Below are 72,089 nucleotides of genomic sequence, written 5' to 3' on the forward strand. Positions count from 1 at the left end.
TGCCTTTTGTTTTGCCGTCTAATTGAGTGAAGCCAACATCTGAAAGAGAGCGAGAATAGAGAGGCTCTTTCCTCTCTCTCTTTCTCCTTTTTTTTTTGCAATTCGTCTGCGCAGAAAGAGACAAAGAATAGAGCGATTAGGTTATCTGTCTCTTTCTATATGTTAGCTTCACTTTTTTGGCCATATGCGGAGTTCATGTATATTACGCACATGCTATGGACCACCAAACGTTTTACTTAGACTACCAATCACCACCAAACGATTCTGCATCGAAAAAGCCCTGATTTAATCGATTTAGACTAAAAATAAAGAAATGTCCGGTTAACGTTACAGCAACATTTCAATTTTGTAATTTAAAAAAAAGATTAACCACCAAACGTTTTAATTAGACTACCAATCACCACCAAACGATTATCTTTCAATTCAGACCAGTCTGAAAGAAATCGGTTGATAAATAATATATTGGTCCGGCTAGTACCTAACCGCACATGATTTTTTTTATTTATTGGATAAACTGTGGACGACCAAACGTTTTAATTAGACTACCAATCACCACCAAACGATTCTGCATCGAAAAAGCCCTGATTTAATCGATTTAGACTAAAAATAAAGAAATGTCCGGTTAACTTTACAGCAACATTTTAATTTTGTAATAAAAAGAAAACGATTAACCACCAAACGTTTTAATTAGACTACCAATCACCACCAAACGATTATCTTTCAATTAAGACCAGTTTGAACAAAATCGGTAGATAAATAATATATTGGTCCGGCTAGTACCTAACCGCAAATGATTTTTTTTATTTATTGGATAAACTGTGGACCACCAAACGTTTTAATTAGACTACCAATCACCATCAAACGATTCTGCATCGAAAAAGCCCTGATTTAATCGATTTAGACTAAAAATAAAGAAATGTCTGGTTAACTTTACAGCAACATTTTAATTTTGTAATTAAAAAAAAACGATTAACCACCAAACGTTTTAATTAGACTACCAATCATCACCAAACGACCACCAAACGATTAGATAAGTTAAATTATAAAAAAGTTAAAGTGGTCCGGCTAACTTTACGGAGCTCGACACGACGACGCGACAATGCGACGATAATTACTCGGCGACTGCAAGCAGTTTTTTGTCATGGTAGGTTGCGGTAGGTTAAGGTACTACTGGCGCTATCGAACGCGATCATGTGTTCGATTGAAGAATGCGGTAAACATAATAAGCATTTAACATATTAATATTATTATTATCATGAATGTGTGTGATATCCATACATCGTATGATATCTATTTAAAAATTAATTAGATTAAATAAGTGTTTTTAAAATATTTATTACTTTTACTATTATCATATAAAATATTAATATTAAATATTTATTTAAGATAATAGTAAAAGTAATAAATATTTTAAAAACACTTATTTAATCTAATTAATTTTTAAATAGATATCATACGATGTATGGATATCACACACATTCATGATAATAATAATATTAATATGTTAAATGTTTATTATGTTTACCGCATTCTTCAATCGAACACATGATCGCGTTCGATAGCGCCAGTAGTACCTTAACCTACCGCAACCTACCATGACAAAAAACTGCTTGCAGTCGCCGAATAATTATCGTCGCATTGTCGCGTCGTCGCGTCGTGTAGTAACGTGTCCGCGCGTGTTTCTTTCATCGAGTGATTTTTAATCGCCAACAGTTATTATTCGACAGTGATTAATAGTGATCAGTGATAGAGTCATTAGTAAATTTCTCATCTCATCGAGTGAGTAAATAAATGTGATTACGTTAAAGTTTATAAAAGAATACAGTTCATGAAAGAAGAAAAACTTTCAGTTAATAATTTAGTGTGGATTTCTTGTCTTTTGCAACGTGATATCTACGTTAAATTTGAGAACGTATGATCTATCGGAAAATTCATTTCTCCTTCAAGCAATTACAGCAATACATCAAAAGTCATCGAACAAGGTAATAATAACTATTTTTTGACGTTATGTGAAAGCAGATCTCGGGAAGTCAGAGGGACAGTGTGTCAAAGGAAATTCGTGAAAAGAGAGGGGTTTTTAGTGGGTAGGGAGTACCGAGTTGGTAATTCGACTTGGTACTCGAGTCCCACATAACTCACTGGATCGACCGGTGGGTATACATAAAATGCATTTTCCCCTCTCTCGTAAAAAAAAAAAAAAAAAAATTACAGGTGAGTGAGCGAATGAGAGAGAGAGAGAGAGAGAGGGAGAGAGAGAGGGAGAGAGACAGACAGACAGACAGACAGACAGACAGACAGAGAGAGAGAGAATGTATGTGTTCGCATGTGTGTCTGTATGTGTATAGCGACCAGCTGATCGCAGCAGGCGCCCCGCGTAAGCACCCGCGTCTGACGGTGAATCGCGCCACCCTTGCCTGCCTCTTGTATTCGACCCGTCATACGTTAATACTTCCTTTAATAATTCAAAAACTAAGCTTCGGACGAAATTTTGCCGAAGGAAAAATCGTCTTAGAATTGATTCGAAAATATGTCATTTCAAGGACACAGGGGTTATTTTGAATCACCCTGTATATATACAGGGTGAGTCAAAAGTATGTTTTAAAAATTTGTGAGCGTGTTCCTGGACAATTTTGTATTGTAAACGTTCAAATAAAGCATTATTTGATACTGCTGATTTATGTCCATTATCTCGACAACAAAGCATTTGCGACCATATGTTCATATGAACGTTTGTTCTTCCTTTTTATCCAGGAACACGCTCACAAATTTTTAAAACATACTTTTGACTCACCCTGTATATATATATATATATATATATATATATATATATACTATTACCGTAAGCCTTTTTTTTTGTCCTGCTTAGACAACAATCTCAACAAGTCTGAGAAATTCAATGTGCAGACGTACGAGCGATATTACGAAACTCAAAACTTAACACCATTTACATAGTACAAGTTGAAGTTTACTTTAAGCAATTTTTACTTTGATCAATTATCAATAAATCCATTGCATTCGAATGTGATACCGATAAAAACTAATTCGGGCAAGCTTAATGCACCTGAAAACATTAGTGTTCTAGCTTTGACGCCTACTATAGCAGTAGTTTATTGGATGCCACCCAAGAAAGTGAACTGCGTGGCCGTCACCTGCGAAGTGCATTGGAAGTCAGTTACATTAGTGAACGGCACGCAACAAAAGAGCAAACAATTTATCAATGTGCCGAAACGTGTGGCAGACGGCAGATTTTTCGCAAAGATTAACTTGTCGCTACCAGTACAAGATTACTTGATATACGTGCGTGTGTATCCAATTAATTTCAGCGATTTCTACAACGAGAGTTTAAGCAAGATCGATATATATTCAGATCAATATTACTTTGAGCAGGGTCGACATGAATAGCATGGACATTTCATGGATCTCAAACATTAATCTGACGATCTTTTCTACACTAGAGTACAGAGATATTGCAGCAGAAAAGTGGCACACAATGAATTATATTAAAATGAATTATAACAAAGAAATAATATACCATGTGGAAGATTTACAATCGGGAACTTTATACAAGTTTCGCTTGATATTGAGATACTTCGAATATGAGGAAAATTATACATGGCCGGCTGATGAAAGATTTATTTTTTCAACACTTGGTAAGCAAATGAAGATACCCATACAGCATAATAAGGTTGCAGACATATTGAAGAATAATTTAATTGAAAATATAGTTTTGCGTTCGATAGCCATTCATTTCTGTTCAATAGCCGTTCGGTAGCCGTTCGACGGGCGTTCATTTCCGTTCGACAGGCGTTCGATGACCGTTCATTTCCGTTCGATGACCGTTCAATTGCCGTTCGACGGGCGTTCATTTCCGTTCGATGACCGTTCAATTCCGTTCGATGACCGTTCATTTCCGTTCGATGACCGTTCAATTACCGTTCGATAGCCGTTCAACGATCGTTCGTTTCCGTTTGACGGGCGTTCGTTTCCGTTCGATGACCGTTCATTTCCGTTCGATGACCGTTCAATTGCCGTTCGACGGGCTTTCATTTCCGTTCGACGAGCGTTCGTTTCCGTTCGACGGGCGTTCGACAGGCGTTCGACAGTCGTTCGATGACCGTTCAATTCTGTTCGACGAGCGTTCGTTTCCGTTCGACGGTCGTTCATTTCCGTTCGATGACCGTTCAATTCCGTTCGACGAGCGTTCGTTTCCGTTCGACGGTCGTTCATTTCCGTTCGATGACCGTTCAATTACCGTTCGATAGCCGTTCGACGGTCGTTCGTTTCCGTTCGATGGGCGTTCGATGACCGTTCAATAACCGTTCGATCAGGGTTGACGCATTATATTATAATGTTATATTATATCATGCTAATTTGCATGGGAACATGCATACTTTTGTCTTACGACGCGTTTTTGGTAAAGCGATAATGATACGTCCCTATTCTAAAGTTTCGTACCGAGACGATTGTCTCCTCACAAAGTCGCGGTATGATAATATTAATATTGTATTATATACCACGCTGAGTTGCATGGGACCGTACTTTTGTCTTACGACGCTTTTTTGATATGGTGATAATGCCACATCTCTACTATAAAATCTCGTGCATAGACCTCGTTGCCTCGTCACAAAGTTCTGAATCGTGTGCGCGAGTAGTGTGAAAAAAAAAAGAACTAAAATGGATCGCGTTCTTCAAGTTTATAAAGATTGGAAGACGAAATTAATGGATACATTGTGCATCGTGGTGTTAAACATGACTTTTACGTGGAATGTAAGTATCGTTTTTGTGAATATTTTTGATTATTTTGTGAAAAATGTTGTATTTTTTAAATGAATATTTTTTTATGTAGTTCCAGGACCAGGTGGAAATTCCCGATTTCATGAATATAGAGCACCGTCAGTGGGTGCAGGCGGTGCGCCGGGCTGAGAGGGAGAACTTCTCCTATATGTGGGGCGACACCCTGGAGAGTCGCCATCACCAGGTTGAAGATATTTTCGACCTGCGGCGGCTCTTCGGGGAAGAGCCCTACGATGAAATAGAAGAGGAAGAGTGGATTCAGGAAGAGGAGCAGGAGCAGGAGCAGGAGGAGGAGGAAAGAGGAGTGGAAGAACAGGAATGGATTGACAGATGTGTGTTCTTTTCTTTTTATAAATCTTATCGTAATATATTTCTATTAACGCAGCATCTTTTTTCTGTTCCAGGAGCGGCCTCCCCCTTAGCCTGGCGCATCACCCTCTCCCCATATATATATTTTTTTTATATTTTATATTATTATTATATTTTTGTTATATTAATATTATATTACTATTATTAGACACACACACACACACACACACACATATTTAAATAAATTTTATATTTTAATTGTGAAAAGAATGTGATTCTTTACGCGCCTCTCCTTGCGTTCCCTTGCGCTATCTCTCTCTCGCACGTTAGTTGTACGTCTCGTGATATCGTTCTCTCTCGTGTTAATCTTAAGTTCTCTCTATCTTCGTCATTGTTCTTTCGCGCTATTATCATTCTCTCTTTCGTACGCGCTTAGAATAAGTAATCTCTCTCGCGCTATGATACAAAAATGTATAACAGATTTTTAATAAATTTTATATTTTAAGTAAAAAAAAAAAGAAAAAATTGCAGTTATTTACACGCCCCTTCTTGTGCTCCCATCCCTTGCATCTCTCTCTCTCTCTCTTTCCCTCTCTTGCGCTAGTTGTAAGTATAGCGATATCGTTCTCTCTCGCACGCGTTGTTCTCGCGCTAACGTTCTCTTTCGTACACGTTGTCTCGTGATATTATCGTTCTCTCTCTTTCATATGCTCGTCGCTATCACTCACTCACTCACATACCTTTGCGTCGTCCTTCTCCCACCTATGCGTCATCTTACAATGCGTCGTCCTTGTCCCACGTTGACGTCATCTTTGTCGTACGTTGATGGCATCCTTGTGGCCTCACTGTCCTCTTCACACACTTAGTGCTATCCTTTTCCCACATGTAGCGCTATCCTTCTCACACCTTCGCACCGTCTTCTATCCGCGGATCCCCCTTCTCCTCGCGGACCTCCTCGTCCATCGCTCGCGCCGCGGATCCCCCCTACCCGCGCGGACCCCCTCGTCCATCGCTCGCGCTGTGGATCCCCCCTACCCGCGCGGACCCCCTCGTCCATCGCTCGTGCCGCGGATTCCCCTTCCCCACGCGGACCCCTTCATCCATCGCTCCGCGGATCCCCCCTTCCCCGCACGTGACGTCACCCCGCACGTGACGTCACCCCCGCACGTGACGTCACCACCCGCACGTGACGTCACCCCCCCCCGCACGTGACGTCACCCCCTGCACGTGACGTCCCCCCCGCGTGACGTCATCCTCTCCGCGTGACGTCACCCCCCTCCGCCGCGGTTCCCCCCTCGCCCCTCACCCCCCCTCGGAGCCCCTGCGTTAGAAACCTCCTAGTATCACTACTTATATTATTATTATGTAAATTATATGTTTTAATAATTTTATAGTTATTGTAAATATGTTTTTATAATTTATTTAGGCGGAGAAGGGGCAGAAGTTTTTCGAAACAGAAAAGGTATTTTCACTATTAATGTGCAAGCTGTGTGTAACAGTAAATTGCAATTTCAAGACATAGTAGCTCGATGGCCTGGTTCAACTCACGATGCTACAATTTTTGATGCTAGTTGTTTGCGTGCCAGATTTGTTCAGGGCGAAATGCAAGATGGAATCTTACTAGGAGATAATGGATATCCTTGTACAAAATTTTTAATGACTCCTTTATTGCAAACACATAATTGTGCTGAAGAATTGTATAACGAGTCGCAAATACGCACTCGAAACGTTATTGAACGTGCCTTTGGAGTATGGAAACGCAGGTTTCCTGTATTAGAAGTAGGCATGAGATTGTCCATAGTTACTGTTCAAGCTGTTATAATTGCAACTGCAATATTACATAATATTGCTCGTCAAATGAACGATCCTGATCCACCAGTTAATTTCGACATGGAACAACTAATTGAAGCACTGGAAAATGATGCAATATTAAATAACGCTCGAGCTGATACAGCTAGCACAGTATTAATTAATACATATTTTAGCAGGTTTGTAATATATTTAAAATATTATTTTAAAAAATCCTTTTTCAATATTAATATATTCATTTTTATTTTTTAGATTACGACTGTGACAAAATGTATTCAAATATTTTTCATATTTTATTTTGTAATATGTAATTTATGTAATTAAATATAAAAAAATTGTGTGTAATTACTTAAATATATATACATATATATAGATATATTGAAATTAATAATAACGTATAGTAATAAAAATAAACTAATTTTTTTAAACTTTGTAATGTATAATTTATTCTTCTTATATTAAACTATATATAATATAAATTAAACTTTTTATATCTTTGTAATATATTATATAATCTTTTTCTTATTTAAACTTTATAACATTTATAACTTTGTAATGTATAATTTTCTTCTTCTTTAAACTTTCTTAGATTAAAACTTTATAACTCTTTATAACTTAAGATTATATTTGCATCAGTCTTTGAAATGTCATATTTTGTAAAAAATAATCTCCAGTTCTTTAAAGCAGTCTTGTAAATTGTTGTTTTTTAATTTCTACTTCTAATTCTTTAAGTTGAATATCTAATTTTATGAGTTTTAATTTCTCTTTGGAAATTTCTAGTTCTGTTTGTAAAATCTCTTTTTGTGTATCATTATTACTTTCTTTTATTTGTATATCTGTTTCCAACGTTGTATATCTGTTTACTTTCTTTTATTTGTATATCTGTTTCCATTTTTTGTAATTGTACTAATTCTTCTTTTGCGTTTGCCAAATTGGCAATATCATTTTTCACAAACGATTTTGATGTATTTGCTACTTTAAGTTCTTTGCTGACTTTTTTTCGCAGAATATCAATGCCTTTTGTTCGTTTTGTACAATTTTCTGTTGAATTGGAGGCTATTCCCAAAGCGCTCACATCTTTTGCCTGTAAATTTATAAAAAAGTTACAATATAATTTAAAAACTAAATTCTTACTGTAAAATTAATAAATGTTATCTTACATTATTATCATTAATGTCATATATTTTTATTTTCTTTGAATGTGTATCTGGAATTTCTTCTGTAGCTCGCTTTTTATTTATGTAATTTGTAATTTTTTCATTATTGGAATAGATTGTGTTTTCTTTCTATATAAACGTATAAATAAATTAGTAATTGAAGAAAATATATATATATATATATATATATATATATATATTTGAAAAGTATAATTGTACTTCTTCATTAACTTCATCAAGTTCCACACGGAACAAAAACCTCTAATGGATGTCCACTAGACGTCTACCATGGAGATTCGAAACCTCCATTAGATTTCCATGAAACGTCCCGTAAACATCTACTAGACATCCACAGTTCCGCATTTCATACCTCCATTCGACATCCATTAGACGTATTCATAGATGTCATATGTACGTTATATGGAGTAATTATAGATATTGAATAAAGCGTTCATGGATGTCATATGTACGTTATATGGAGTAATTATAGATATTTTGTGGAGCTCTTATGGATGTCAGATATACGTTATATGGAGTAATTATAGATATTTTGTCGAGCTTTCATGGATGTCATATGTACGTTATATGGAGTAACAAATAGATAATGAACGGATCATTTTCGTTTATTGGCCGGACATTTACTTGTCCGACTTATAAAATCGATTTAATATCTGAAGTTCCTCTATTGAAACTGTATCAGAAATTAGATCGAAGTAATACTTTTAATTTTATCTGTCGCCTTTTGCAAGCTTTATATAATTCTCATGACTAAAACTCAAGTACGAGAAAAATAGCGCACCATAGCGGTAAACGAACGAACTAGCGCGATTACTGATTTTACAGTGAAATTTTACTTCCACTGACTATAATTATTAGTGAGATATAAGATAAAGTAACAAAAAATAATATTTACCAATACTAGGAAAAATAATTAATAAAAATTATTTATGTTAAGAGAAATGTGTACACATCTATCATACATCCATAACCGACGTCTAATGGACATCCATGATGAATTTACAAACGACATCTACCGTGGAGATAATATGGATTTCTATTAGAGATCCATTGAACATCCACCGTGGAGATAGAGATCACATGGAGGTATGGAGGTTATATGGACCTCCAATGGATGTCATGTTCCGTGTGGGCTGTTTCATATAAATCCATTGATCATTTTCATCAGTATTATCCAGATTTTGCGATTCATCTATATTGTCTTGTGCAAATATTTCCGCTACAGTTATTTCGTTAACGTTTTGTTCATCTGAAACATATTATTAATATAAAATATACATAAGAATAACAAAAGATAATTACAAATTATTTTAAATAATATACATATATATACCCGACAAAAACAGTTACGTCACATCCTCGTCGAATCCACGTATTTTACGTGGCTTACGTGGATGCAGATTTATCCACGAATTATCTACGTAGATACAACTTTCTTTTTTCATTATTACATCGAGGTACTTTATTCTCGAAATATCAATGTAGATTTCATGTGGATATTTCTGTTGAAATTATGATTAATCATTCAACGACTCGGTAATATTGTAATGTTAAAAGATATTTTATTAAAATTTTTTAATTGTAATTTTGTATCTGAAATATTTCAGAAATATACCTGCATCATGTTTTTTATAATATTTATAATATTTATATTATAATATTATAATATTTATATTTATATTTATATTTTATATAATATTGTATTTGCAATATTTCTGAAATCTTTCAGAAAGATAAAAAAGTTTGCTAAAAAAAGGATTATATCTGTATGTTTCTAAATATTTAATAGTATATGTGTATATAGAATATGCTTCCTCGCTTTGCCGCTATGCGGCGCTGCATGAAATTAGCTAACTCGTATTCAACTTTTTGTCATAAAGTGTATATAAAGAACTGATACTAACACGGTCCGAAGTTTATTTTTTCTTTTAAGGGCCGTCTACGATGGAAGTAATATTGGTGGAGTGGACGGTGGAGGGTGGAGTAAGGCGTAAGCGAATGGTTCTTTTCCATTTCGCATTCTCCTAGTTTTACGCCTTACTCCACCGTCCATTCCACCGATGTTATTTTCATTGTAGACGGTCCTTCAGTCAGTTTAATTTAATAAACTGATTTAATTTAAAATAATTTGTTTAATAATCTGGATCGCTTGTTGGGATTCAGAATATGGAACAGATTATTTGAAATTAAACGGATAAATGGGAGATAGCCTATTTATTGCGTATATTAAAAATAAAATAAAAATAAAATTATTCTTGTGGCCGAGTGTATTTATATACTTTTATAAATGTCCAAGATATTCACTTATCAAAAATGAAAAAAGTAATATGTCTCGAAAGTTCATGAAATTTTCACATAGATTCCACGTAGATTCTAGTACCGTTTTTGAGCGGATTATCCACTCGAATATCCACGTGGATTCAACGATATTAATCTACGTGGTAATAACGTGGATTTCACGTACTGTTTTTGTCGGGTATAAATTAATACCTAATCTTTTATCAGAATCAAAAACAGAAGGCAACCCTTGTATTGTTGAGGGTAAATGAGATAAGAGCATTTCTTCTGCGGTAGTAAGTGGTTGTATTTTTGTAGTTCCTCCGCCAGTTTTAAACATTTCCATTTTGTTTTTGGATAATTTTTTCTTTAAATTCTTTTTCAAATCTTCGTATTTTGTTTTTATGCTTTTTTTCCGAAAAGCTTCTCCACAGCGAGAATTTAATTCGTCAGTTATCGTCGACCAACATGCATCTTTGTCTCGCCATGTGGTACTATCAGTTTTTTTACATTCGATTATATGTTTATATTTTTTTACGATTTCGATTAATGTAATAATTTCATTAACTGTAAAATTTACACTTCTACCTTCTATATTAATGGATTCTTCCATTTTTAGTATAACTGCAGAAATGAAATGTTAAATTATTATTTATATATATTACATTATTTAAATATTTACCATAATATACAAAATATATATGAATAAATATCCAACTTACATTTTTCTACGTATTTAATTTTTAATAATCTTTTATTATTTTATCAGATTCGTCCCGATAAAAAATTTTTCATATATAATTAGACAAAACTGATTATATCTAGTTATACAAACTTATATATCAATTTTGTCCATATAAAAACAGATATGCTTATGTATAAATGGATATGAATATATATATATTTGTATATTATTATATAAAGGTATATTTTTATAATGAAAGTAACAAATATAGGTTTTTTTGTTTTTTATTGTTGCGTGCTTGTTACAAATTATTTACTAAGTGTTACATCGCATTTTTATTGTCTTACATTTAACTAGATACAGTACAATATCCTTTGTAATCACGTGTATATATATATATTGATTTCCGACATTCACCCGACATAAAAAAAAATTATATTCGTATATTTATTTCGAAATTTTATTACTCTTTTTAACTACGTTTGTTTTTTAAGATGCAGCCTATATGATGATTCTATCTGAAAATTAGCGTCTTTTGTAATGGATTAAATGTTTTCTCGTGTTTGAAAAACACACTTACCTTGGTGGGACTCGAACTCGGGACCTCTGGATCGTGAGCCAACTGCCTTACGTGGTAGACTACTTCTTCATTTAATTTAAGTGTTATATATTATCTACATATGTCATAACTAGCGCAAATATATAATTTTCCATAAATTATTTTAAGAACCAAATTTATCATTAAGAAACAAATTCAGTTTAAGAAAGTAATAAAATTTCGAAATAAATATACGAATATAATTTTTTTTTTAATGTCAGGTCAATGTCGGACACCAGTTGTCACGATATTGCCAACGTTGACCCGTGAGTCAGCATCTGGCAAGAGTCGGCTAACCTCGCTTGGGCCGATGTCGCGCCGCGATCGGATAGTGACAGTCGGTTGCCATGATATCGCCAACGTCGATCCGAGAGTCGGTATCGGGCAAAAGTCGGCTAACCTTGGCTGCGTTTCTTTTTACGCTTTCAGCGCTGAAAGCGTCGCTCTATCTTCGTTTGATATTCGATATGCAACAAAGACAGAATGATGCTTTAAGCGTGTAAGCGTTCAAATGGAACGCAGCCCTTGTTTGAGCCGACGTCGCGCCGCGATCGAATAATGACAGTCGGTATATATATACCTGAAAGCAACAGCGAAACGGTTGTAGAAAGCATAATATTAGAAGAAAATTTATTTTACATTTATTTATATCAACAGTAAGATAATTTTATGATTATTTATTTATTGACATCGTATCTAGATCTTTTGCAATGTGTATACATATAAGTATATCCCAATCACAGTTATTAAGCACAAAACAAAATGTTTCATCTATCCGTTGTTCATGAGTGCATTGAGGAAAAGATACATATACATTTCGATCAAAATTTCTCGTTTATATAGAATCGTATACAATTATGCATGATTGTATCTGAACTACATTTGTTACTTATATATATTTATATATGACGCAAGACTTATATATAATTATATATTAAACTAACAGAAATCCATATATAATTATACCAGAGAGAAGCCTGAGAGGGGCCACGCTGCCATTTTTCATGGGACGCTTTTTCTACGTCGTACACTAGCGGCGCGTGCATCCATTTTACGCCGCCTGGAACTACATGGCCACATCCACTTTTAGGTGCCGATAAAACAGTCGGTTTTGGTTCATGTCCGTGCTACATCCACAATTTATAGCTCAGAAATAACATCCCGCATATAGACGTAATTAAAATATACTTTGTTAGCTGCGCGATTTCTTTTCCACATTCAAGTATATATTATAAATATCAATATTAATGAGATGCTATTAATGGGAGCTATTAATGAAATAAGTTTGTGTAATATACGTGTGTAGGATATTTTCTCGTGAATATTATTCTTGATAGAAAACAGAAAAGATAAATTATATAAAATTCAATAAATTGAATTTTATTTACTAAAACGATCTTAGAAGAAAGACAATTATAGACCATTTCCAGGAGATGTCACGTGAACACTACATATTTGATACGCAACATATATAACTCTTTTAAAAATAAATATAACATTAAATATATTGAAACTAAATTTTTTTATATTTCTACTAGTTTGTTATTGAACATAATTTTAGAGTTAACAAGATTCTTGCTAAAAACTAAAAACTAAAAATTAATCACATTAAACCGAACATTTCTCATTGGAATAATTTTCAATTAGATACAATTTTTTTATTTATCTAACAATAAGGAACAATTATCCGAATTATATCATGTTTGATGTCATTTTAAACGCAAAAATTTCATTAATTTATTTTAATTACTTCCAAAAAGATCAAATAAAATATAAAAGTTTTAGTTTTTATTTTATGGATATTTAAAGTTATAAATTATTATACATAACGAAAAAAAAGTTTTCGATATTATTGAAAGCGAGAGCGAGAACGAATAAGAGCAAGCGAGATGACGTATCGTCAAAAGAGTTCCGAAGTCTCTTACGCGACACACCCTTTCTCTATAGTATGTCACGAGTATGTCATCTTATCAGAATAGAAAATAAAATGCATTTTATTCGTTTTAAAGTAATTTTAATGGAATAATGAGCATTTTGCAATTAAAATGACATCAAACACGACATAAGTCGGATAAATGTAGTTAAATATACAATCCAAATTTTTATTATCAGACTAATTATAAATTGTCCGATTTATATCGTGTTTGGTGTCATTTTAATCGTAAAAATCTCATTAATTCATTAAAATTATTTTCAAATCGATAAAATACAAAATAAAAGTTTTAGTTTTTAATTTATAAGATGTTTGCATTCTCGTGAGTTGCGAATGGATAGAGAAAGCGAGAAAACCGATTACTAAAGACTTCGGAACTCTTTGATGATAGGTCATCTCGCTCACTCTCTACTCGCGATCTCACTCTCGATCCTCGGGTCCGCTTATCTTTCCGAGCTGTCTAGTACGATTGTGAAGTCTGACAGACGAATATCAAGTCTGTTAGATAAATAAAAAAATTGTATCTAATTGAAAATTATTCCAATGAGAAATGTTCGGTTTAATGTGATTAATTTTTAGTTTTTAGTTTTTAGCAAGAATCTTGTTAACTCTAAAATTATGTTCAATAACAAACTAGTAGAAATATAAAAAAATTTAGTTTCAATATATTTAATGTTATATTTATTTTTAAAAGAGTTATATATGTTGCGTATCAAATATGTAGTGTTCACGTGACATCTCCTGGAAATGGTCTATAATTGTCTTTCTTCTAAGATCGTTTTAATAAATAAAATTCAATTTATTGAATTTTATATAATTTATCTTTTCTGTTTTCTATCAAGAATAATATTCACGAGAAAATATCCTACACACGTATATTACACAAACTTATTTCATTAATAGCTCCCATTAATAGCATCTCATTAATATTGATATTTATAATATATACTTGAATGTGGAAAAGAAATCGCGCAGCTAACAAAGTATATTTTAATTACGTCTATATGCGGGATGTTATTTCTGAGCTATAAATTGTGGATGTAGCACGGACATGAACCAAAACTGACTGTTTTATCGGCACCTAAAAGTGGATGTGGCCATGTAGTTCCAGGCGGCGTAAAATGGATGCACGCGCCGCTAGTGTACGATGTAGAAAAAGCGTCCCATGAAAAAGCAGCGTGGCCCCTCTCAGGCTTCTCTCTGATTATACATAAAACATTGTGAACATTATATATGAGTATGCAAAATGCGCACTTATATATAATTATATGTAACAGTTATTGCACTTATATATAAATATATATAATGTCCTGTACTCTATCATTTATAATTATACATATTTTTGCACAATTACATATAGTTTTGTACAATTATATTCAATTCTGCATGAATATACATGAAAAATTTTTTACCGGGGTTGCCGTGTAAACGTACTCTTTGACACGCGGTGGATGTTATGTATCTGCTGATTGGCTATCGCGTCGACTTCCGCCGCGCGGCAAGCGTTGCCGCGTCCTGTGTGCAGGAGCCCTATGGATCTGACCCGGGATAGTTTACTAGACGTCATTGACCAATCGCAGTCATTCTTCTAAAGAATATATGGTTACATTCTTCCGGCTCCACCCGTATTGGCACATGCTCCTTCTAGTATTCTTTATTCAATGGTTATAGATCTCTAGATTAGGTCTTTAAATTGGTATCACTGCCTTAAGGAATGTTATAAAGCATTAAAGTTGACAATTCTGATTCTGGTATTCTATTTCACATGTGCTTTACATATTTTTGTATATTTTGCATTACACAAATAATTTTATAATAAAACAAAAATGGAAGAACAAAAAAAAAGAGTAGAAGATAATATGACGAAAATAGTTGAGGAAATTGATAAGACTTATTTACGAAAAATGCAGGTATTTTTAAAAAAGAATATGTTTATAATATAAAACATTTATTAATTATATACAAGTTTAATAATTATATACAAAATTGCACGCAGATTTATATAGAGAATTATATACAGAATTATGTATAAAATTATATACAGAGTAATATACAGAATATAAACTTTTGTACCGATTTTAATGAAATTTTATTTATTTATATAAATTTAATATATATAAATGAAAAATTTATGTGAAAAATTATATATATATAATAAGCTTTAAAGTCATAAAAGCTTTTGCTTTGTTAAAAGGTGAAAAATCTATGTTGTATATAAATCAAAATAGCAAAGATAGATTTCTGTGCAATATATAGAATGTATTATATCTTAATTTTTAGTAATTTACAGAATATATTTCAATACACAGATATATACATGCATCTTACATAAAAATCCATGTAAATTTCCTATATATGGATTACTTTAATATAATCTGTAAATTGATTACTTTAGATGAAATAGTTTTCTTTAATGAATAATTTTTTCTTTAAATTCAAAAAATTTAAATTCATAATATTATGAAAATTTTAACCCAATAAATTTTTCTAGGTCTTCCTCAATAAATTTATTATTTACTAAAACTTTATATTAATTGTAAATTATTATATTTATTTTAAAAAGTAGACGCAAATTGCACAACTGTTATATTTTAATTTATATCATTTATGTTTTACATTTATATATTTTATTAAACAAATATAATTGTCTGTTCAACATACATACGTACACATTATTTGAAGTTATATCCTTATCTTACAATGATGAGTCTAAAATATACTCAAATTGTAATGGAGAAAATTATATAGACATGTATTCTTTTTACAGTGACAATTTCAATTTGTGGTAATTTTACTTATTATTTTCATATTTTACTTATTCACAAATATACAATTATAATATTTTTCCTTAAAATTGAAAATAAAAAATTATATTTTTTTCCGTATTTACTTAATATTAAGAAAATAATAATTAATTAATAATTCTTATTAAATTAATAAAGCTTTTCATAGCTTGTATTTTATATATTTTACATATATAAACTTGTATTTTACATATTTTATATATAAATTATACTTAATTTCAGAGAGATATGCACAAGTGTGCTGCACAATGTTGTGAAAATGAAACATATAGCATACAAAATGTTCATAACTGTGTAGAGAATTGTAGTTCTTCTTTAAATAAAGCGCAACAATATGTTCAAGGAGAGTTTGAAAGAGTACAGGTAATAAAATTCACCTTATTAATTGCCAGAATTATTTGATAATTTAAGTTGAGATCCTTTATAGTACATGATTTACTATGACTTTCTATGATTCTTAGTTCGTATAAATTTACAGAAATAGATTTTGACATGTCTGTGTAAGCCTTGACAAATCAAATGGTCCAATGGCATGATTCATGTTGTTGAGTCCTTTTGATTTGATAATTTGAAAAGCTTTTACTCATGGAATTTTATATCTTAATACTTTATCATATGAAGAAACATTTTGAAAGTATAAAAGATATATAGTATAGTGTGTATACATCCGCATACACACACATTATACAAATGTGTACACACATATTTATATATACATACATTTAATGTGTGTATGTGAAACATCTTTATTTTAAGAAATAAACCATAATAAATGCACATGAAATTAAATAGTGTTGAATTAAACTCTATTGTGAGTGTAATGATTGTTCACAAAAATTATTTGTGTAAGAAAATGGAGAGATATGAATATTTTTTAATATGATATGATAATCCATTATAATATGAATATTGTTATATAATAAATTGTTCAAAACGAATACAACAAAATGTATAATCTAACAAAATTATTTTAGAAATCTTATGAAATGTATTATTTATTTGACAGGATTATTTTAGAAATTAATTTCATTAGAAAATTTTGCATTTTTAGCTATTAATTTTTTATTTATGATGTTTTTAAATTTCGACTCTTTCATTGGCAATTAACATGACATCTGCTTATACTTACAAGAAAAGTGCCTCCTGATTTTGATGAGCTTTGGATGTATTATAGTCTAAGTCAAAATAAGATACGTACTTTTTTATATGTGCTTCAGCCATTAAGAGGGTAAAACAACTTCTTGAAAATAAATTAAACAACGTCGATGTCATAAATATTATTCCTTTTTCAGTAGCTTAATTGAATTTATTTAATGTATATGTAGAAATTTCTTTCAGTTTATTCAATTGGTTGCCACCTTGGTTTCCCATTTTAATGATGAAGTAATGACTTTTGCGAATCTGTATTTGTTCTTTCCATCTTAATGACAAGGTAATGTAACTTTCCAAAATCTGCTTTACATTTTCAAGACTTACACTTTGTTTTTCCGCTTTTCTAAAATTGTATAGCAATTGTATTTCTTTTATATTCTATTGATCCTCAACAAACCTCAACACATACAATTTCTTTTACAAGATATGTTTCATCTTTTATTTCTTCAGCAATTATTTATTATATATACTTCTGATGTATCAAATGGATTTTAAAAATGTAATGATTTCTTCTCCTCAATTTCATATTTTTTTCATGCATTTGTTTTAACATATGTTCTCTTATTTCAATTTTGTTGTTTCAGTTCTAAAACCTTAGAAAGTTTAAAGTAGTAAAAAGTAGTCTAAAATAGTACTGCGCACAACAGTATTATTACATTTTTCGGATCAAACAGCATTATTCTCCAAAAAGTTTATTAAAATTGTATATATTTGTTGTATAAATGTTATAGTTATTAAAAATAAAAAATATTATTTTATTATATAATAAGACATACATTAAATTCAATATTTTTCTTAAATCACACACACAAAAACAATAATTTGAGAAATCTATAATGCAAGAAAGAAAAATATATTTGTAAAGTATTGATATCCAGGTAGCAAGCACACGTCATTTTGACGTTTCAAATTGGTCATTCACTGTCTATTCTTGACGTCACGACATTTACATTGACGTTTTTATGACGTAAAAGTGACGGTCTAATGTCACAGAATCTTGACGTCATGACATTTACCGCATTTTGACGTCATAAAATGTACCATATTTTGACGTCTTTTTCTTAGCATAATAATATATTTAATAGTGTTGTCGAATAAAGCACTCTCTAAAAGTGAATCAGTGTATTATCACTGAAAAACAGTAAATAGTCACTGATTACAGCAGTTATAAGTACAGCACTGTAAATCAGTGATATTTTATTGAAAGAATCAGTTAATAATTTTGACTATTTCAATCAGTAATATCTCAGTAATATTTCTCAATATCAGTAATATTTCTTTCGTCATTGCCAGTAATATTAAACTACAATTCATCTCTCTATCTATTTCATAAATATAATATAAATATAATAAATATAAAAATAAATAAATATATATGAATATAAATAAATATATATAAAATTAAAAATTTTATTTATATTTACTAAATATTTATTATATTAAAAATTTTATTTTATTTATATTACATGTATATCGAACTTGTTATTTTAAATAGATAACGAATAATTTTCATTAAGTAGCCAGACATTTATTTGTCCGACTTATAAGATCGATTTAATATCTGAAGCCTCTCTATTGAGATTGTATCAGAAATTAAATCGAAGTAATATTTCTAATTTTATCTGTCACTCTTTGCAAACTTTATATAATTCTTATGACTAAAACTAAATACGAGAGAGTTAGCGATCATAGCGGTAAACGAACGAACTAGCGATTACTGGTTTTACAGTAAAATTTACTGGTTTTACAGTGAATTTTACTTTAACAATTGTTAAAGTCTGATCGATTAAAGTCATGTTATATAAAAAATTTTAAAAGATTTTTTTATGGGATCGATGTACTAACTAATGACATTAATAATAAAATAATCGTCACTTTATGACTGAAAAATGACGTCAAAATAATGTTATATTAAGACGTCAATATAAAGTCATGTAACAAATCAGTCATTTTGACGACATATGACCAAAAATGACCAGTTTGGAACGTCAAAATGACGTGTGCTTGCTACCTGGGTATGTCCGCGTTACAAGTATTTTTCAAGTTTTATAAAGAATAGCACACTATTATTATATAATTTATAATAATTTAATAAAGAAAGCACTTAAATTTTTCAAAAAGCATAAACAATAATAAAAATTTTTTAAAATTAATGCGTAGCTAATATATACATATATATTTATTTGTACTACATCATGACAAAATGGAACCATAAACTGCTAGTTCGATTTATAACGAGAGATTGATGCTTTTATAGTAATAGAAAATACATATTTCTTATTTTGACTTACAATTAGATTACAACATACCTAAAGCTCATCAAAATCGCTGGAGATATTTTTGACTTTTTTCATGTTAGGTATGTCATTAAAAAGTTATAAAACAATATGTATTTCTTATATTTCTCTTCTTTAATATAGATAACTAGTAATATAGATAACTAGTTCTTTAATATAGATAACTTTTGTGAATGAGCACTAGCATTAGAGGTTAGTTAAAATCATTTAATTCTCCATACATATTTGTTATGGTCTATCTGTTTAAGATAATAAAGAATGACTACTTATATGCTGGGACATTCTCTATATATACATACACAGGGTATCTATAAAGATTCCCTATATTTCGGGAACGATTCAAAATTACAAAAATCTGTGAAACATGCTTTCGATCATTTCGAGGAGCTATTTTTTTTTAGGGAGTTGTCTCCCTAAGGAGATGCTCTAGAAGGACCATAATTTAAAAATTTTAAATGGATCTCCCTATATTTGATTATATATTCTTGGAGCTGGATGTTGGAAACTTCTTGAAACAATTATAATAAATATACAGGGTTTAGCAAAAGTGTGGAAACCTCTTAATATTTCGAAAAATACGCATTTAAAAAAAAAATGTTTCATACAAAAGTTATAGGGTTTTATGTGGCGCATTACACAGCAACATTATTATGACTTCGAATAGCGTTGTCAAGGTTATGTGAAGGTCACCTCCAACTTTTTAAATGGGACACCCTATATGCTTTTGCATATTCTTGTAGCTTATCTCGAGAGCTTTCCAAAACACTATAATTAAGTACCTTTTCGTTAAGTACTTTTTGAGTTATGAGGCTTGAAATAATTTCTTAATTTTACATAAACCGTAAAATATTTTGTAAAATATTCATTTTTTGATTATCTTACCTTAATACTTTTATGTACAAAATAATGAGAGGAATCAATTGGTGTAAAGAAAACACATAGTTGTTTTGAAGAAAATATATGGAATTGTTAATTGCAAATTACATATTTTTTCTTCAAAACAACTATGTTTTTTCTTTACACCAATTGATTCCTCTCATTATTTTGTACATAAAAGTATTAAGGTAAGATAATCGAAAAATGAATATTTTACTAGATAGTTTATGGTTTATGTAAAATTAAGAAATGATTTCAAGCCTCATAACTCGGAAAGTACTTAATGAAAACTAACTTAATTATAGTGTTTTGGAAAGCTCTCGAGATAAGCTACAAGAATATGCAAAAGCATATAGGGTGTCCCATTTAAAAAGTTGGAGGTGACCTTCACATAACCTTGACAACGCTATTCGAGGTCATAATAATGTTGCTGTGTAATGCGCCACATAAAACCCTATAACTTTTGTATGAAACATTTTTTTTTTAAATGCGTATTTTTCGAAATATTAAGGGGTTTCCACACTTTTGCTAAACACTATATAACAATATTTTTTTCATTAAGTACTTCTTGAGTTATGAGACTAAACATTACAATGCATTAACGTTACTCAAGATGTACTTATAGAGGTTGCATGCATTTTTTGTTCCTTGTTTTTTTTGAGTTTTTTGTGTAGGTTTTTTTATGTTCATTTTGAAAAGCTACTATTCAGTACCTGAAAGAAAAACAAATGAATCTCCTTAACGCTTAAAAAAATTAATGTGTTATAAAATTGCTCCTTCAAGTTTAGTAGAATTTAAATTAAAAAAGATGCTTTTAAAAGAAAACAAAAAATAAAAAAATAAAAAATTCACAAAATATCAAAAATAAAAAAAACATGCGTACAAAATTCTACAGTATACTTTGCGTAATGCTGATGCCGGTAATATTGTAACTTTCAAGCTTTATAACTCAAAACGTAATAATAAAATATTTTAATGTTTCGAAAAAATGTCGATGTAAACTACAAGAATATACAATCAAATAGATAGCAAGTTTCATTTGAAATTTTTAAGATGAAATTTTTAAGCTGCTCTCTTAGAGCACCTACTTGAGAGGACAATCCTCTTTAAAGGAGTAGCACCTTGAATTTTTTTTTTAATAATGCTTATTACAATCTCAAACTACTGTTCAAATAAATAATAAACTAATAAAGGGTTAGTAATATGAGTTGAATCAGTATCCAAGCTTCTACCTAGCATGAGTACAGAGTTATTTAAAGATTAAATCCTGTGGTTTATTTCGTTTTAATCTTCTTAAATCATATCATGTGTTAAGAAGTTGAGTGGCTTCCACATTGACATGTTTACGTAGTCTGACTTCGTGGGCCGATGCAAAGTTTTTGATGATGTTATTAACTGTCTGCAATTTCAGGTCCCTGTACAGATCATCATTACATTGATATTATTTAGCATTGGTAATTGAACGTATTATATTGTTCTGTATACGCTGGATTATCAAACGGTTTGAATCCTTGGTACAATCCTAAAGTTGTATCCCGTACATCCAGATTGGTCTGATAGCCATTGTGTAAAGCAATATTTTATTATTCAGATCTAATTTGGACCCTTGTTCAATATGCCAGTACATTTGACGAGTTTTAAGACGGATTTGTTCCGCTTTTTTTTTTAATGATGATTTAAATGAGGATTTTTTCCATGAGAGCCTTGCATCAAGGTGCATACCTAGGTATTTTGTGGAGTCACCCTGCGATATCGTTTATCCGTTTATGTACACACAGTTACTGCGATCGACTTTACGAAGTTTGAATGTAACATGTATAGATTTCTGCTGATTGAGATTGATATTGTGGCTGCTACCTGAATCATTTATAGCCATTATCGCCATGTCATCAGCATAGGTAGCTATTATAGTATTATTATCTGTGGAAATATCTGCAGTATAAAGTAGATATAAAATGGATCCGAGGACACTACCTTGAGGTGCATCAGCTTTTATTTGATAAAAGCACGATTTTGCCTCTTCATGGGCCATCCTAAAGCTACGATCAGTGAGATATGATTCTAAAAGACGACAATAATTTCCAGATAGTATCTTTCTTAACTTGTACTTGAGTTCTTCGTGCCAAACCTTGTCGAAGGTCTGCGCGACGTCAAGAAATACAGCAAAGCAGTATTTCCTGTCCTCGAATCTTTCAATGATCGTCGTTATTCGGTGTACTTGATCTAACGTAGAGTGCTGATTTCGGAAACTGAGTTGATAATCAGGCAAATTGATTAGAAGCTTCAGACGTTTGTGAAGCAATTTTTCGAAGAGTTTGGAAAATGCGGATAGTAGAGATACAGATCTGTGAGATGTGACCTCTTCTTCAGGTTTGTCAGGTTTCTTGATCATAATTATCTGAGCTGTTTTAAAACAGTCAGGAACATACTCGAGACGTATATATGCATTGAAAATATAGGTAAGAAGCACGATTCCTTTTCTAGATAGTTCTTTGAGTATTTTGTTAAAGATTTCATCAGCACCAGGAGTTTTTCTTGGATTGATATGTGTGGCTATTGCCTTCGCTACCTCCAATAGCGTAACAAGCTTGAGTTTAGCATCACAATTGTGTGCTTTTGGTACAACATTCGACTGGGTGTTGTGCATTTAAAACACTCTATAACACAACTTATCTAATACAAATGACGAGCAAAAAAATCTGCCTTATCTTGATCAGAACACATCCATTTGCCATGTTCATCTTTTATTGGAGGAATTCTGACCATCAGACATTTGAATTTCCATGTTGCCTTCCAAAGAAAATAGTTCGTCTGTATCAGCAAAAAGGTTTTCTAAATATGCAGTGAAGTTTTTCTTGTTTGTATCTTTTATTAGGCGATTTAGCTGATTGCTGATTCGATTAAATGAATTTTTGTCAGCCGAGAGTCTTGGTGCCAGATACGTCGTGCTTTCCTCCTTTTTTTGATCAATTCTCTTATCTCGATTGGATAAGAGAATTTTTGAGTTAAGGCATCTTTGGGGACTGGTGTTGAATTTTTTGCTACCTTATGAATTACATTCACCAGATTTTGAGTTTGTGCTTCTAATTCCTTAGTGGTTTTGAGTCTAACCTTCAGGTCAATCAATCTGTCGAGTTCCGCTCTGAATTTTCCCCAGTCTGTGTGTTTATTAGTGAGTGCATATTTTCTTTGTCTACGTATCACTGTTGTACTGATGGTCATCAACACGGATACATGATCTCTCTGATGAAAGATCATCCACGTGTTTTACATCTAGGTAATTAGCAGAGATACCTTTTGATATATAAAAATCAATAAGATCAGATATCTTATCTTTGTCTGTAGGCCAGTAGGTTAGTTTGCGCGATAAGATAAAATTGCACACGCAAGCACTTATTGCGTTAAACAACTCTCCACCTTTGAGCGTAGTCAAACAAGACCCTCATGCCATATGTTTCGCGTTGAAGTCGCCCTCTAGTATGAAGCGTGGCCCAAGACTATTCAGCACTTCAGAGAACTGCTCATTTTTGATATTGTGACATGGACAATACGCAGCCGCTAAAATAAGGTCTACGTTGTTGTATTGTATCATTATAGCAACTTGGATGTATTCTTTCCAAATTTCATCCTGTAGATGATATTTGACGTTATTCTTTATAATGATCGCTGAGCCAGCATGAGCTTTATCACTTAGGTAATATGATACAGAGTAAATCCATGCATCCTTAGGTAACTTTTTTTTAGTAAGGTGAGTTTCCGAAATCAATGCGATGTCAATATTATTGTACACTAGGAACGTTTCAAGCTCTCTACTGCGTAACGCCAGGCCATTAGTGTTCCATGTAACTATTCTAGATGATGTTTCTGTCATTTCTTTTTCTTCCCTTTGACGGGAGTTTGTGATATGTGGATGTTACTTTTGTCTATTATATCCAGTCTGCGATCAGTGGCTGCGAACTTTTGCTGTATATCACAGAATAAATTTCAGATGTCCTATATAGTCGGTTCCGTAGCTCCAGACTGCTGTTCGGAGTGTTTGGTTGCAATTTGATCAGAGCTCTCACTGACTACTTTAGCGAATGATTTTGACAGAATGATAATGTTATTATGAGCTGCGGTATTCCTTTGAACTTTAACCCGTTGAGATAGACCTCTTTGTTGTTTGTCTTAGTGATCAAATCTACGTAGAATATGGACGCGACTTTAGTCAGTGTCGCACTAATTTTTTTTTTTGATTATAATGTTTGATGCGAATAGCCTCGTGTCCTGCTTTGGCTAGCTCTTCTTTAATATCTGTGGTATTAGTCGAGGGATGTAGACCTCTTATCACGATTTTATCAAGTTTTGATTGTTTACATATGTATGATAATCTATATTATGCACATTATGGTTCTCCTGTGATTTAGCATTTCTGAGGAGATGAATAGTGGCGCGAAAGTCGTCGCTGTCAGTCGTACTTATTTTAATTTCATTGTTAGCCATTGTTTTAAAGTTAATATCATTGTTGGCACCTTGGAGTAATGTTTCTTTGAGCATATTAAAGTTTTTAACGTCGCTCACAAAAATTGGCGGAGGCATACTTTTTTTATCATTGTTATTTTTATCTATAGTTTCCGTCTGTAAAGGGAAAGATTCCGGCGATGAATTAGCCTTTCGTTTTTTTCTGCTGGTTATTCTATTTACACTCCAGCCAGTTTCCCTCTTCAGTTCTTCTTCGTCTGTCTCATACCTTGCTTGTTTGGAGACTTCCTCTTTTCGTAAGTCTTTTACAATTTTTTCGAGCTGCCTTCCGCCTGTTTCCAGGTTTTCCATAAATACATTTCATTCTGAGTTTTTGGTTCAGTTTCTCCGATAACTGCTACATTTGTAGTGTTTATGTTAAAAGGCAACAGTTGGCCACCCCCAGAATCCATGGGCCTCGCCTCTAATGATGGTAGATTGCCCGGGTTAATGCCCGAATTACTATCTGGGGTAATCACCGGTTACGTTTCCTCCATTGTCATGATTTAACTGTTAGTTTTGGTCCACCCCAGGTATTTTATTTCCCCGATACCCTCCGACAAGCCGGCGAGCGTTCCTCGATCCACCACCAGACGCCCGATGGAGGACTAACAACCCCACGGGAGCTCCTTGAAATGATGAATATTTTACGATTTTCGTAATTTTGAACCGCTTTTAAAATATAGGAGATGGAGGAAACTTTATAGACACCCTGTACATACTTATACATATAAGGTGTCCTAACTTATATACAGGGTGTCGCAGACCACCGGTATCAGCCGAATATCTCAAAAACTGAGCGCGGCAGACAAAAATATTTCAGACAAAAGTTATAAGTTAAAAAATATGCAATTTGCAATTAACAATTACATATTTTTTCTTAAAAATAACTATGTGTTTTCTTTACACCAATTGATTCCTCTCATTATTTTGTACATAAAAGTATTAAGGTAAGATAATCGAAAAATGAATATTTTACAAGAAATTTTACGGTTTATGTAAAATTAAAAAATGATTTCAAACCTTACAACTCAATAAGTACTTGAGGGAAAAATATTTTATTATAGTGTTTTGGAAAGCCCTCGAGATAAGCTACAAGAATATGCAATAAAAAATAGAGGGTTCCATTTAAGAAATTGACGGTGACCTTCACGTGACCTTCAAATAACTCTTTAAGGTCAAACCAATACCGCCATGTAATGCGTTACTTGAAACCTTACAACTTTTGTCTGAAATATTTTTGTCTGCCGCGCTTAGTTTTTCAGATATTCGGCTGATATGGGTGGTCTGCGACACCCTGTATACCTATATATATATATATATATATATATATATATATATATATATATATATATATATATATATATATATATACAGGGTGACCCATTTTAACTTAGGCAGCCAAATAACTCGAAAAATAAGCAAGATAGAGAAAAATGTTTTAGACAAAAGTTGTATGGTTTCGAGGGGGCCATAAGATGGTATCATTGGTTTGACCTTGAAGAGTCATTTGAAGGTCACGTGAAGGTCACTTCAATTTTTTTAAATGGAACATCCTATATATTTTTGTACATTCTTGTAGCTCATCTCGAGAGCTTTCCAAAACACTATAATTAAGTACATTTTCGTTAAGTACTTTTTGAGTTATGAGGCTTGAAATAATTTCTTAATTTTACATAAACCGTAAAATATCTTGTAAAATATTCATTTTTCGATTACCTTACCTTAATAGTTTTATGTACAAAATAATGAGAGGAATCAATTGGTGTAAAGAAAACACATAGTTGTTTCGAAGAAAAAATATGTAATTTGCAATTAACAATTCCATATTTTTTCTTAAAAACAACTATGTGTTTTCTTTACACCAATTGATTCCTCTCATTATTTTGTACATAAAAGTATTAAGGTAAGATAATCGAAAAATGAATATTTTACAAGATATTTTACGGTTTATGTAAAATTAAGAAATTATTTCAAGCCTCATAACTCAAAAAGTACTTAACGAAAAGGTACTTAATTATAGTGTTTTGGAAAGCTCTCGAAATAAGCTACAAGAATGTACAAAAATATATAGGGTATTCCATTTAAAAAAATTGAAGTGACCTTCACGTGACCTTCAAATGACTCTTCAAGGTCAAACCAATGATACCATCTTATGGCCCCCTCGAAACCATACAACTTTTGTCTAAAACATTTTTCTCTATCTTGCTTATTTTTCGAGTTATTTGGCTGCCTAAGTTAAAATGGGTCACCCTGTATATATATATATATATATACAGGGTGCTTCAGAATTCGTGGATACGGACTCCATAGCATGATTGTTCGTATCAAAACAAACAACTTTTTCCTGTGGCAAAATTGCATCTGAGCATTACTTTTTAAATGAGAGCAACTTTAAACTAACGAATAAGCGTCTTAGATTACGCTTGAATCAGGGGCGGCGCGCGCACGGCATGTGTGGCGTTTGAGCGTGTATGCTATTTTACCTTTATTTATTGAAATTTTATAGAAATATTAGAAGATTTCTTCTAAGGACAACTTCATTGTGCAATAGCAACTGTCACATCGAAAATGCTCCAACGAGCACAAGAAAATCTTATCCGCAGAGCTAATATGTGTATACAAATGGGAGGTCTACATCTTGAGTATATGCTCTGAAGCATTTAATCGGCCCTTTTCAGGGCCAACAAATTTTTAAAACGTTGGAACAATAATTTCAGATCAAAATTATTTACAAGTAATTTAATCTTATTTTCCCTTCAGCCGTTGCTTCGGGGTATCAATTAGAAAATCTTCTCTTGTTAAGTAAGTTGTATTGAAAATAGCGATATTTAGATGCATAATTCTTGTAACACTTTAATGAAATAGTAAAATAGCGTACACGCTCAAACGCCACACATACCGTACGCACACCGCCCCTGATTTAAGCGCAATCTAAGACGCTTTTTCGTTAGCTTAAAGTTGCTCTCATTTAAAAAGTAATGCTCAGACGCAATTTTGCCAGAGGAAAAAGTTATTTGTTTTAATACGAACAATCACGCTGTGGAGTCCATATCCGCGAATTCTGAAACACCTTGTGTGTGTGTGTGTGTGTGTGTGTGTGTGCGTGCGTGTGCGTGTACGGGCGTGCGTGCGTGCGTGCGTGTGCGTGTGCGTGTGCGTGCGTGCGTGCGTGCGTGTGTGTGTGTGTGTGTAGGGTGTCGCAGCCATCTGTACACCCCTTTTAAAATGAAAATAAATGGCTTTTATCAAAAATCGCGAACAATTTTTAAGTAAATCGGGTACGATCTATCAAATGGTGATATTTTCAACTTTTGATTCCGACCGGAAATACGCCGCTTCCGGATCGGAAGTTGAATTTTTTTAGGGGAACATGGTACTTTTTATTATAGATTCGAATTGTACGTGAAAAAATAAGAAACTTTTGTATCAAACGTTTTTTTTTAAAGTGCCTATCAATCTTAAAATTGACCTTGATAGAATAGATGCTTGCATCGCAGCTCACTTTGAATATTTTGTTTGAACATACACTTCACTCACGTGTGTGCGAACGTTCATAAGGTACCGTACATTCAAGCACACACACATCCTTGTCATTAGTTGCGCCACAGGAACATTTGAAGTTCATTATTTCATCACAGTTACTTTCAAGGTCAATTTTAAAATTGACAGAGGCACTTTCAGAAAAAACGTTTGATATAAATGTTTCTTATTTTTTCACGTACAATTCAAATCTGTAATAAAAAGTACCATGTTTCCCTAAAAAAAATTCAACTTCCGATCCGGATGGCGTATTTCCGGATGGCGTATTTCCGGAATCAAAAGTTGAAAATATCACCATTTGATAGAGCGTACCCGATTTACTTAAAAATTGTTCGCGATTTTTGATAAAAGCCATTTATTTTCATTTTAAAAGGGTGTACGGGTGGTCTAGGACACCCTGTACACTGAGTGTCTCACTTTAAACTTTCACACCCTAATAACTCGAAAACATAACGTTTTGGAAAAAATGTTTTAAATAAAAGTTGTAAGGGGAAAGAAGATAGGATATACCTTGGGTATAGGTATGAAGGTCATGTGAAGGTCAACTTAGTTTTTTAAATGGGACTGAACTAATTTGTCAATGTAAATCGATTCCTCACAATATCCCACGTAACAAGTTATAAAGATAAGATAGCCAAAAATTATACTTAGAATCCAGTAAGGATAGGGATGTATGTGGGAGGTCAGGCGTGTAAAGAAAACACGTAGTTTTTAAGAAAAAATATGTAGCTACTTATTGTAAATTACACCTTTTTCCTTAATAACAACTGTTTTTTTTTTTTATACTTAATCCCTCCATTATTTTGAGCATAAAATATCAAGGTAAGATCATCGAAAAATGAATATTTTGTAGTTTATATAAAATTAAGATGTAGATAGATCTTTTATAGATTATGTAAAATTAAAAAATTATTTCAAGCCTCATAACTCGAAAAGTACTTAATAAATAGATACTCCATTACAGTGTTTGGGAAAGCTCTCAAAATAAGCTATAAGAATATGTAATAAAAAATTGGATTTTCCATCAAAAAATTTTAAGGTGATCTTTTCGTGACAACCTTGACAACATTATTCAAAGTCATCCTAATATTAGTATGTAATGTGTCACTTAAAACCCTACAACTTTTGTATAAAACATTTTTTATGAAAATGAATTATTTTTCAAAATAAAACGTCTGATACGATTATTCTATAACACTCATATGGCTCATTTTAAGTTATCCACTCAAATATCTTAAAACCCGTAAGTTTTAGAAGAAAACTTTTTAAACAAAAACTGTTTGGTTCTGAGAGAGAAAGAAAAATAGAAATATTAATTAGATCTTGAATGATGCCGTTAACATCAAGGTTATCTTGGAATTTGAAAATGAAAACATCCATTTTTTTATCGTACATTCTTTTAGCTTACTTCTAGATGTAGCTGTTTGTATGTAACTGTTAATGTAACTATTAATTGTTAATTACATACCTCTGTGAAGTTAGCACCTCATCCTTAAAAAAATGAACTTTTTATTACAGTTCTGAACGCACCCCTAAGAGTTCTAGAGTTCCTTAATAAAATTAAAAATAGTTCTGGTACATTAAGTAAAAAAAAACGTTAAATTTTCGGAGTGCTAACTTCACAAAACGAAGTAAGAAAAATGACGATATCTCCTTAAATATTATTAATTTAAGCGCTTCGAATGTTAATAATTTTCGTTAGAACTCTTGAGGTGCTACCTAGAACTCTCAATAGAACTATCGGTCACCGAAAAAAATTTTCGCCTTTACGAACTTAGAAAATTTTCGATCCATGATAAGAAAACTCTCAATATCTTTTCCGCTATTGATCTTAGAGGTTGACGTCTTAATAACTATCGTTAGAACTCTTGAGGTGCTACCCAGAACTGTCAACAGAACTGCCGGTTACCGAAAAAAATTTTCGCCTTTATGGGACTTAGAAAATTGTCAAAATCGCAACTTCGATCAACGAGAACTTTTTCATTTCTCATCATAGAACTTCGAGTGTATATAATTATCGTTAAAACTTTTAAGTTCTGCCCAGAACTCTCAGCAAGATTGTCGAGACATTGAAAAATTTTTTATTCTCCAGATATAAGGAATTTCTGGATCCGAAAAATTTTGATCTGAATTCTGAATCTGAAGAATTCTGAACTCTCTCAATTTTAATTTTAGCGCTTAGAGTGGTAATAGCTATCGTTGTAATAACTCGTGACTATTCAGAACTATCAACAGGACTGTTAAAACTCAAAAAATTTTCTACTTCTTCGGGTTTTACAGTTAGAATATTTTTGACCAGTTACACGGAAAATCATCTCCACGGGTCGTCACTCTTGCAATAGTCCATGATTCCAAACACTCTCTGCTGTGTGTGTGTGTGTGTGTGTGTTTGTGTCACAACAGAGATCAGGACTCCACGGTTCGTCACTCCCGTAGTATTTCATGATTCCAAACACTCTCTGTTGTGTGTGTGTGTGTGTGTGTGTGTGTGTGTGTGTGTGTGTGTGTGTGTGTGTATGTGTTATACGTGATCGAATATATGTGAGATAAAAATGTGTAAGATTACTAATATGTTACTAAAATGATTAAAAATCGATAATACGCATATAAAATATATAAATTTGTTATAAAGAAACTGATATATTTATTGCGTAAATTTTTTAATTACTATTCTTTACGGTATATATTATTAAATGTGGTGTTATCTCTTCATCGTCTGATGCTATTTTTCGTTTAGCCACCATATCATCGTATAAATACCAGCGAGTCGTATGATAAATCTATGCTGTATAATGCCCATTATTTTTATTACTGGCATATTGATAGTAGGATACTACACCAGCTATGACGTAATGTTGCTCATTAATATCTAAGACTTTAGGTATAGAATCGAGTGTCATATGTTTTTTTTCTACGCCAATTGAAGCAGCATATCGTTTGTCCGTGGAGACGCTGCAATCTACAAGTAAATGTGATTGAAAATTATATTTTCAGCACATTTTGGCGGCATTCTTTATACATGGAGTCTTTATCATGATTTGTATCTAATAGCGTTTCGTAATTCAGAAAGGCCGTTTTCTAAAATTATGTTAATGTTTATACTAATCACTGGAATTTTCCGCAAATGTCCATGATTGCAATCATTGCATTTTTTGCTTATATTTAGACTTACAATTAGAAAATTTGCGAATAAGTATTCTGCTAAATGCGCGACATTGCAATTTGTATTTAAATAATTTGCATTACATTTGTTCGGTATGGTTGCACTTCAAAAATTGGCACGTTACTAAGAGAATTCGAACACGTTCCTGATAAATATTGCTCATAATTTTAATACTGTTCATGATTGAAATGCTTTTCGCGAAATTCCAAAGTTGTTATTTCGTTCATAATAATGTTATGATAGGCTTCATTTGTTACTATTGCATTTGTTACTACTTGTGTTAATGAATCGAAAGCACATGTCTTGCGAACTGCGATAAAATTATAACATCGCGATGCTTTAAGTAAATTGCCATTTTTTAATAAAGGTATAGTAATTCGTTTCAGTGTCTTCATATCATCCCAATTTGGGCAGTCGTCGAGATAAGTTACTTTTTGTTTTTTGCTTAATAATTGCCTTTTATTTTGAATTTGATCTAATTCAACACTGGATTCTCTATTTTTAACGGTCAACCCACGCCAATTTTCTACAACATTCCACAAGTTTCTTTCATTCTCCATTGTAGTATCTTTGCATGCTACACGTCCATCAGCAAACGCTAACAAAGTTTTAACTTGTAGAGAATCAATATGTTTAATAACGAATTTGTCAATTCGCATGAGCAATTCACCTTTAAATGTTCGATGTTTCAAATCTGCGAATGTTGCTTCGACAGCTGAGGATGTAGCTATTATTTTGTCGCATTGAAAATTGGAACGCATGAATCCTGTCCACAAAGGTAAATAAGAAATTAAATTTTTTAATTTTATCGCAACTTGTGGATTATAAAATGCATTCACAAATGGATCCAGATGTATACTTTGCTGCAATAGTTTTTGCCGAATCCAAAATAGAGTTTGCTCATTCCATCCATCGATTTTGTAAAGCATCACAAGATGTTTCCTCTGCACTCTCTTTTTCGTCAATGAGATCTTTGATCGATGTTCCTTTAATAATATCATTCACTGATCTTAAGTGATGTTCTAAAAGAAGTAGATCGGAATTTTTATAGCCTATATCTTCGCTCAAAGCGACAACCATTATAGATATTAATAAAGATTTTATATCTTGTACCTCGCTCATTTTATAAATATGGCCAATGTTTCGTATATAAAATTGCCGAATTTTTGTCACTTTACCGCTATTTGCTGAAAAAATATAATTTTCAATCACATTTACTTGTAGATTGCAGCGTCTCCACGGACAAACGATATGCTGCTTCAATTGGCGTAGAAAAAAAACATATGACACTCGATTCTATACCTAAAGTCTTAGATACTAATGAGCAACATTACGTCATAGCTAGTGCAGTATCCTACTATCAATATGCCAGTAATAAAAATAATGGGCATTATACAGCATACATTTATGATACGACTCTCTGGTATTTATACGATGATATGGTGGCTAAACGAAAAATAGCATCAGACGATGAAAAGATAGCACCACATTTAATAATATATACCGTAAAGAATAGTAATTAAAAAATTTACGCAATAAATATATCAGTTTCTTTATAACAAAAATTTATATATTTTATATGCGTATTATCGATTTTTAATCATTTTAGTAACATTTTAGTAATCTTACACATTTTTATCTCACATATATTCGATCACGTATAACACATATACACACACACACACACACACACACACAACAGAGAGTGTTTGGAGTCATGAAATACTACGGGAGTGACGAACCGTGGAGTCCTGATCTCTGTTGTGACACAAACACACACACACACAGCAGAGAGTGTTTGGAATCATGGACTATTGCAGGAGTGACGACCCGTGGAGATGATTTTCCGTGTAACTGGTCAAAAATATTCTAACTGTAAAACCCGAAGAAGTAGAAAATTTTTTGAGTTTTAACAGTCCTGTTGATAGTTCTGAATAGTCACGAGTTATTACAACGATAGCTATTACCACTCTAAGCGCTAAAATTAAAATTGAGAGAGTTCAGAATTCTTCAGATTCAGAATTCAGATCAAAATTTTTCGGATCCAGAAATTCCTTATATCTGGAGAATAAAAAATTTTTCAATGTCTCGACAATCTCGCTGAGAGTTCTGGGCAGAACTTAAAAGTTTTAACGATAATTATATACACTCGAAGTTCTATGATGAGAAATGAAAAAGTTCTCGTTGATCGAAGTTGCGATTTTGACAATTTTCTAAGTCCCATAAAGGCGAAAATTTTTTTCGGTAACCGGCAGTTCTGTTGACAGTTCTGGGTAGCACCTCAAGAGTTCTAACGATAGTTATTAAGACGTCAACCTCTAAGATCAATAGCGGAAAAGATATTGAGAGTTTTCTTATCATGGATCGAAAATTTTTTAAGTTCGATAAAGGCGAAAATTTTTTTCGGTGACCGATAGTTCTATTGAGAGTTCTAGGTAGCACCTCAAGAGTTCTAACGAAAATTATAAACATTCAAAGCGCTTAAATTAATATTTAAGGAGATATCGTCATTTTTCTTACATCGTTTTGTGAAGTTAGCACCCCGAAAATTTAACGTTTTTTTTACTTAGTGTGCCAGAATTTTTAATTTTAATTTTATTTTTAATTTTATTAAGGAACTCTAGAACTCTTAGGGGTGCGTTCAGAACTGTAATAAAAAGTTCATTTTTTTAAGGATGAGGTGCTAACTTCACAAAGGTTAATTATATATATTTTTTTTTCTTAAAAACAACTGTATTTTCTTTACATCAATTGGTTCCTCTCATTATTTTATGTATAAAAGTATGTATAAATCAGGTTATCGGAAAATGAATATTTTATGAGATATTTTAAGTTTATATAAAATTAAGAAATTATTTTAAAAGGCATAACTTAAAAAGTATTAAATAAAAAATTTTTTTAATTAGCATTTATTATTATTTAAGACGGCACACTTTGTAATTGACTCCGATATAAAACCTTTTGTTATTTTTTGTCACATCATCACATTTGCGCTGAAGATGACCCAAAAATAGGGTCGAAATGTTCGCAAACTTTTCTTTGTAATTTGTTCCATACTTATTTGATTGTATAATAAATAACTGTGTTATAAGATCGACACTTGACTCATATTGCCATTAAAACTGATTTGTTTAATTTTATATTTCGAGTCGTATATATTTTTTTATTAATTTTAATAAAAAAAATACTTTATTGTAGTATTTGGAAAAATTCTCGAGAAGTTACAAGACTGAATAATCAAAAATAGAGAATTCCACTTAAAAAAATAAAGGTGACCTTCATATGACCTTCAAATGATTATTCAGCGTCAAATTATTGTCATCAACTTATGTCCTACTTGAAACCATACAATTATTGTCTAAAATATTTTTGCCTTAAACATAAAGGCTGTGAGATACTCTAGTAGATAGCTTAAAATGGCCCACCCTGTGCGTGCGTGCGTGCGTGCGTGCGTGCGTGCTTTGCGTGCTTTGCGTGCGTGCGTGCGTGCGTGCTTTGCGTGCTTTGCGTGCGTGCGTGCGTGCGTGCTTTGCGTGCTTTGCGTGCGTGCGTGCGTGCGTGCTTTGCGTGCTTTGCGTGCGTGCGTGCGTGCGTGCTTTGCGTGCGTGCGTGCTTTGCGTGCTTTGCGTGCGTGCGTGCGTGCGTGCTTTGCGTGCTTTGCGTGCGTGCGTGCGTGCGTGCTTTGCGTGCTTTGCGTGCGTGCGTGCGTGCGTGCTTTGCGTGCTTTGCGTGCGTGCGTGCGTGCGTGCTTTGCGTGCTTTGCGTGCGTGCGTGCGTGCGTGCTTTGCGTGCTTTGCGTGCGTGCGTGCGTGCGTGCTTTGCGTGCGTGCGTGCGTGCGTGCTTTGCGTGCTTTGCGTGCGTGCGTGCGTGCGTGCTTTGCGTGCTTTGCGTGCGTGCGTGCGTGCGTGCTTTGCGTGCTTTGCGTGCGTGCGTGCGTGCGTGCTTTGCGTGCTTTGCGTGCGTGCGTGCGTGCGTGCTTTGCGTGCTTTGCGTGCGTGCGTGCGTGCGTGCTTTGCGTGCTTTGCGTGCGTGCGTGCGTGCGTGCTTTGCGTGCTTTGCGTGCGTGCGTGCGTGCGTGCTTTGCGTGCTTTGCGTGCGTGCGTGCGTGCGTGCTTTGCGTGCTTTGCGTGCGTGCGTGCGTGCGTGCGTGCTTTGCGTGCTTTGCGTGCGTGCGTGCGTGCGTGCTTTGCGTGCGTGCGTGCGTGCGTGCGTGCGTGCTTTGCGTGCTTTGCGTGCGTGCGTGCGTGCGTGCTTTGCGTGCTTTGCGTGCGTGCGTGCGTGCGTGCTTTGCGTGCTTTGCGTGCGTGCGTGCGTGCGTGCTTTGCGTGCTTTGCGTGCGTGCGTGCGTGCGTGCTTTGCGTGCTTTGCGTGCGTGCGTGCGTGCGTGCTTTGCGTGCTTTGCGTGCGTGCGTGCGTGCGTGCTTTGCGTGCTTTGCGTGCGTGCGTGCGTGCGTGCTTTGCGTGCTTTGCGTGCGTGCGTGCGTGCGTGCTTTGCGTGCGTGCGTGCGTGCGTGCTTTGCGTGCTTTGCGTGCGTGCGTGCGTGCGTGCTTTGCGTGCTTTGCGTGCGTGCGTGCGTGCGTGCGTGCGTGCGTGCGTGCTTTGCGTGCTTTGCGTGCGTGCTTTGCGTGCGTGCGTGCGTGCGTACGTGCGTGCGTGATTTGCGTGCGTGTTGCGTGCGTGCGCGCGCATGTGTCCGCGTATGTGCGTCTGTGTGTGTGTGTACAGTGATTCAAAATATTCTATACTCTTTAAAATGACATATTTCTGACTAAATTCTGAAGCCTCTTTTTCCGTTTGCAAAATTTTGTTTGAAGTTTAGTTTTTGATTATAAAAGGATATAATTTAGTTATTATGGGTCAAGTATAAAAAGCAGGTAAGCAGGTAATATAAAGCGGCGCAATTCACTATCAGATGTAGGCGCTTACATGAGGCATCTGGCGCATTCAACTAATAATGATAATAATGATAATTATGAGTGAGCGAGTGAAAGAGTGAGTGTATGTTTGTATGCATGTATATGTCTGTGCGTACTGTCGTGTGTAGCGATCAGTTGATCGCAAAAAGCGCTCTACATAAGTACCTGCATCTGACGATGAATCGCGCCGCTCTTGCTTGCTTTTTGTACTCAGTCCGTAATAAGGTAACTATTTCCTTTTAATCTATTCAAAAACTAATCTTGGAACAAAATTTTGCAAAAGAAAAATTGTTCCAAAATTGAATCAGGAATATATCATTTTAAGGACAATAGGTTATTTTGAATTATCTATATATATACAAGTTGCGGAAGAAAGGTCTAGGCCCCTGAATAACTCCGAAAATATGCAAGAAATAAAAATTATAAAATTTTACAAAAGTAGACTTTTAAGTGGCGTATTACATAGTATTATTAATGTGACCTTAAATAGCGTTGTACATAAAGATCATCTTGAAATTTTGAAGTGGTATCCCCATTTTTTATTAGATATTCTTGTAGCTCATCTTAAGAGTTTTCCAAAACACTATAATAAAATGTTTTTTTATTAAGTACTTTTCAAGTTATGAAACTTGAAATAATTTTTTAATTTTATATGAACTATAAAATATCTCATAAAATATTTATTTTTTGATAATTTTATCTACTTTTATGCACAAAATAATGAGAAAAATCAATTGGTATAAAGAAAATACATATTTAATTATTGCTACCATCTTATGTTCCTTCGAAAGTGTATAATTATTAAAACATTTTTCTTTTCTAAAATACCGTGATATCGAAAAGTTGATTCCCTAAAGTTAGAATAGAATTTTCTATATATAGACTATAAAATTTTTCAGAATCGTTTGCAAAGATGTATAATGGAATGCAATGATAATATAAAAGACAAAGTGGGACCAAATCCTACACAAATTGAAATGGATAAATATAGTGAAGAGTTTGAAAAATGTGCCATTACATGTGTGGACGCTTATTGCAAATTATTACCCTCCTTAGAAAAGACTATGAAGAAAGTCCTCAGTAAAAACGAGTTCGTTTAGTTTGTAATTGGAAAATATATATTTCATACATTATCTTATTTCATTTTTAACATTCTTAATTAAGAATGTTTTTATGTCTAGCAACATAAAAAACATTTGTTTTTTAGACAAAATAATTGTGTGCGCAATAACTTTTAAATTTACTATCCCACACACAAACATAGATTATTATAAATTATATATATATATATATATGTATGTAATTTATTTATAATAATGAGATGTAAAAAAAAGAAACTTCTGAGAAAAAAACCACAATTAAACCATCTGATTTTTTTTCTTTATCCTTTTTTTTCTTTTTCTTTTTTCTTTTTTTTCTTTATATTTTCGCTTTTTCTTATACTTATTCTTTATATTATAGTTAATGAAATGAATTATATTATAGTTAATAAAAAACTAATTTTGACTAAACAAAAGATAGTGATATTATTATAATATCAATAATATATATTGTCGAAAAATTTTTTTCGAAAATTCTGAATTATTAAATATGTTATATACAGGTAACCTTTAATTACATTGATAATCTTTGTTGATAAATATGTAATAAAGATGTTACAGAATATGTGTTTTGTATTTGTGTATAAATTAATCCATTAAAGTAATGATACAATAAATTAATGTATTAAAATAATGATATATAAGATACACAAATACAGTAAGTGATACAGTAAATATGGTACATAAAATATTAATATTGTAAGCGTTTTGTAGCAGTTTTTTATACAACGACTACGTTTATATATCATCTTTAATCAGGTTTAATAACATCCGTAGTTTTAAAATTGGTTAATTATTAACCCTTTCATTCTTTAGAGAAATGTAATTGGCCAGCCTAAAAACTACAGATGTTATTAAACACGATTAAAGATGACATGTAAACGTAATGTCAAGATGTGTGTTGTAGTAATTCTTCAGTTCATTTAACTCTCATCAGATGTTTATTTCAGAACTCAAATCTGACATTAGAATCAATTTGACACTATACTAAATCGAGATGCTGATTGAAATTTTACCTGTAAAAATTGAACAAAGTAATGTTTTATAGTTTCATGTATTTTAATGCTATTTGAATGATTAGATCGACAATTGAATGATTTGAATTTTATGAAAAACTTATTCATATAAGATTCCATTTTTCGATTTTTGACAAAATAGATGTGTATTATCGAAATAAAATATTTTATATATTATCTTGTATTATATCTTGTATATCTCTTATATTTATCTGCAAAATATCGATACAATAATGTCATATTCGTATTATACAATCTTTCTTACTTTGAATTTACTTTTTCTTGGAATGAAATTATTGAAATTTGAAATAAAATAAAGGAATCATGCAGAAGGCACTTTCGTTTTATTTATTGTTTTTCAACGCATACGTGACAAATAGTGTATTACCGGACAAATAATTAGCTACATCGTGTGCTCTGTTTATTTGCAATGTTGCTATATGGATAATTAGAACAACGAGCTCTTTTCGTAGTTTTCGCAGCAGATTTAGCATTGAAGTCGATGATCGGTCATGTTGCTTTCATCGTTGTTTTCTTTCTTTATCTTATGCACAAGTGCGATCGCGTTTGATGATCGAGGATTATGTATACGCGATGTTATTAACGATTGTACTAGAGCACAAGTCGCTCCTTCAAAAAGAAACAATGACGAGCAGTATATATTCCACATGCCATTGCAGAAATAAGGAAATAAATATAACGAAACATTGACAGATACATCTAGCATGTTGTAAGATAGCCATTGATTTATCTTACGTTTTGAACGAAACCTGCCTGCTATTTGATCCAATATATCAATTTCACTTTTAAAGATGTTATCGAGGATCATTTGTAGTTTGTTATTGTGATGTCTTGCCATAAATCCCATGCTACTATTTGCTTGTCAATCTTACTTCCATATTATTACCCATGAAAAATAGAATGGATATTTAATCTGCTTGCTATACTGTGTTACGTCCAGGCCCAGAGAAGGATGGGTCGAAGGAAGGACGTGACACAGATAGTTTTTCCCGAAGTCGCAGCAGGAGGTAAGCGACTCGGGTCGAGCAAATTTTGAGACTCGAAAACAGGTAAACGACTCTCGTTAAGTCGCTATTACTCTGCTTCGAGCATTCGCTCGGTGGTCTTCTTTTTGGTAAGGGAATCTAATCCCTTTTACACGGGGCGGGACCAATGCGCGATCTTTAATGATTAGGAACGAGGGTAATTAATTAATTAAGAAATTTAGTTACAAATTTTGATTTAATTATATAAAAAAAAATTGATAAATTTAGACATAAGAAAAGAATGATATAAAAAAAAATTATAATTAAATGCGCTATATTTTGTATGTGTGAGTGTGGGTATGTGTGTGTTTTCTCGCGGGTGTTATATGAGTACGGAGGTCGTTAGTCGAGCAGATTAAGGAGGGATACTATTTTTTATCTCTATGCTCGACTGAAGATTACAATGATTTTGAGTTTTCTTTGCAATTACAAATGATAATTCTGTGTGAGTGTATTGCAACGCCTTTGTCCGCCTCGGGAACGCCGATCCGGAGGAGACGGCGTGCAAATTTGGCCGATAGGGAAATTAGTTGATTTACAAAAAAAAAACGGTATCTCAAAATACGGTAGCGTACGGTATCTCGCAGCTCTCACAAGGAAAGCGGTATTGGGCGTCAGGCGCGGTCTCCCGCGCCACGATATCGTTACGGTAACGGAAGGGTTCGGTAACCCAGAGCTCAGTAAATGACAGAGGGGCAGGATTCTTTGTGGGTTAGAGAGAGAGCACTAAATAACTTCCGAGAGAGAGAAATGATCGACACTCCTTCGATTATTATTATTAATATATTTAACAATTATAGTATATGGACAAAGTTTATAACAAAGTATACGACAAAGACGATATAAATACAATAGAAAGGGTTAACGATACGGGGAAAATAGCAAAGATTACATGTAGAAGATACGCAAGTAACGAAGTCGGAAATATAAATTTCGAAAGAAAGAAACATCAGAGTAATAAGAAAGGTACGAAAGTCGATTATTATCTATACGGGAACGAAGACATATGATACGCGCGACTAACAGATAATTCCGAGATCGAATATAATTCCACGTCAGCGGGCACAAATATTATCTCGCAATATTATCCGGTATCTCCCGACCTTTCGCTCTCGGCGAAAACAAATTCGACCCTCACGCAATTTCAAACAACACGGACGGTAACGGACGTAAATTTTAAACAGAAATTTCGCGAATTATTCAATTCTTGCAGAGTGGATTTTGGATATACGGCACTCGCACTCGCGAAGAACGATCTCACGCAAACCCCGCTCTTCTTTACGCAATACGATAGTGTCGGAATCTCGTGACTCTATTAATATTCACAATTCGACGCTCCACGCAATGATATAACGAGATACGGAACGAAACGATACGATACGATACGGTACGGTATGGCATTAACGATACGGTATAATGACTGTCGGCGACGAACCCCCTGAGAGGGACAAATCCGCGATACCCGGGGCCCAGCTGGCGTCCGGCAACGAAACGCGAGAAAAGCACGCAGGCTTTCTGCAACAATTCGGTAACGCGTTCACCGTCGCCTCGCGACGGTATCAAGAAACGGTATGACGCCAGCTGTATCCGGGAATATCTCTACGGCTACCTGAGCGACGGCTTACAGTTTCTCCGGTGTCCGTGTCCTCGCTATGTGCTCGCTGCGGTCGTGCTCTCAATACGGTAGCCGGAATGGAGAGTCGTCCTTCTGCTATTATAGCTCGTCGAACAGTGACTTGTGATAAATGCTCCGCAAGGCCCTCGAGTCCCGCGCCGATTTTCCGCGCATCCTGTCGATTTTCGATAAGAAGGGGTCGATATTCTCCGCTCTCTCAAATTTCGTCCTGCTGTAATGCGGGTTGCCCTTCGATAGGAGCCAAAATCCACTGTCGACGGTATCCTGGACGGTTGTATTTTCTCGGTAGATCGGACGTCTTGGGCTGGCCAGGCCGTATCCTCGTCCGTCTCCGGATGTATCTCCTCTCCTCAGTCTGCAGCCTGGGAGAGTGTTGATCTTCCCTCGTCCGGGTTTCCCCGTCGTTGTTTCTCTAAAAGTAGCGGATATTAATACAACGATTACCTATGGGTAGCGGCGGAGCGGGATCTCGATACGTGACCTTTCTTTGGAGTGGAGGTATCGGTCCGAGTCCTCTTCCTTTCTTCGGTAATTGCACCCTCCGGGATCTTGCTGTACATCACTTATTATCCGCTCGCTCAGATTGCCGCGCTCTGCTCGCTTAAAATTAAATCTCAAACACAGAAATCTATACAAAGATATATCGCGAGATCGGATAAGGGGCCCCCCTCAGGTGCGAAGAACGACTCTCCGTACGCTACCTCCCCTCGGCAGGGTCACTGTGACGGAGCGCAAAAGGCGCCACGTCACAACTCCCCCCTCCCAGATGGGTGCCGAGGGGCTCCAGGTCCCGGCACACCGGCGACCATCGCTCAGGCAGCTTCAGGGAACAGTCTTTACTACGGAGTGGACTTACCTTCCCCTCGGGTTCTCCCCGGTATGTCGCCCTGACCGTTCATCACCGCCTCCCTGGGTCTCGCGACGTCCCTCGCGATATCCCCACACGCCCGGGAATTTCTGCTCTCGGCGAGTGGAAGGAGGTTCAGGGTTATGGGACGGTAAGGGGTACAAAACGAACTCGGAGGTCCCGACCGATCCTTTTTATTTGGGCCCCCCTGGGGCCCGTTTACATATGCTAAACAAAAACAGTACTTCCTAAGGAACGGTAACCAAAAACGGGAAAGAAGAAAAAACAAAAAAAAAACAAACGAAAAAGAAACAAAAAAAAACAAAAAAAATCTTCTCAGGGTGGAGCGGTGCCATCAGTCCACTCCTCTCCCACATCTCGCTTCCATGGCCATCCACCCCTCAGGGGCGAGTCGTCGCGCGCCGGTGGTGGAGGTCGCGGCGCCCTAGGGCCCCGTCCCGCGGTGTAGGGCGTCGCGCGCCGGTAAGCGCCACCGCAGCCCCGCAGCGTGACCCCCTGTTGCCCGCACCCGTAACAAAAGCTGCCAGTACGGGGTAGGGGGCACTCCGCGTACGGATGTCGGGGGGAACCGCAGTTCCAACACCCGACACCGCACGGCCCATGTCGCGGGGGGCGCTCAGCGGGTGATCCGGGGCGAAGCCGGTGCGGCCCAGATCCGGCGGTGTCCCTGGGCGATGTGGCTCGCTCCCGCGGCGCGGGTCGCGTCGGGGACTTCCCGGCTCGGGGGGGCTCGTCTGAGTGGCCCGGGCCACCCCCTCTTCGGGTGTTGCTTGGGCCGGGGCGTCCCGCGTTGACGGCCACTCCCGCACCACGGCTCCCTCGGTGGTCCAGCGGGCCCTCCGGACCTGCCCGGCCACGTCCTCGAGGTCCGTCCAGAAGCCTTCATCGTGGAACTCGATGTGCTCCCAGACGGACCGGTGACGCGACCAGAATTCCCGCCAGATCCTCCGCATCGCTCTTCTATCCATGATGTTTTTCGGCATCTAAGTGTCGGTATCAGGAAGGTTATATGGTTTCAGATCCTGTATATGGATCTTCCCGGCGGGCGACCCATCCAGCTGTTCCAACTCGTATATCACTGGAGAGATCACCCGCACTATCTTAAACGGGCCCTGAAATTTGTATGCGAGCTTGGCGGCTATATTGTGAGCCGCCGACGATAAAATGTGTTGACGCTTTAGGACCAGATCTCCTACTTTAAAAGTACGGTTCCGTCTACGCAAATTATATCGCGAGGCCTGCCTCTCGTAGGCTCGGTCTAGACTCTCGAGAACCCATTCCCTTAGAGCTTGTATCTTCTTCATTCGGTCCGCCCATTTCACGGTATCTCCCGGTTCAATTTCGGTAACCCCCCGGCTGCGCCTACCCAATGAATGTACTGGCTCCAATTCGCGTCCGAGATTCAAAAAGGCGGGAGACGCTCCCAACGATGAGTGACAGGCTGTATTATACGCGAAACGAAAATCGGAGATGTGTTCGTCCCACTCCCGATGGTCTTTTTCGATAAATGCGATAATCATCGTCTTTAGAATTCGGTTTACGCGTTCAACGGGGTTAGCCTGTGGGTGGTATGGCGGCACGGTAGTGTGCGTAATCTGTCGGGTCTCGGCGAATGCCTTCATCACTTTATTGACGAACTCAGTCCCGTTGTCTGTCAGCAGGAACTTCGGGGCGTCCCATCGGGATATCACTAGATCCTCTAACGCCTCGGTAATCTTTGGACCTGTCGCGGCTCTTAGGGTTTTGCATTCCACCCATTTCGTAAAGAGATCCTGGATGACCAGGAGGTACTGGAATCCAGCCTTACTGCGCGGTAACGGGCCTATAATATCGGCAGCTATGGCAGTCCAGGGTCCGTCCGCAATGCGACGTCCCATGAGACCCGCGGGACTCGCTTGCTCGACCTTCGTCCGCTGACATAAGTCGCATTGTCGGATATAACTGGCAACATCGCGAAACAGATTCGGCCAGAAATAGGAAACGGCAACACGCTGATAGGTCTTTTCGGTACCCAAGTGGCCTGCCTGCTGTATATCGTGCGATTCCCTCAAAACCTCCCTACGGTATTCCTGCGGTATCACCAACTTCCAACGGTCTAAATCTTCTACTATCTCGGAAACTACGCGTTTCGGTCTCAGAAAATATAGTCGCCCTTCTATCACCTTCCATTGCGTGTATTTCTCCGGAGTCGCTATTACGTCCTTATATCTCTTTCGGTACCACTCGTCGGTAGTGTTCGTCAAATCCACGGTATCTATAGCGGTAGTCACGTGCGCGGAATTTGTCGCGGCCAGGACGGTATCTTCGGTACTATCTGTTTCGAACATTCGGGAAAGCGCATCAGGCACATGGTGTAAGGCACCCTTTCTGTGAATTACCTCGTAATCATACTCTAACAACTCTAACGCCCACCTCGCGAGTCTTCCTGTGGGGTTCTTCAAGTTGTGTAGCCAACGTAAGCTACTATGGTCGGTAATGACGGTAAAACGGTATCCTTCTAAATAGGGTCTAAATTTCTGTATTGCCCAGACAACTGCTAAACATTCTTGTTCGGTAACGGAATATCTTGTTTCGGGGTCTGATAAAGCTCGACTTGCAAAGGCTATTACTCTTTCCTCGTCCTCAACGATCTGCGTCAATACCGCGCCTAACCCCACGGAACTGGCATCGGTATGCAGAACAAACGGTATCTCGAAATTAGGGCATGCCAATGTCGGTGCGGTAACTAAGTGGTCCCTTATTTGTTCAAAGGCGCGACCCTGATCATCCCCCCACTCCCAGCGCTTGCCTTTCTTCAGAAGCCGCGTCAATGGCTCACTAAGGGTCGCGAACTGCGGGATAAATCTGCGGTACCATGAGGACATGCCTAAAAACCGCCGCAATTGTTTAATATTTCGCGGTGCAGGGTATTCCAAGATCGGCTGTGTCTTTTCGGGATCCACCGTTAGCCCTTCTTTCTGTACTATAAATCCCAAATATCGCACTTGAGAACGGCAAAATTCACACTTGTCCGGATTGACGGTCAGTCCGGCGGTAGTGATTTTATCCAGCACTTTATTGAGCCAAGCCATATGTTCTTCGAATGTCGGTGTAACTATCACGATATCGTCCAAATATGCGAACGCGTGTGGCTCCATTTCCGGTCCTATTAGGCGGTCTAGCAACCTTTGAAAAGTTGCCGGTGCTCCCGTAAGCCCGTATGGCATTCGCGTAAAATGATATAGTCCCTTTCCGGGAACGCTAAATGCGGTAATCTCCCGACTCTCTTTGGCTAACGGTATCTGGAAATAAGCTTGACTCAAATCAATTGTCGAGATGTAACGAGCCGAACGCAATTTGTCGAGGATCCCGTTCATATTTGGTAGCGGGTATGCATCTTTTTTCGATACGCCATTGACCTTTCGAAAATCCAAGCAAAAGCGGTACTTTCCATTTGGTTTTTTCACCATCACAATGGGGTTCGACCACTCGCTAAACGACGGCTCTATTATTCCTGCTTGAAGCATTTTGTCGGTTTCCGCTCGTATAGCTTCCTGGACTTTAGGCGATACTAAATAACAACGTTGCTTTATTGGTAGGCTGGTACCTACGTCTATCTTATGTTCGGTAAGCTCGGTAACTCCTGGGTCCGTCGATGATTTCGGTAACGTCCGTAAAAAATTTTCCAATATTCTTTCTTGCGCGGGTGTTAATTCCGATAGCCCGCAACAAGAGGTTTCGCGTGAATCTTCCTCGGTAACAAGACGGTATCTCTTGTGTGGTGCTCTGGCAAAACACCATTCGCTGGCGTCCAAATCTAGTATTATCCCGAATTTCGTCAAGAAATCCAATCCTAAAATACACGGCACCGCTAAATTCGGTAACAGGGCTACGGTAATTTCACGACACTGCTCTTCTAATTCTATCGGTATCCTAGCTTCCTCCTTGATGTTGGCGATCTGTCCATTCGCTGTTCGTATCTGTCTCCCCCTGTCTCTCTCGGTGTTTATTCCCAACGCGCGGATAATTTTTATTCCTTCACGGCCCAGTAAGGTTCGATTGGACCCCGCTTTCCTGAGAAATGCAGATTCCATTTCCGCATTAAGTTGTAGGCTTCCGCGGTAGACGCTCGTCCTGGACGAGAATTAGTCGGTTGGGCGGCCGTATGTGCGCGCTGAGTTGGACGGTAATCGGTAGCTCTCCCCGCGACCTCATCCACTTTTATTTCTGGTCCCCCTAGTAACAAGGGGCTTTTCGGGTCAGTCGCGGCGCCCTCCCCCAAGAGGTCTCGTGCGCCCGCGTCTCCCCTCTCTTCTAGCGACATCGCGTCCTCGTCTTCCTCTCCTTCCCCGTTCACGTTTCTTTCGTATCGGAGGAGTCGCGCGCGCAAAACTGGCAATATTCCCTGGACACTCAACCCTCTATCCGCTAAATGTCGACGCGCCTGTCAATATTCAAATTATTTATCCACTGATGGGGATCGCTATCCTTCCTCATATGAATAACGAGAGGCTCCAAAAAAGAAAAGGAAAAAAAAATATATATATATATGTATATAATAAAATAAAAAGATAAATAAGCAAAGAAAGAAAAAGAAAAAAAAAGAAAAGGAAAAAAATTGACGTATATAATTAAATAAAAGAAAGGAACGAAAGAAGTTAACAACGAACGAAATTTCACCCGAATAACCCGGTATTATCAAGGCGAAACGCGTGAAAAGAAGGAAGAGAATATAAGAAATCAAAACAGAACTCTCTCGTTATTATTATTGGTTAACAAAAGGCACGGTCGTACAGATTCGGAGGATAACCTTGCTTTCCAAATATTATTTCAAAGATAATATTATTCTGCCCCCTAAGAGACTAGAAGTACGAGCTGCTAGCGGTATAAAAAAAAAACCACACAAGACCGTCGAAATAACGGAAACTAACGGAAAGTACGTAAATTTGAATTATAAATAACAGTCAGAACGGTAATCGAACGGTAGGTGACCCCCTCTCAAAACGGCAAAGAAACAAAAATAAATATTATACGATCGCTATTTCACCGACCAAACATAACGGGACTTTACGGTATCCTATTCGGTATGACGAGAGAAAAAAAAACGATCCAGCAGTGTCAACACGGTATATAATAACCTTGATATAAAAAAGCACACAAATTTCAGGGTCGTTATCAAAACCTTAAATTATGCTAGACGATAATATTACAAAAACACACACCAGGACAATAATAGAACGATACACAGTACCTTAACTTACCTACAACAATCACTGCAAAAAAAAAAATTTTTATTTAACAGCACCAACACGGTAACAAAGACACAACACTGAAAGGTCGATCCCTAGAGAAAAGAAAAGTTCACTCTCTCTCTCTCTCTCTCTCTCTCTCTCTCTCTCTCTCTCTCTCTCTCTCTCTCTCTCTCTCTCCAAATACTTTCCGGTATTATATACGGTACTTCCACACGGCGTCGGGCCCCACGTTGGGCGCCAAAAATTTTGCAACGCCTTTGTCCGCCTCGGGAACGCCGATCCGGAGGAGACGGCGTGCAAATTTGGCCGGTAGGGAAATTAGTTGATTTACAAAAAAAAAACGGTATCTCAAAATACGGTAGCGTACGGTATCTCGCAGCTCTCACAAGGAAAGCGGTATTGGGCGCCAGGCGCGGTCTCCCGCGCCACGATATCGTTACGGTAACGGAAGGGTTCGGTAACCCAGAGCTCAGTAAATGACAGAGGGGCAGGATTCTTTGTGGGTTAGAGAGAGAGCACTAAATAACTTCCGAGAGAGAGAAATGATCGACACTCCTTCGATTATTATTATTAATATATTTAACAATTATAGTATATGGACAAAGTTTATAACAAAGTATACGACAAAGACGATATAAATACAATAGAAAGGGTTAACGATACGAGGAAAATAGCAAAGATTACATGTAGAAGATACGCAAGTAACGAAGTCGGAAATATAAATTTCGAAAGAAAGAAACATCAGAGTAATAAGAAAGGTACGAAAGTCGATTATTATCTATACGGGAACGAAGACATATGATACGCGCGACTAACAGATAATTCCGAGATCGAATATAATTCCACGTCAGCGGGCACAAATATTATCTCGCAATATTATCCGGTATCTCCCGACCTTTCGCTCTCGGCGAAAACAAATTCGACCCTCACGCAATTTCAAACAACACGGACGGTAACGGACGTAAATTTTAAACAGAAATTTCGCGAATTATTCAATTCTTGCAGAGTGGATTTTGGATATACGGCACTCGCACTCGCGAAGAACGATCTCACGCAAACCCCGCTCTTCTTTACGCAATACGATAGTGTCGGAATCTCGTGACTCTATTAATATTCACAATTCGACGCTCCACGCAATGATATAACGAGATACGGAACGAAACGATACGATACGATACGATACGGTACGGTATGGCATTAACGATACGGTATAATGACTGTCGGCGACGAACCCCCTGAGAGGGACAAATCCGCGATACCCGGGGCCCAGCTGGCATCCGGCAACGAAACGCGAGAAAAGCACGCAGGCTTTCTGCAACAATTCGGTAACGCGTTCACCGTCGCCTCGCGACGGTATCAAGAAACGGTATGACGCCAGCTGTATCCGGGAATATCTCTACGGCTACCTGAGCGACGGCTTACAGTTTCTCCGGTGTCCGTGTCCTCGCTATGTGCTCGCTGCGGTCGTGCTCTCAATACGGTAGCCGGAATGGAGAGTCATCCTTCTGCTATTATAGCTCGTCGAACAGTGACTTGTGATAAATGCTCCGCAAGGCCCTCGAGTCCCGCGCCGATTTTCCGCGCATCCTGTCGATTTTCGATAAGAAGGGGTCGATATTCTCCGCCCTCTCAAATTTCGTCCTGCTGTAATGCGGGTTGCCCTTCGATAGGAGCCAAAATCCACTGTCGACGGTATCCTGGACGGTTGTATTTTCTCGGTAGATCGGACATCTTGGGCTGGCCAGGCCGTATCCTCGTCCGTCTCCGGATGTATCTCCTCTCCTCAGTCTGCAGCCTGGGAGAGTGTTGATCTTCCCTCGTCCGGGTTTCCCCGTCGTTGTTTCTCTAAAAGTAGCGGATATTAATACAACGATTACCTATGGGTAGCGGCGGAGCGGGATCTCGATACGTGACCTTTCTTTGGAGTGGAGGTATCAGTCCGAGTCTCTCCTCTTCCTTTCTTCGGTAACTGCACCCTCCGGGATCTTGCTGTACATCACTTATTATCCGCTCGCTCAGATTGCCGCGCTCTGCTCGCTTAAAATTAAATCTCAAACACAGAAATCTATACAAAGATATATCGCGAGATCGGATAAGGGGCCCCCCTCAGGTGCGAAGAACGACTCTCCGTACGCTACCTCCCCCCGGCAGGGTCACTGTGACGGAGCGCAAAAGGCGCCACGTCACAGTATATGTATATTAAGGAGACAAGGAAGGTTAATTAGATTGTGGAGGATATCTTTCCCATAAGAATTCTATGGGTATGGCTAAGGGGCAATTGGTAATTGGGGTCAAGCAGGGGATAATGATATTAGGAGGAGCGATGTTTAAGAAGCTGCGTAAAGTGGAGACGTATATGGGACCAGGTTCTAGGGTAAAGCAACCTGGAGGGATTGGACCAGTGTACTCGGGGAAAAAGATGCTGAGGAATTTCGCGATGCGTAGATCGCTAAGATTGATTGAGGAATAAATCGGAGGAGGAAGAGTAAGGAAAGAGGAGGGAAGTGAATCTGATGGTGATTCGTTAAGCGGAGAAGGAGGAGGTGAATCTGGTGATGGTTCGTTAAGGGGAGAAGGAGGAGGTGAATGCAATTGAGGGTCAGATGGAGGATCTACTTCTATCAAATCGGGTTCTACTTCATATATAGGGGAGTAATTGGGAGGAAGGGTTCCTGGAGGTAGATAGGGAGTGTCTCGTGAATTTTCTTGAATACTATTCAAGAAGATTCTCGCAACGGGTAGGTTGGTGTTAATTCGGCTTATGTCTAATACGAATGAGGAATCGGTCACAGCTCGAGCCAATAAATTCCGCGTTCGACGGATTCCGACGGTATCTGTTCCGTTTGGCGCGACGCCTCTCAGAAATAGTGCGAGTGGAACGGGATTCCACTAAGAGCAAGATAATAACAAAATAAATAAAAAATAAAAAATACAATGAGGTATAGGAAAATCGAGAAATTATATACCGCGATGAAGACTCGAATGGACTCACTATTTTATTGATGCTGATTGAGCTGGTTGCCAAAGAGTTGTTCGTCGAAGAGCTGATGGTCAAAGAGCTGGTCGATTGGTTGCTGATGCGAAAAATTCTCCAGTAGATCGTGTTGTTCCCGTGGATGAGGGAGTCGCTGAGCACTTTAACGAAGTTTGACGATAATTACTCGGAACTTGTACAAAAATCTTTAGTTGAGATAACTTGCACTGGGTATAGATTGGTCACGATTGATGAAGGACTTGCACCGGGTATAGACTGGTCACAACTGAATATGATCTTCCTCGAGAGCTTCCTTTTTATACTCTGTCTTCGGTTATCTTTTACATATCTTGTCCTTCGACAAGGTTTTCTCAGGAGTTCGTTAGATTTGCCGGTTCCTTCGTAGGTACATATCTTGTCCTTCGATTAAATTTTAGATTTACAAAATCTGTTCAGGTGTCTAAAGTTTCGATTTTTGTGAGTTTATTAGATTGTCGATCCTTGATAATTTAGGTTTCGTTCTTGATATTTATTCAGGTATTTGTGATAAAATTTTATATCCTCGATTTCCTATCCCTCGAAATAGATTATAGGGTTTGGTCAGAGATATTTTCTAAATTTTCTCATGACGGATATTTACGGATTATTAGGCCCGAGATAAAAATATATCAGTATTAACAAATCCTCGCGGAAGGAAGGAAACGTGGAGTCGGCTGGACGTAACAACTGTAATTTTAACTATTGATAATATAAATTTTGTTTAAATGAATATAATTAAAGTATATTAAATAATATTTAATCATAATATTTGACTAATTGTTTAAGAGCCAACGCGCGGTAGTTGGAGCGCAGAGAAGCAACAACACTTCTTTCTTTTTTTAATATTAGTTTATTAAAAAACATTAACAGTGACAGTTCGTCATCGAATCTCGAATCGACATGGGACGCACGGCATACTATATTATTAATTGTAAAAAGCGCGGAATCTGATCTGACGTCGCATAGCATAACTATAGTATATTTAATTGACTGTTGGAAGCAGAGCGCTTACTAGACCTCCACGGGATGCAATTTAGCGTCACCTACGCGTCGAGAACAAATTTGTTTAATGTAACGCGTCACTATCTGTAATATAAATTGTTAACATCGCGCTGAAGAAGGATCAAAAGATGATCCGAAACGTTCGCTTTTTGTTGTAATATGAGTTTTTTAATAAACTAATATTGAAAAAAGAAAGAAGTATCGTTGCTTCTCTGCGCTCCAACTACCGCGCGTTGGCTCTTATGCCATTTTCTTTTTAATTTTTTGATTACTTGAGCCAAATTTCTAATTATTAAAACTAATTGTTTACGTCCTTATTCCATGTAGTTATTTAATCTGCGAAATCCTATATATATTTATTTAGGTACATATTCTTATAATTGTACAAGGACTCGAAACTCGCGCATATAACATTCCAGAATTAATTTTATATGCTGTAATATTGTGTAATAAATTTAAATAATAATAATAAATATAATAATTATATAAGGTTATAATAAAGGTTAATTAAAAATTGGTAATAAACCGCGGTAATTGGAGCACAAGAAAGAAGAAAAAACATCTTTCTTTAGTTATTAATATATTTCAAATTATTCATTATAATAGATGCATTAAACACGAACGTTTCGGATTATTTTTCAATCCATCTTCAGCATGCTATTACGCATTAAATAAAATATTACGCATTAAAGTTACGCACTAAAGAATATTAAACAATAACATTTGAGATTATATAACTCATTTCACAAATATAACTATGCTATTTCGCAGTAATCTGGAGAGTATACTTTCCCGAACAATTCTAATCAACATACTATAGTATATTATTAATGAGATATAAAGTATATTAGTATGATAAATTTACAAGTTTTGAATTTTGAGTAAACATAAGTGTTGGGTATCGCTAACCGTTATCGCTAGATGTCGTGGGCAAGCCGTAGCGATCGTGGGGCGGTCCGGCTAGTTCGAGACAGTTTGTACCGAGACGCGACGTGATACCTTATCTGTATTATACGAGGGTCACAATAAATCTTTTATACATCTACGTAACGGCTTGAACCATTTCCATCCTCCTATCGCGGACGATTTCTCCCAAACCAAAACCCCAACAATAAGGATGCAGAGAATTATTGCACGGAAATTGAATTTTAATATTTTAAGGGTCGGCTAAAGTAACAAGCAAATTCCGAACTGATATTGGAGACCTCACGCGGTGACGATGCTAAACTCCGGTTTCAGAGTGACCAACCTGAGAAATAAATTCTCTCCATGTAGAGGTGTATGTCCGTATACGTACAAACACCATTGCATTGCTCGCGCTGAAGCATCGTAGAGAAGAAAGAGAGAAAAGGATCCACAATCATGCTATCCTTGTTCCTCTAACATATCGTTTTACGGCCCAGATACGGCCCGAAAATGCTTTCTGGCCTCTCGTAGCAGAAAGCAGTAATGCAACAAGATTAATGAGCGCCCACTTTTTGTGAATTTTATATTTGCATGTATACATATGTGTATATATATGTTTAAATTATAATTAAAATTTTATATGCGATTAAATATTATATGTTGATAAATAATAACAGTAGGATCATAGATAATAGGGTGAACAAATATTGTTGGAATTTATGTATGTTCTGTTTATTTTATTTCTTTTAAGTTGTAATGACATTTCGCCTGTATTACTGAACCAAAGAGTTATGTATTTCATGATAATTTACTCGCTAGTTTTTTTGTGTTACTAAGATGTCACTAGGCGTTTTACTCGCTTGCCTTCCTCCTTTTTTTTCTCTCTCGATCCCGACTGCTCTGTAAAGGCACACGCAACAGATTATATCCATATAAATTTTATTGTAATCCATAACATTTGTTATCCCTCGCAAGCCAAAAATCCAAGATCAATAACAGGTTATGGACCCAGAACCCAAAAATTACAATATTTTTTCAGCCGATTAAAAGAATCATCGCGAAAACCTTTTGCAAAAGCGAGGTTGTAATATTGAGGTTAGCCGCCACGTGCAAAAGTGCAATAAACCGAAATGGACAACGAGCTCGCAAGAATCGAAAAGCTGAAAGGCTTGGAAAATTGGGGAACATGAAAGTTCCAGGTAAAAATCCTTAGTCAGGCGGCGGATGCTCTAGAAATAATCGACGGAAACATAGAGAAACCGAGGCCGCCGTCGGCAGCAGAAACGAGCAGCACAGCTGAATACCGGAAAAACATCAGAGCGTGGAACGTTCTGGACAGTAAAGCACAAAAAATTATTGCAACTACGGTAAGTGAACAGCCTTTATTACATATTATGAACTGCCAGTCGAGTAGAGAAATGTGGAACAAACTCCACGAGGTTTTCGAGAATAAAAATGAAACGGCCAAACACATTCTCCAACAGCAGTGGTATACCCTTGGAAGGGAAACCGCAGACGACATGGCTACTCACATTGCAAAAATCAAAGATCTCGCATATCGCCTAAAAATGCTCGACGAACCTGTCTCAGATAGCATGATTATGACCAAGATTCTAATGACTCTTCCATCCTCCTATCAGCATTCCAACAGCGTGGGAATCAACAAGTCAGGACCAAAGGACCCTGTCAAACCTCACAGCAAGACTCACAATGGAGGAACTGCGGAAAAAGCAAGCAGAGAGTCAAGGAAGCAGACTTTCGCGGCGAAAACAAAACGACGACAGACGCAAGGAGAAAGGGAGTCAGACAAACCAGTAAGAAAATGTTTCAAGTGCGGAAAGGTAGGTCATTGGAAACGAGACTGCAAGTCAAAGGCAAGTAATGCAAATAATACCAAAATTGAAAAATCGAGCACTAAGACCGAACCTGTCTAAGATTGAAGATCGAGGCGCAGCTTTCGTAGGACAAATTGCATCAGCTGCAGCCTTAATGTCTCAAGAAAATACGAAGGCATGGTACTTAGATTCTGGTGCAAGTCAGCACATGTCACCGATACGTGATTGGTTTGTGAATTATGAGGAGCTGGACTCAGCTATTCCAGTAAAAACAGGTAGCGGAAAGTTTATTTACGCCACGGGAAAAGGAGAAATTGACATCTATGCCTTCGATGGGAATAAATGGCAGCGTAATTATTTAACTAGAGTATTGTACGTACCTGAATTGAAATTTAATTTATTCTCTCTGTCTTCAGCATTAGATAAAGGCTTAGAATTGTCCTCTGATTGTAAAAAATGCAAGCTGCGAAAGGATGGAATCATAAGGTGTTTTCCATTTACATCAAAACTCAGATAAATCTCACTTCTGTCTTTCTTTAACATGAATGTTGAAGAAAGACAGAAGTGAGATTTATCTGAGTTTTGATGTAAATGGAAAGCACCTATAGTTGCAGTGAGAGACAGACACGAGAATCTCTACAAAAAATGAAGTTCAGATCCTATCCGTCAGAACTTTAGAATAAAAGCTCAAAACAAGCGTACGTACATGTTAAAGATGACAATCAATTTGAGATCTGGCATCAGAGATTAGCGCATCAAAACACGACGCATGTCTTGAAGGTATTGAAGAAGTGGGGAATCACAGTCCCACCAAAAAAAATTGGTTCTGCGAGGATGTGCTCTAGGAAAAATGAGCAGGAAGCCCTTCCAAACGAGTCTGTCACAAACCAAGGAACCTGGCGAACTCATTCACATGAATCTCTGTGGACCTATGGAAAATCTTTTGGTTGGAAACTCCAGGTACTTCATATTATTAAAGGACGACTATTCACATTACAGATTTGTATACTTCATCAAAAAAAGGAGTGAAGTAACAGAAAAGTTTAGATGTTTCTTAAAGAGAATTGACACCGAGATAGGGAGAAAAATCAAAAGGATGAGAACCGACAACGGTTTAAAATTCGTGAACAAAGAAGTACAGAAGATTTTGAGCCAATACGGAATCAAGCACGAAAGGAGTGTTCCCTACACACCGGAACAAAACGGGGCAATTGAGAGAGAAAACAGGACTGTAGTCGAGGCAGCAAGAAGCATGCTGCATGCTAAGAAAATGCCGATAAAACTGTGGGCGGAAGCGGTTCATATGGCAATCTATGTGTCGCACAGGAACTAGCAGCATATTAGGAAAGAATCCGCACGAGTTATGGCACGATCGGACTGCAGACAAGCTCGAATATAAGATATTTGGAACCGAAGTCTTCACGCATGTGCCCAAGCAGAAAAGGACAAAATGGGACGCCAAAGCGAAAAAAGGAGTTTTCGTAGGCTATGACGAGAACACTAAAGGTTTTAGGGTGCACTTTGCAACCGAGAACAAAAGAGATACACAGAGATAAAGTTCCTGCCTGAAAAAACCGAAGTTGTGATAGAGTTAGAAACGAAGAATGAAATAACCTTACCTCAAGAACCCGAAGACTCAGAGAACGAGGAAGAACTAGAAGAAAGGCAACAAAAGGAGCAAAAGGATATTGAGCAGATAGGGATATCAGCAGCTAAATGAGCGGCAAGAAGAAATAGCTGACCAAGAACCAGAACTTGAAGAAGAACCGGACAGCCGGAAAGACAATAAGCAGCCAGAGAAGGAAAAACGAAAACTTAGAGACAGAGCAAATATCCGGAAACCGCCTAAATACAAAGATTTTGCACTAGACATTGAAAATCTATTTGTTGCAGAAAGTAAGCAGCCTCTCACGTATGAGGCGGCAATCCAGAGTGAGGACTCAGAAGCATGGAATAAAACTATGGAAGAAGAAAAGGAGTCTCTAGACAAAAATCAAACATGGATACTGGTGAATCCGCCTGCGGATAAGCAAATTCTTCAAAACAGATGGGTTTTCAGATACAAACCGGCAACGGAGAGTCGCACCGGAAAATACAAGGCCAGGCTTGTCGTCAAAGGTTTCACCCAAAGACCAGGGATTGATTATGGTGAAACGTTTAGTCTGGTGGTAAAATTCAGCTCAATCAGGCCAATTCTAGCAGTAGCAGCAGCCACAGGGATGCACCTGGCGCAATTCGACGTAAAGACAGCCTTTCTACACGGAGATCTGCAAGAGGACGTTTATATGATTCAACCAAAAGGATTCGAGGACAGGTCAGATCGAGTGTGCAAGCTGAAAAAGGCGCTGTACGGCCTCAAGCAATCGGCCAGATGCTGGAACCGAAAGTTCACAGACTGCCTGAAAGAATTCAACCTAAGGGCGACCGAGGCAGATCCATGTGTTTTCACAGCAGATAGTTGTAAAGAAAAACTAATCCTAGCAATTTACATTGACGACGGTTTGATTGCTTCAACCTGCAAACAGAGAGCTAACGAACTTTTGGAATACTTAGCGACAAAAATTGAAATAACAATAATGCCATTACGTTTGTTTCTAGGTATGGAGATAGAACACTTTCCGGATGGTTCGCTTTTAGTACATCAAAAAAAAGTACGCAAGGAAAATCACAGAGCGTTTCCGAATGGAGGACGCGCACGCAGTGTCAATCCCAGCTGATCAACACCAGAACTTAAGTCTAAGACAATTCGGAGATGAAGGAAAGGCAATCGAAGTACCCTACAAGGAGGCTGTAGGGAGTCTGCTCTGTCTGGCCATGGTAACAAGACCGGACATAGCATATGCTGTGAGCGCAGTGAGTCAACACGCGGAGTCACCGAGCAAAGAATACTGGAACGCAGTGAAGCGTATCATTAAGTACATTAAAGGGATAAAATTTGAAAGCTCTAAGGAAAACTTAACTTTGACAGCTTTTAGTGATGCGGACTTTGCGGGAGATAAAGAGACTAGAAAGTCGACAAGTGGTTTTGTAATTAAGTTAGGAAATGCCCCGGTCGTATGGGGTTCGCAAAAACAACGGTGTGTGGCCCTGTCTACTACCGAATCAGAGTATGTCGCAGCTAGTTAGACAATCAAAGAGTTAGTATGGATTAGTAGGTTATTAAAGGATTTAGTTTGTAAAAGTCTAAAAACTCCGATAATGTATGTTGATAACCAAAGCGCGATAAGACTTAAAGAATCCCGAATTCCTTAAAAGAAGTAAACACATAGATGTTAAGTATCATTTTATAAGATAACTTTACGAGGAAGGAGAATTTATGCTAGAATATTATATACAGGGTGAGCCATTTTAATTAACGCACGCAATTATTTCGGAAACAAAGCATTTTAGAGAAAAATGTTTCAGACAAAAGTTTTATGGTTTCGAGGGGGCCATAAGATAGTATCATTGGTTTGACCTTGAAGAGTTATTTGAAGGTCACATGAAGGTCACCTTCAATTTCTTAAATGGAACCTGCTATTTGTCATTGCATATTCTTGTAGCTTATCCCGAGAGCTTTCCAAAACACTATAATTAAGTACCTTTTCGTTAAGTACTTTTTGAGTTATGAGGCTTGAAATAATTTCTTAATTTTACATAAACCGTAAAAAATATCTTGTAAAATATTCATTTTTCGATTATCTTATCTTAATACTTTTATGTACAAAATAATGAGAGGAATCAATTGGTGTAAAGAAAACACATAGTTGTTTTTAAGAAAAAATATGGAATTGTTAATTGCAAATTATATATTTTTTCTTCAAAACAACTATGTGTTTTCTTTACACCAGTTGATTCCTCTCATTATTTTCTACGTAAAAGTATTAAGGTAAGATAATCGAAAAATGAATATTTTACAAGATATTTTACGGTTTATGTAAAATTAAGAAATTATTTCAAGCCTCATAACTCAAAAAGTACTTAACGAAAAGGTATTTAATTATAGTGTTTTGGAAAGCTCTCGAGATAAGCTACAAGAATATGCAATGACAAATAGTAGGTTCCATTTAAGAAATTGAAGGTGACCTTCATGTGACCTTCAAATAACTCTTCAAGGTCAAACCAATGATACCATCTTATGGCCCCCTCGAAACCATAAAACTTTTGTCTGAAACATTTTTCTCTAAAATGCTTTGTTTCCGAAATAATTGCGTGCGTTAATTAAAATGGCTCACCCTGTATACACACACGAATGAGCAGATAGTAGACATATGCACCAAACCGTTATCTAGAGTAAGGTTCGAAAAAATGCGCAATAAGCTAGGCGTAATCGAAGGTAGAAAAGAAGAATAATCTTTTTGTGGCTAGTCAAATATGTAAGACGAAATGTCAATTCAAAGTGGGAGTGTTGGAATTTATGTATGTTCTGTTTATTTTATTTCTTTTAAGTTGTAATGACATTTCGCCTGTGTTACTGAACCAAAGAGTTATGTATTTCATGGTAATTTACTCGCTAATTTTTTTTGTGTTACTAAGATGTCACTAGGCGTTTTACTCGCTTGCCTTCCTCCTTTTTTTCTCTCTCTCGATCCCGATTGCTCTGTAAAGGCACACGCGAAGATTATATCCATATAAATTTTATTGTAATCCATAACATTTGTTATCCCTCGCAAGCCAAAAGTCCAAGATCAACAACAAATATACATATACAGGGTGATTCAAAATAACCCCAGTGTCCTTGAAATGACACATTCTTGAATCAATTCTAAGACGATTTTTCCTTTGACAAAATTTTGTCCGAAGCTTACAAGTAACACTACTCAAGTGCCATTCGCCGATATTCTTGAAACTTTGCACACACGTAGTACATCGAAAAACATTAACCTGATTTCAACCTTTAAAAACGATTGATGAAACCTTATTCGTTATGAATGGTATTAGCAAAAGTTGCAATAATGATAATGAAATGCGGTAAAAATATAATTCATTTTGACAATATATGTGCAAATTGTGGTATCGTAAGCATGTTAGACGAAACTTGAACATATAAGTTACCATCGGCCGTTCTGATTACTATATGTCAGATTGTATAATTGGAAACATTAAAAAGACCTAATAATCCTGTCTTCATAAGGTTCAATTTCTTAAAATTTCGTGATTTGCTTATTGTTTCCGTCATTTGAAAGAAGGGTGTTAAGAAGTTTGCCCACCGATATTTGCCCAGTCACATTTTGACATCCTTCGTAAGACTACTATTAAATTTGCCATTTTTCATCAGCCTCTACATTGATATAACTGATGTCAAAATCGTCATTAGCGATCTCAAAAACACGCAGACAATGAAATTATGATAGAGAAATGTCGTAAAAGCTGTAAGAGAATGACACTCATGAGTAGCGTTAGTTAGCATTGTGCTAAATGGTGTTAAACTTTCGAATGCGTTTTCTAACCTTAAAACGCCTTGTTAGCCAAAATAAAAAAACATGTGTTTAATGTTTTTCGATGTACTACGTGTGTGCAAAGTTTCAAGAATATCGGCGAATGGCACTTGAGTAGTGTTACTTGTTAGTTTTTGAATTATTAAAGGAAGTAGTTAACGTACGACGGGTCGGATACAAGAGACAGGCAAGGGTGGCGCGATTCACCGTCAGACGCGGGTGCTTACGCGGGGCGCCTGCTGCGATCAGCTGGTCGATATACACATACGAACACACATGCGAACACATACATTCTCTCTCTGTCTGTCTGTCTATCTCTCTCTCTCTCTCCCTCTCTCTCCCTCTCTCTTTCATTCGCTCACTCACCTGTATTTTTTTTTTTTTTTACGAGAGGGGGAAAATGCATTTTATGCATACCCACCGGTCGATCCAGTGAGTTATGTAGGACTCGAGTACCAAGTCGAATTACCAACTCGGTACTCCCTATCCACTAAAAACCCCTCTCTTTTCACGAATTTCCTTTGACACACTGTCCCTCTGACTTCCTGAGATCTGTTTTCACATAACGTCAAAAAATAGTTATTATTACCTTGTTCGATGACTTTTGATGTATTGCTGTAATTGCTTGAAGGAGAAATGAATTTTCCGATAGATCGTACGTTCTCAAATTTAACGTAGATATCACGTTGCAAAAGACAAGAAATCCACACTAAATTATTAACTGAAAGCTTTTCTTCTTTCATGAACTGTATTCTTTTATAAACTTTAACGTAATCACATTTATTTACTCTCGATGAGACGAGAAATTTACTAATGACTCTATCACTAATCACTATTAATCACTGTCGAATAATAACTGTTGGCGATTAAAAATCACTCGATGAAAGAAACACGCGCGGACACGTTACTACACGACGCGACGACGCGACAATGCGACGATAATTACTCGGCGACTGCAAGCAATTTTTTGTCATGGTAGGTTGCGATAGGTTAAGGTACTACTGGCGCTATCGAACGCGATCATGTGTTCGATTGAAGAATGCGGTAAACATAATAAACATTTAACATATTAATATTATTATTATCATGAATGTGTGTGATATCCATACATCGTATGATATCTATTTAAAAATTAATTAGATTAAATAAGTGTTTTTAAAATATTTATTACTTTTACTATTATCATATAAAATATTAATATTAAATATTTCATGAAAGAAGAAAAACTTTCAGTTAATAATTTAGTGTGGATTTCTTGTCTTTTGCAACGTGATATCTACATTAAATTTGAGAACGTACGATCTATCGGAAAATTCATTTCTCCTTCAAGCAATTACAGCAATACATCAAAAGTCATCGAACAAGGTAATAATAACTATTTTTTGACGTTATGTGAAAACAGATCTCGGGAAGTCAGAGGGACAGTGTGTCAAAGGAAATTCGTGAAAAGAGAGGGGTTTTTAGTGGGTAGGGAGTACCGAGTTGGTAATTCGACTTGGTACTCGAGTCCCACATAACTCACTGGATCGACCGGTGGGTATGCATAAAATGCATTTTCCCACCTCTCGTAAAAAAAACAAAAAAATTACAGGTGAGTGAGCGAATGAAAGAGAGAGAGGGAGAGAGAGAGGGAGAGAGAGAGAGAGACAGACAGACAGACAGAGAGAGAATGTATGTGTTCGCATGTGTGTCTGTATGTGTATAGCGACCAGCTGATCGCAGCAGGCGCCCCGCGTAAGCACCCGCGTCTGACGGTGAATCGCGCCACCCTTGCCTGCCTCTTGTATTCGATCCGTCATACGTTAACTACTTCCTTTAATAATTCAAAAACTAAGCTTCGGACGAAATTTTGCCAAAGGAAAAATCGTCTTAGAATTGATTCAAGAATGTGTCATTTCAAGGACACTGGGGTTATTTTGAATCACCCTGTATGTAAAACACGGGTGCCTATTAGACTTGGTAACTTATTGCTTTTTCATATCAATACTTTATATATTATGGACAGGATCATCAGCAGGATACAGAGATAGCATGATGTCAATTTTATTTTGATTATTTTTTAGCAACTCCATAATCATAGTATCAGATCAATAACGACATTATCAGTAATATGTAATGACGAAATGCAAGATATTCGGTCTATCACCCTGTGGACATACATACACATACATATATATACATATATGTACACATATATGTAATTATGAATAAACAAAAATATTTTTAATGTTTTAAAAATTATCCTTAAATTGACAAAAAATGTAACATTTTTTTAAATAAAATATATTACAAAAAAAATTATTAACGTGCACGGACTTGAACTTGAGTCTACAGAATGATAGACCGAACACCTTGCACTTCGCCATTACGTATTACTAATAAATGTTTTCATGTTACTAATACTTATGTGCCAGTATGTGTTTATACGGTATCGATAAAATTGAAAAAATATCGTTATTGGTAAATTAAAATAAAATTAATATTATATATCTGTAGATAGTATATATGTACAAGTACTTATTTATTCTTTATTTCAATATACATATGTTTTATAATTTAATATATATAATGCGATGTACAACCTATATGATTATTGGAGTATTGGAAGATGTCAGACAATAACTATTGCCTTGTTCCTTCATCATATGTATGATGAAGAGAAAAAAGAATAGTAGCCGGTTTTTATCTGACATCTTCCAACAGTTATATTCGTGTGCGCAGTATATTGGTATTGTATCTATACAGATGTTACTTATACATATATACGAAGTGTAAGAGAGATAAAGACAGAGTGATAGTCTTTCCTTGTCGAGCCGCCAGTATGTTATCACAGAAATTTCCCCATATGTGCGTTAGATATAAATCTAGTAATATCCGCTAAAGCGTTATTTCTCCTTGAAAAAGTTATATTTTTCCATGAATTTTTTTTAATATATTCCTTATAGAATGAAGTCGGGCGCTACAGAGCCAGATTTTGCATTTTGACTCTTAAAAATTTATAATAAATAAAATACATGAACTCTCGTACCTAGCTGCACCTGACCTGCTACTAGGCGCGCGTCTGCCATTTATTAGCAATTTTATTTTGATTTTTTATTCAAAAAATCGCTCTTTAGCGACCTGCTTGAGGTCCTATTGATTCTAAATATTATAATTTTAATACAATTCTCTCTGTATTTTGGCCAAAATAACGCTTTTGCGAATTGATAGTTCCCGCTCTCCGCGGGAGGTCTCCACCGTGCCTTTAGCCGACCCTTAAATGGGCGCATCCCGTTGAGACACATAACGATTGGACACGTTTAGGTTGGATACTGCTCGATTGGACACCGTATGATTGGATACACTGTGCTTCTAGTGCGAAACGAAGTTTATTGTTGTGCAGTTCCACATAAGTTTGCAATATTCCACGCGAAACGAGGTTCAACACACACCGTTACGTGCTTTCAATATTAAACGAGATTTATTATTGTACAGTTCCACATAGGTTCGCAACTTTCCACGCGAAGCGATGTTCAGCTCATACCGCCCTATGCTTTAAATGCGAAAATGGGTCTATTATATAATTCTACATCTGTCCGATCGTATTTAATTATATGGAACTGCACAATAATAAATTTCATTTCCTACAGGAAGCACAGTGTATTTCCAATCGTGCGGTGCCCAATCGTGCGGTGTCCAATCAAGCGGTATCCAATCATTACGTGTCCAAAAAAGTGTCACCTATTTTAAATAATAAATACCCATTTTAAATTTAATAATTAGAGATTTGGCTCAAGTAATCAAAAAATTAAAAAGAAAATGGCATAAGAACCAACGCGCGGTAGTTGGAGCGCAGAGAAGCAACGATACTTCTTTCTTTTTTCAATATTAGTTTATTAAAAAACTCATATTACAACAAAAAGCGAACGTTTCATCTTTTGATCCTTCCTCAGCGCGATGTTAATAATATGTATTACAGATTATGACGCGTTACATTATACGAATTTGTTTCTCGACGCGTAGGTGACGCTAAATTACATCCCGCGGAGGTCTAGTAAGCGCCCTGTTTCTAACAGTCAATCAAATATACTATAATTATGCTGTGCGACGTCACAGTAGATCTAACAAATCGAGTAAAAATAAAATAAATACCAAAAGATATTACACGTGAATGAGCTTTTTTTGCTTAAATCAATAGTTAGAAGCATGGCTCATCAGATTCCGCGCTTTTTACAATTAATAATATAGTATGCCGCTGTGCATCTCATGTCGATTCGAGATTCGATGACGAACTGTATAAATATGTCCTCGGTTGTCAGGACGTAAACATGGGCTTAACCAAGGACATGCGCAGTTGACTCAACAAACACACAAACGCATGAACGAACGCCTCATATTTTCGATGAATTATCGATTATCGTCGCAAATGCATGATGCAAGCCCTCTGTATCACTCTGCAAATTCAAGTTATTTTTTTGGCGCTTGATAAACAGCATTTCGGGGACAAGTCTTTTGCCCAACGAGGACTCCCTGTCCAAAATCTCAGATTCTTCCCAATTAAAATTATGACCGAATTCCAGTCTGTGATTAGTTATAACCGAAGGTTGTGGCGTCGGATGTGATTTCGGTGTTCAGAAATTCATTTTTTTAACTGTCTGCTAGTTTGGCCGACATATGACGCATCGCAATCATTGCACGAGACTTTATACACTACATTGTTACACGAATCTTTTGGCATTATGGCCTGGTTTATACCGTACGCGAATCAAAAGTAATGCGCACCAAACGTTTAATTCGACTGCGTTTACATCAAATGTATAAATACATGCGCGCGCTTTAAGGAATCCAGCTAAAGTATGCAATAAAGTACGAAGAGTCGACAAGTGATACACAGTAGTGTTATATTATCCTTCTTTATATTATCCTTGTTATATTAATCCTTCATTCTTTGATGCACAAGTGTTTACGCCACACATATGCTTGATACGCGTATTATTTTGATAACGATACGCCTTCTCGATGCGTATCGTACCAACTCAAACGGCATTGTTTACACCATACATTTAGTACGAACATAACATTTGATACGCATATCAAACGGTCGGTGTAAACCAGGCCTATGTCTTTATGGACCTTGACAAAATTACGAAGTTTATTTAAGCCGAAATAAGAAACTCCCATGAGTGTCATGATTACGAAGAACTCGCTTAAATTGTTCCGAAAACGTTGGAATGTATGGAATTGTGAAATATGAAGAGGGTCTTTTTTTCAGGGTGGTCCTCATCGGTCTTTAAGCCTGTCCGATTCAAGGCCAATAGCAACTTCAGACGCTCTCGTATTACATGGAAAATGTAAAATAGAAGATAGCCATTGTCCAAGAGGACGCCGACTATCAGCTCAAAGTTTTTTTGATGGAATCTCGGATGCGACAATAAAAAGGCACGATCTACCAATCCTACGATTGTTCCCCTCTTATGGCATAGTGGATGATTCGATTTATAATTCAGATATCTTTCGGAAAAAGTTGGTTTGTGATACCAATCGAATTTGATTAAATTATTGTTCACGACTATCGTAACATCAAGAAAATTAAGTTTATTATCAACTCCTTCCTCCAATGAACTGAAGCCTTGGGTGAAGAGTTGAAGATACCCAAGACCTCATTGAACATAGAAGAGAAAGCCGCCAAAGCTATATCATCCACATACCTATAATAGAATGGTAGATTGAAGGGAACACGTCCAATTGCTTTATTTTCCAAATCTTGCAGAGTGATATCGGCAATGATGGGGGATAGGGGAGAGCCCATTTTGTTGGTATATTTTTCCATTACAAGTGAAGAAAGTAGAATTTAATATAAACCAAATTGCAGTCAAGAATTCATCGCAGGGAATGTTGCACTTTTCTTTTATTAAACATCATCTCTCTGAGACGCTATCCAACACTAAGTTTAATGGGATGTTAGTAAAGAGAGAAACAACATTCAACGATAGTAATTTAAAGTGGTAATTTAACTATACACCTGATAGTTTTTTGACTAATTCAAAGTTATTGGCAACATGACTATGTGCCCTGGGGATAGCGTCATAGATGATGTTATGTAAAAATGCAGCTAATTGGTGTGGGGGAGTGTTGATTGAGGAGACAATGACCCTAAATGAGCAGTTCGGCTTATGAATTTTTGCTAATCCATAAACCCTCGGTAACACACCATCAGTGCATTTCAAACGCTTGTAAGTCATATCGGAAATGTAGTTATGATTTTTCCATCTCACTAACAACTCATGGAGACCATTAATCATTTTTCTAATCAGATTTTTATTTAAAACCAAATAGGTGCTTTCATCACTAAACATATCTGTTATCTTTTTTAAATAAATTTCTCTGTCAAAGGCAACCGTGACATTGCCCTTATCCGCTCTTGTAATAATGACGTTGGGATTTTCCCGTCCGAATTTTTTTGTAAAGTTTGCCGCGCGAATAAGTGTCTCATCCTCCTCCCACACACCAAAAGAGTGGTCAGCTATCTTATTAATTATTGGGGCAAAGCGGTTACTGATAGCAATTTGATAATACCCATTTTAAATTATACAATAAATGAAATAGTCAGGAGAACTGCTCATCAGATCCCGTGTTTCATTTGCACATTCGGTGACAATACAAAACATTGTGTACATCTCATCATGACTTAATAACGAATAACATAAACATGTTCTCGGTATTTGGAGGGAGCGTCCCGTTTGATCACGTTGCATTTGACTACAGCCAATTATATCGACCTGTGCCTAGGGTAATCAGCAACGATTGACCAATCAGAGAGTCCTATTTTGAATTGGCCAATTGGTGACGTGATCAATCGGGTGCCATCTATCTTTGAGACATAGACATTAAAACAACCAAGGAAAGGGGAAACGCACTCATATCTTTAAATTGCCTATTATTGTCGCAAATGCATGCTATAAGCCCTCCGTATAATTCCGCAGATTCAGGCTATTCTTTTACCACTTAATAAGTAGCATCTCTAAGATGAGTCTGTTGCCAAAAGAGAATTCTCTGTCCAAAATCTCAAACTCTTCTCAATTAAATTAATTATTATATTTCAGTCTGTAATTCGTTATGATCGAGAGTTTTAAGGTATTTTTATGGATATGATTTTGATGTTCGAAAATTTTTCTTTTTCAATTGTCTGCCAGTTTTACCGACATAAGACACGTCGCATTTCTTGCATGATATTTTATACACTAAGTTGTTACATGCATCTTTCAGCGTTGTATCTTTATGAACCTTCACAAATCCACGGAATTTAACCAGGCCAGGTATAAGACGATCTCTCAAGATCACGAAACACGTTTAAATTGATCTGAGAAAATTGGTCCGTGAAAGGTACCGTGAAATATGAAGTGGATTTATCCAAAAGTAACTCTCATCAGTCATCAATCTGAATTCGTCTCTGACAAATAACGATTTCAGTTTTATTACATTGAAAATGTAAGACAAAGGATAATTATTGTCCAAGAGGATGTCGATCATTAATTTAAAATTTTTCTGATGGAATCTCGGGTGTGACAGTAGAAAGGCACGATCTATCAATCCAATGATAATTCCTCTCTTATGACATAGTAGATGATTAGACTTGTAATTCAGATATCTCTCGAGAAAGATGAGTTTATAATATTCAATCGAATTCTATCACGTTATTATTCACAATTATCATGACGTCTAGGAAGTTCAGTTTATTTTCTATTCCCTTTTCCATTGTGAACTGAAGGCTAAAGTGAAAAGTTGAAGATATACAGGGTGTCCCGAAACTAACGCTTGATATTTTAAAGGCAGATTTTCTGGCCAATTTAAAAACGATTTTTCCTCAGCGAAAATGTCGCGGCACTAATAGTTTTCGAGTTATAAACGATTGAAAATAAAGGGTTTTTCGCAAACTAAGGCTTATGGGAATAAAATATTAATAAAGTCACATTCTTTAGTTAATTTTAGGTAGAGTTTACTTTAATAGAATTTTAATTTAAGGCTTACAAGGAAAGGCACCGAAGTGTCCTCCTCCGATTTTGATGAGCTTTTAATATGTTGTTTTCTAGACAAAAATAAGGGACACGTATTTTTTTATACGTGCCCATACGCGTGTCTAGAGAGTAAAACACCTCTTTGAAAAAAATCGGTTTTTTCCTTTCGAGGTGAATATTTCAGAAACTATAAGAGATAGAAAAAAATTTTCAAATTGAAAGTTAAATGGCTTCAAGAGTACTTTACAATAATAACAAAAAAAATTTTTAGTTTTTTATTTTTTCAAAATACCCCACCACTAAATATATTTTTTTTTAATTGTGAAATTTCTTTATTACCAAGTGAAAGGTTATTTTTTTACGAATCCAACCATATATGATTAAGTTATGTTTTCGAAAAGTTATTTTCCAGAATTAATTATAAACCTCTCTGTAATACGCTATTCGTGTCCGTCCATGCGCTCGATTTTTCGCGCAACACATTCTGTTTTTCCATAATATAAGATAACTAACACGGATACATTTATCTATGTAATTATGTTTTTTTCGCGTGCATAGTTAGAATAACATTGATAAACATTAGAATAACATTAAAACGTAAATATAAATATGCTCAAAATGTATGCATGAAATGACGCACGAGACTCTAAACTTGTTTAATTTAAGATGGCACAAGATGAAATAATAATAATAATAATAATAATAATAACACTTATGTAAGTAATATTATAAAAGAAGTAATATACATGAAAATTTTGTAATTGTAACATACCCCACATAGCAAAAGTTAATCCGAGGTATGTCCATCGGATATATCTCGAGGGATTTTCAGATATCCACAGTTCATCCGTGTAAAACCTGAGGATGTATTTAGGATATACTGAGGATGTTTAAATGTCCGCTCATAAGATATCTGTGAGAGATCCAAAAATGGATATCCTTAGGATATAATTATATAACAAAATTCGATCCCAACAATGTCCACTGGATGTTTCTATAAATGCCTTTTTGCTATCCTAGGTTGATCGATATGCAGTAATTGAATATATAGGGTAATCCATCCTAACAGCGTTACATATCCTAAAGACGTTCAGAGGACATCCAGAGGATATTTGGATGTTTTATGGATGTCCTCTAAACGTCTTTCGGATATGTGTGCTGTTAAGGATTTTAAATGCTTACCTAAAATATCTTGGATACATTATTCGACAAATATTTCTGACAAATGTTGTTTCATTTTAAGTGAATAGGCATTTAAAATGAGTCACCAGATATAAAAGAAAAATGATCAACTAATGAAGCTTCTCTAAAAATAAAAGTCGTTGAAGTAACATGTTTACCTTATATTTTAAGAAATATATTTAATATATGTATATAATATAAATATGTTAACGTGTTAGTTTTTCTTAACTATCGATAAATGTTCAAATATCAATTTCTTAAGATAGATGTAAAATTATATTTACAACTTTCTTAAAAACTTATATAATATTATTTACGTATAAAATTCTTATAAGAATGCATTCTCATCTTTATATTATAAATAGAAAAAGTTATAACTAAAATGATAATAAAAGTCTCGTTAAAATAATTAAACTTTATTTTTAAAAATGTACATATATATATATATTTTTTGTACATATTATATGTACAAAAATATTATATTTATGTTATAATTATATATATGTATTATATATATATATTTTTTCAACATTTATAATCGAGAGAGTGCGCCTGTCGTGGCAATATTAACGCATTACAAACAAAACGCCAGGACGTGTGATGTAAAAGGAAAACATAGCAATCGGCAATATATAAAAAAGAGGCATTCTGATAGTGACTCCGAAAAATAATAAACGATTATGATATAATTATATAATTATCTTACATAATCTTATATTATTTTAATAAACGAGGATACTTTATTCAAGGCGCCCAAATTTGTCTAATGGATTCTTTATAATTGGACCACATAGAACAAAAGTTTAAAAAGTGCTACATCGCCGCTTGGAGATATCAACTTTATTTTATTGCAACTTTGGAGAAACGAAATAATTCGCATAAATTTGTTTCAGTTTGTGCGTGAGTGTATATTTCGTTTTTCGAATGAAAAAAATTAGATTTATTTTAATATCTTCGAAATTCTATGAACGAATTTTATCACTTTTGTTTTAAATAATTTATTTATAAAAAATCCATAGTCAAATCTTGCTTCGGATAAATTGTAATGCTGCTTAATAAACAAATGATAAATAAAAACAAAACATATTTTGCAAAAAGTTAATCATTTTGAAATTAAAAAATTATATCTTATAAACCTTATTAAAATCTACTACTGTCTAATAAACAAGTGATAAATAAAAACAAAACAATGCAAAAAGTTAATCATTTTTAAATTAACAAACTATATCTTAAATCTTATCAAAATCTAATACTTATCAATCTATCTTATCAAAATCTAATACTTATCAATCTAATAGTCTTAAAGATTTTCCTTGTCTTTCGGTTATATTGATGTAAAATTCGAAAAATATAAAATACATACGTAATTCTGTGTATTCATAGAATTGGATTGGAGGGTCAAAAGATAATAAAAATATAATAGAAATTATCACAATTGATCATTAATTTAATTATATGCCAGCAGCATTCATTTTTTGTGCTTTTTCAGATGCATGACGAAGCCATGATTTGATTGGTTCCGAAATTTCATATTCAGTAGCCTGTGGATATTTAACTTGAACTGCACCTAGAATACATATAAACATATGTATATATATATATATATATATATATATATATATAACATATCTATTCTTTGATTCACCTTGAACTAGCTCTCTCTCTCTCTCTCTCTCTCTCTCTCTCTCTCTCTCTCTCTCTCTCTCTCTCTCTCTCTCTCTCTCTCTAATGAATCTAATTTAAATATAATATATAATAAATATAATTATTATATTTATAACTAGATCTAATGTATATGTACATTTGATAAGTTATAATTTAAACATGTATACATATGTATACATATAAATATATTTTAATAAATAATATAAATATATACATATACACATATAATATATACATATATACATATATATAATATATACATATATACAATATATACATATATATAATATATACATATATAATATATATTATACATATACTCACTGATAATAACTGAGCAAAGTTTTAAATCTGAGAAAGTTTTGTTTTGTTTTTTTCCATACCAACTATACTCTTTTGCAACGGTTACTGCAAAAATTCTTTTCATTAAATTTAAAACAAGTTGTCTTAAATTTTTGCCACCAATTTTTGAAAGTTTATTTACCTAGAAAATGAAATATTTTAATAAACAAATATAAAATGTTAAATTAATTATAATTTTATTAACTGTAATAAAAATGCAAACAAAATGTTTTATTTTTTGATAATAGATAAACATCGAAAAATCAACGAATAAATGGGTATATTATTTATAATTTATAAATCTTGTAAAGATATAATTAATATAGGTATATATAACATATTATTTTATTTTACCAATTTAGTACGATAATTATTATCAATAAGAGCTTCTTCTAATTGATTCAAACTGTTATCAGTTTCTATTGGAAATTGTAACATAACATCTACATCATCATCTTCATTGGGGATGCGTCTTGTATTGTCATTTTGCCATTGTTCGTGGAAATCTAATTGATTTTGTAAAATCAAATCTAATTTCTGCTTAAACAGAGAAAGGCTTCTATATACGTGATGCTTAAATTCATCAAATCCTAAAAGAGAAAAATATTCAAAATACATACAGTTTAATAGAGAATATGATTTTATTTAGTTTTAAAAAACAAATCTTTCTATTTAATATACAAATGTGTATTAAAATATAGTAATTACTTTAAAATTTAAATAAACGTAGGAAATTCTATACCTGTTGTGTCATGTTGAACATTAGAAATACTTCGACTACAAGAAACGTTTTGATTTGATACTCGCTGGACATTTCGCGAATCTGAAATTACAGTATAGAGCTCTATATAAATAATGCTATTACATCTATTTTATGTAAAGAAACAAAAAATTTCAGTAACTATGTAAAAATATAATAGTAATTACTTTAAAATTTAAATAAACATAAGAAATTCTATACCTGTTGTGTCATGTTGAACATTAGGAATATTTCCACAAGAAA

The 72,089-nt window shown here is 35.6% G+C and overlaps 2 protein-coding genes across 7 annotated transcripts in view; one reads left to right on the forward strand and one right to left on the reverse strand.

Moving 5' to 3' along the window:
* The first annotated feature begins 15,285 nt into the window (after positions 1–15,285).
* LOC145968656 (protein FAM136A) lies at positions 15,286–57,868 on the forward strand. 6 transcript variants are annotated; one of them, XM_083094309.1, is made up of 3 exons: positions 15,286–15,490; positions 16,607–16,747; positions 53,691–56,446. In XM_083094309.1, the coding sequence occupies exons 1-3, from the start codon at positions 15,407–15,409 to the stop codon at positions 53,862–53,864; spliced, it is 399 nt and encodes a 132-aa protein (XP_082950435.1). In that variant the 5' UTR covers positions 15,286–15,406; the 3' UTR covers positions 53,865–56,446. The 6 variants fall into 6 exon arrangements, with proteins under 6 accessions (XP_082950435.1, XP_082950434.1, XP_082950431.1 ...); XM_083094308.1 differs by lacking the exon at positions 53,691–56,446 and adding an exon at positions 37,733–47,893 and having other exon boundaries at positions 15,297–15,490; XM_083094305.1 differs by lacking the exon at positions 15,286–15,490 and having other exon boundaries at positions 16,620–16,747; positions 53,691–54,018; positions 54,136–57,868.
* Positions 57,869–69,419: 11,551 nt separating this feature from the next.
* LOC145968569 (uncharacterized) overlaps positions 69,420–72,089 on the reverse strand; it is a 3,589-nt gene continuing 919 nt past the window's right edge. The window contains exons 3-7 of the mRNA XM_083094141.1: positions 72,048–72,089; positions 71,829–71,909; positions 71,441–71,676; positions 71,069–71,228; positions 69,420–70,646 (exon numbers count right to left, since the gene is read on the reverse strand). The exon at positions 72,048–72,089 is cut by the window's right edge and continues 36 nt beyond it. Of these exons, the coding sequence (XP_082950267.1) occupies positions 70,531–70,646; positions 71,069–71,228; positions 71,441–71,676; positions 71,829–71,909; positions 72,048–72,089 (635 nt within the window). The 3' untranslated portion in view covers positions 69,420–70,530. The remainder of the gene's footprint in view (positions 70,647–71,068; positions 71,229–71,440; positions 71,677–71,828; positions 71,910–72,047) is intronic.

This window comes from Camponotus vicinus, unplaced genomic scaffold (genome assembly GCF_025532165.1).
Source record: "Camponotus vicinus isolate PSW18456_S1 unplaced genomic scaffold, iyCamVici1.0 SCAF_3, whole genome shotgun sequence".
Classification (NCBI taxonomy): Eukaryota; Metazoa; Arthropoda; class Insecta; order Hymenoptera; family Formicidae; genus Camponotus; species Camponotus vicinus.

Bases quoted from the DNA above. Each gene is read 5' to 3' on its own strand.
- LOC145968656 (XM_083094304.1), top strand. From the start codon at position 56,448: ATGGAAGAAGAAAAGGAGTCTCTAGACAAAAATCAAACATGGATACTG.